The sequence below is a fragment of the Abrus precatorius genome, unplaced genomic scaffold, assembly GCF_003935025.1.
Source record: "Abrus precatorius isolate BTA unplaced genomic scaffold, Abrus_2018 Scaffold4, whole genome shotgun sequence".
Classification (NCBI taxonomy): Eukaryota; Viridiplantae; Streptophyta; class Magnoliopsida; order Fabales; family Fabaceae; genus Abrus; species Abrus precatorius.
The window spans coordinates 12,726,524-12,785,731 of record NW_020874384.1 but is presented as its reverse complement, the minus strand read 5'-3'; the positions used below and the strand labels follow the sequence as shown (position 1 = coordinate 12,785,731).

Here is a 59,208-nt window from a genome sequence, read left to right as displayed (position 1 = left end):
TTATTTTTCATAAAAATATTTTATAAAATGTTTTTAAAATTTAATTTTTAAAAATTAAAAATCAAAACTAAATCAAACTTGTCCTACATCTTTTCAATTTATATTTTCTATTTTAAACTAATTATTAACGTAACGTATGGAACTACCGTTTGTTGACTTAACACTAGTCGTTGATTAGATATTTCGTTTAACACTTGTCAACGATATTTGATTTGGTTAGCAGCAATGCAAGTGTTTATGTTGATGTAACTTTTTTAATTAAAAAATGATGGTTCAAGGAAATCTCTTCTACTTTCATCGATCTTTCTTTAGCCTTTCATCACATGTTGATTAAATTTTTAACATTATATTTTAAACCTTTCATTTTTTTTTTATAGTAAGGTCTTACTACTTTGATAATTTCTATTGAGTCTAAATTGACAACTAGACCATACAAAGTACAGAAACAAATTCTAGTGATTTCTTTTAAAATCTAAAATCTTTTTTTGTATTGACAACTTTTATTGTTACTAAAACTAATTTTCATCCAACAATAATCTTAATCCATATATCAAATCAAATGTTCTGTTATTGTGCAATGACTGGTAACATATATAACACACATTTTCATGCTGAAGCTCTAAATGCACAGTGATGTAGTGATTAATTAACCTCTTCCATATAGAGCAGGGAATGCATGCCAAACAAAGTACCTTTGACTAATATTGTAATGATCTCCTCTTGCAAGAATGCATGCACAGGGATTCCGACTCTTATATACATCTTCTCATCAATGGATGGCAATAAATAAGAAAACATGACTTTATCAGTGCAAATGAGCATGAGCTTCTCATTGCATTCCAAACAATAATGAAGAACATTTATGTAACACCACAATGCACCAAGCAAAGCTGTGAAGATTATTATAGCTATCAAATTCTTGATGGCTTTATGTGATAAAAAAAAACACAAATGTTATTGATTTCTTTAAGGATAAGCTGATCTGAAAATACAACTGCATGCCTTAAGGATGTCAAATTATCTATAACATGATAGTGCACATATTCAGACACCCTCCAACTATTTTCAAATATGTACAGCTCTCAACTATAAATTGTGGGTATATAAGATCCAATGAAAAAGGCTATATAAGAAATATGAGAAAGGGAAACATTATTACAACGTACCAAAAAGTGATGGTTCAAGCAAGTAGGCTCACTAGGCCATAGTGGGACTATGGGTGCAGCAGCTTGTAATCCCTCCACTGTTAGGAGCCAGAGGTGATCGCTGCTCTGTGAAGCCAGCCTCACGCTGTACCCTCTCTAGTCTAAGACTCGTGAAACCTATGCCTTCGCTTAGGCTACATGAGCCAACTCTCAACTTAGAGCGGGCAAGCCAGCATGTTGCAGCCCCAGCCCAACCCAGCAAAGCCTTCGAGCTGTTCCACCACTTTCATGCCCTCACTTGAGTCACAAGCTGGCGCAACCCAACTCGGCATACTGGCAACCTTGTCAGACCAATTTTAAAGACATTGTGGTTTTCTGTTCTGGCCAATGTGGTACTTCACAATGTGAAAAAGAGATTGCTGTTTTGCACGAATGAAGTCGGAGGGCTCATGCCCTTGTGGAAGAAAAGAAAGGATAATGCAATTAATCCGGGAAACACAGATTGTAATTTGTACTTTTGGTTTACATAGAAAGTGATTAGATGTTTGTGTCAGTGACTTGGAATGTAAAACCACACACATTGAAATGGTGCCTCTATATTCAACAGTAACGTTAAATAAATTTGGCAAACTGAGTAGTCTTAACATGCTAATGAATAGAGGTTGATAATATATTGTTGTCCTCATCAGGGACAAAGCCAAGTTATATCATAACAAGTTTATTAAATGATATGAACAATTTGAATAAAAAAAAGCAAAAAAGGTGATGGTCCTGCACAGTCTGGACAGTGGTGCGAGCAAAGCCTGTTACTTTAACTAGTACCCTTCCACTAGTGTGAAGAGGGCATACATACGACATCCAGAATAAAGCACCCGCTGCTCTGATAAGCCAGCGTGTAAAGACGAGAGGATACATAGAGCTTTACAATGTGCCTCTGGGCTTTTTTTTGTGTTTCTACAGAGGCAAACGACAGAGCCGTGGCCTAACTACAGTAGACAAGCTCACCTCAGTGCACCACAGTCCAATAACCGATAGCTCCTCGGCTGCATTTCCATCACCTTAATGCCCCCTCTCGGGTCACAAGCTAGCGCTACCTAACTCAGCAAATTGTCCATTTTTTTTGTCATGTGTATATATAGACTTTTTCTTATATGCACTGTCTGATGTGGGGCAATGTGTCAGTTATTTCGCCTAAGAAGCCGTGGATAGCTCCATTAATGTGGGGAAGATAAAGTTTGTGAAAAGATAACAGGTGCTTGAAGAATATGATTGCAATTCATATCTTGATATCCTTAACTTTTATGATGTGCTTTGGTGGTGAAATTCTCACGTCCAGGAGTCTTGTTATAATGGTTCTTCCAATCATTGGCTAAAATGTTCAGAAGATTCACATATGGCATGGTTTTTGCTTCGTTTCTCTGTCACTTGTCCCTCGTTTTTATGTGGTTTTAAAATGGATTTTCTTCGTTTTCGGATTCTACTTTTAATTTAATGGCTTTTATCATTAAAGTTTGAGATTACATCAAAATAAGTGCTCAAATAGGTTTAAGTAAATGTGCTTGCACTACACAAATCAATCATCGTTGTTATATGTTGCTTGCGGAGTGCAGATTCTTGCGTACACTGCTTGCTCTTTTGATGTAATTTAACATTCTAAAACTAAACATCATTTTACTAAAGATTACGTAAAAAGATGTATTTAATATACAATACGTTTAGGGTATATGTATTTATTAACCCATTTGTTGAAGATAGATTCACATTTATAAGAGATAATCATGTGTGCTTTCAATAAATAGTATGTTGATTAAACTTTTAGATCAGGGGTCATTTATAGACTTATAGCAAGACATAATATGTTAAATCATACTGCATGATAAATAATTCAAATTTAAAATACAAAAAATTTTGTGTAGTTTTTTTTTTCTGTTCTGATCAAATTGCCTCCCTTTGTGTGCAGATCTATTTCCATTTTTTCTGTTTGGTAATGCATTTTTATCAATTGAAGAGATAAAACGATAACCAAAAGTGATGAAAAAGATTTAGAAAGTGAAAAAACAAATAGAGATTTTAATAAAAGAGAAGAATTCTGACCATAAAGATAGATGATTTAGAAAAAATGAAAGCAAAAAGATGATGGTGCAAGGACACTGGACCAGATAAGAATGATTCCATTACTTCCACTTGGGTCACAAGCTAGGTCACTTAGTTCGGCAAGGCTCTTGATTCGTTAGAGATATATAAACACTAATATATTAATTGAATCGTCCAACGTGAGACTTGTTTCTATGCTAATTTAAGTTATTTTAACTTTTAATATAGCAAATTTTCTTGTGTGCTATTTTTATCAGCATGCAATATTCAAGTGTGATAACAATAATTCAATATAAAGTTATCACTTAATAATAATTTAATTTAGAGATTTGAAAAAAAATTATAAAATATAGTTATAAAAAATAAAAATAAAAAGATAAGTTACCAAATTATATAAAAGTACAACATAATTACAAATTTTAAAAAAATATAAGAACTTCAATAAAAGTTTTTAAATTGCGTAATCAATTGATGTAAAATATTAGTTTCAATTGATGTAACAAGTAAATTTTGCATTAAATATTTGAATTTGAATTTTTTTTAATTTGCAAAAGCGGTGCAAATATTTGTTAGATGATATAATCACTTGTTTTGTCTCTCATCTCACAATGAAAATTGCATACACAATAAGTAGTTAATATATATAAATTTTAATGCCTAAATTCAAAGAATTTATTCTTTAAGATTCTCTCTCTTATTTTTTACAAATACCAAAAATTTATTTACAATAGTATTATTATAAGTATTGAATTTAATTTAATTTATTTTTGTTTTACGATATAATATAGTTTGTATAACTTTTATTTTTAAACATTTGTATTGGTAGTTTTAAAAGTAAATAATAGATGACTTTTTAAAAAATAAAAAGCAAAACAATGATGGTTCGAGGACATAGGATCTTGGACCTTTCTCGGCTATAATCCAATATTTCTCTCCATATTTAGTATATTAACCTTATTTTGTGCATAAGTAGATTGATTTAGATCATTTTTGCTTTTTGAGTTTTGGTTAGTCTTTAATTCAATTATTTCAGCATAACATATATTCTAACATTAATTAGTATTTGAGTTATAAATTAGGTTATAAATCTCATTTTAATGTATTTTTATTTTGCAGGAAAGTTAAGATATGTGCCTACAACTCTTATAAAATAATTAGAGGTTGAATCCTAGCAACTAGAGGTAAAATTGGGCCTAAACTAGAAGAGAAAGAAGACAAACACAAATCTTAACCAATGTGCAGTATTTGGATCACATCTTAGTCTACAAATATCCAATTGGACTCATTCTAGTCGTATTTGAAAGCTAACATTTAGGCCTTTTATTCATATTCAAATCACAAAGCCAAACAAATACAAATTTTAGATCAAAATAAATGAGCAAGTTACAAATTTGTTTTAGGAGATTAGGTGGTGACCATTTAGGATATCTCTTTCCTTAAATTATGATATCTTTAAATTTTAAACTTGGTGTAATTTTTTATAAAATTACTTATCATTAGAATTAAAATTTTTATTATCTTCTACTTTAAATTTTGAACTTATTCAAAGGAGAGGGGAAACATAAACAGACACGTTGATATATTTAAATTTTCTTCCTTTTCTTTTTTCGTCTTCTTTCCTATTATCCAAACTTTAATTTTTTGTGCTCATCCACCTATGGAAGAGTAATCTTCGTAATATAATTTAAGGATTAAGAAAGCATAAGACTTTTGAGAATTAGTTTGTAATATTTGTTCTCAATTTAGAGTTTTCTCCTCTAATCTATATAATTTTATGAACCAAAGGTATTCGTTCTAATTCCAATAGAAAAATAATTGATTCATTGTTATTTATTTTAGAATTAATTAAGTGGTGCAAAAAATTAATACATTTGGATTAAATTCTAGAGGTTTCTGAATTTAGTTGATTTTGTATTAATCAAATGCATGAATGTTTCCATGTAATCACTTAGTTTAGATTGATGTTTCATTCAAGTTTTAACCCCTTGAATTAGAATATTATCAATTATTTATTCAAAGATTGAGTGTTGTTACTTTCTTTTTTATTCTTGAATTAGGTATTTATTTTATTAAATTCTTTCATTCTAAATTCTAATTTGATAAATTACTTTGATAATGATTCTTGAAAAACAACTTTGATAGCTTGCCTTGTGCTATAATATTTAGGTATTTATTATTTTGAACTCAGTACGCCTGTGAATAAAATTAGCACCATTGTTAAGATCATTAAATTAGGATAAAATTAATAGATTAGTTCAAATTTAAATTTAAATTTTTAAAATTAAATTATAATTAAGATTTGATTTGATTAGATTGTATTAGGTATATTAGTTTAAATTAGGTTAATAAAAAATATCTTCAAATTTAAAATTTAAATTTCAAAAATTTTTAAAAAATAAAATTAAAATAATAATAATAAATTCAATTTTTTTTATTGTATTCTGTATTATATTTTTCTTTACATATTTTTATTATTTGATTTATATAAAATTTGTTTGTTTCCTCAGGTACTATTTAATCATGTATAAAATGGAAGAATCTAGAGACTTTCATTATTCCTTTCATATTAGTCCACAAAGTACTCTTATATTGAATGCTAAGCATTGTCATGCTTTAATAACAACATGATCCTACTAATTGCTAAGTATAACTTTTTTTTGTTGCTCTGCTTTTTATCAAATCTTTTTTATTACGATCAAAATATTTCTATAATTTATAGTAATGAATTTATGTTAAATTATAACAATTAATAAAAAAATCAATATAAAATTCTTATTAAGTAACGATTAAATATGTGAAAATAAGGTATAAAAGCGCACGAAATTATAAAGTCATTAGTTTTCATGAATAACTGCCACTACGTGGTTGGAATGCAATTTGACGTTGAAAGCTTGGAGCTCTGCCCGACAATTGTTGACTAGGAAATAATTATAAGAATTAATTATTACTTTGACAGTGACAAATGTGTAAATAGTAAACTCTGTTACTGCTTTCTCTATATATTGCTTTCATAACTTGTGTGGGACACATGATATAGCAGTTGATAAATTGGAGAGCATGTGAGAGCTTAACGTCTAATACCACATACGTTGTTCACCCTTTGGCCTGAAAAAAAAAATCATAAAAATGTGATGGTTCAAGCAAGTAGGCTCACCAGGCCATAGTGGACTATGGGTGCAGCAGCTTGTAATCCCTCCACTGTTGGGAGCCAGAGGTGGTCGCTGCTCTGTGAAACCAGCCTCACGCTGTGCCCTCCAGTCCAAGACTCATGAAACCTTTGCCTTCGCTTAAGCTGCATGAGTCAACTCTCAACTTGGAGCGGGCAACCCAGCAAAGCCTTTGAGCTGTTCCATCACTTTTAGGCCCTCACTCGAGTCACAAGCTGGCGTAACACAACTCGGCATGCTAGTAACCTTGTCAGAGGTTTTATAAAGACTCTGTGGTTTTCTGTTCTGACTAATGTGGGACTTCCAAATAAGAAAGTTTGCAGCGCTGCCTGACAATATCAGAGGGCTTATGCCTTCTTTTTTTCTGGAAGGACGTAACCCATATTACATAATTGAACAATTAAAGTTTTAATTGAGAATAGTATCAATGAAATTTTCTTTTTTACATTAAAAATATATAATGAGCTTGATTGAATTGGGCTTCTGAAGCCCCCAACAATTAGTGAAAGACTCATATAAGTCATTTTCTAGGCAATTGTTTCTTGCACCACTCTATTATATCATTTCTGGAATTTTCATTCTAGAGTATATTTAATACTTTTCCAGAATTAAATTTTTGGAAATCATGTAAAAAGGGCAGTGTGATTAGCATAATAAGGTATTACGAAAAGCAATTTCTCTTCATAAAAAAATTTGAAATTTCTCATGTTATAATGTACAGACGGTTAGATGCCATGGAACTAACATACTTCACCTTAAATTTCTATTGCTGTTTGCTAAAAAGGTTTATACTAAATTGGATTCAAGTTTTACAAGTTTTTTAATTATTTAGTTCTTGCTCATCATCTTTTTGTGTGTATTGTTGTATAGACATTTGAATACTGTGAAATATGGAGAGAGCATAAACCTGAAGTAGCGTCTATATATATATATATATATAAACATATTTGAATCCTTATTGCTCACTAAAGCAACTTTTATGTAATTATTTATAAATTTAAATGAAAAAGAAAGGACGAGTTTCTGTATTTTTCACCGCTGTAATAACGGAAATGGATAACCGAAGAAAGGAGTTGTTAAGGTTATAGTGGTGAAAAGGATATTTTTTGTCAAACTAGCATCGTATTCGTATTAGCCTAATATACAAATTTAGTATACACCAAATATATCCAAAGTTTGTCATTATCCAAAAGACTTTATCATACGATTCTCCCAGATACCCTGTAAACTACCTTTTAATTACTGTTAATTGCACTTTACTTTTGCTTTAATGAAATATAATACAGGAGGAGTGAGCACAAAGGAATTTCCCTCCTTTAAACATTAAAACCTTGTACTTCACTAGAATAGTTCCTATCTAAATAGAAACACGGCCTAAAAATTGACAGCATAACTAATTGAATTTGACCATTGAAATTGATAAACGGATACTGTCATTCCACTAACATAATCCACAAATGGAATTTCCTATTACACAACCTTCAAGTTTCAAAAATAATGGTGGAATTAAGACATGGTGCAAACTCAGTAAATTGGCCAGTGTTTCCTTTGTTTCAAGCAAACACTTCTTACATTATACTTCAAAGCCAGAAGTGAACTCCAAGACTATCATTACTTGCATTTCTTGCAACCCTAAGACACATATTAGCACAAATCCAATAAGATTAGCAACTTAATTGTGTGTTCTTATTTGTATATATAAATTGAAGAGGATAATTTATTCTTTCAGCCTAATAAGGTGCAAGAAATAGTAACCAAGTGGAGAGATTCAAGATGAAATCCTTTGCTAACCTTTTCTTAATGTTATTTGTGGCCTTGACTACCAAAATCCGAGTTTGCATGGCAGACTGTGATAATCTTCAGGATACTTGTCCAGCAGTTCCACCCAATAAGCAGACCATATTCATCAATGGTCTACAATGCAAAAACCCAGCTAATGTAACAGCTCAAGATTTCAGGAGCACAGAACTAAGCAAAGCTGGCTCTAGAGACATTTTTGGTGCATCCATAAAAATTGTCACTGCTGCTGATTTTAGTGGCCTGAATACTCTAGGCCTTTCAATTGGAAGAACTGACATTGAAGAGAATGGCTTGGTAAACTTCCACTATCATCCTAGAGCTACTGAGATGATCTTTGTTACCAAAGGTGTATTATTAGTTGGATTTGTTGATACCAAAAATGAGTTTTTCCAAAGGTATCTCAAAGTTGGTGATGTTTTTGTTTTCCCCAAGGCTTTGTTCCACTTCTGTCTTAATTTTGGTTTTGAAGAAGCCACTATCTTCTCAGTGTTCAACAGCCAAAATCCTGGGTTTGTATCCCTTAGTCCTACAACTTTTGACACAACATTGGAATCATTAGACAAGTTAAAGAGTAGACTCATCTCACGTTCTGCTTCTGAAGCTCAAGATGTTACCAGTTTCATCTCTCCAGAATTGGAAAGCATTTTCAGTTAGTCATTTCAAACTATTATCTATTTATTGACTTCTAAATATTTTTAGTTCAATACATGTAACCGCGTGCATTGAATAAATGAAAATAGTTTTAAATTTTGTTTTATATTGAGCTTTACTTCAAGTTACATTATGTATGGTATATTACTAACTTACCAAAAAGATTATGAATGGCTAAAAATATCTTTAGGAATAATTTTCTTTTACTTTATACAGAAGTTCTACTTGATTTTATTAATGAACAAACAAGAGGAAATTTCATAGATCCAAAAACAACTAAAAATCTTGAGTCCGAATGATCTAAGGAAGTAGAATGGAAGAACAAAACAGATGAAACATTTTGAGTGTTCTCTTTTGTTTCAAATGTACCATGAGGTTTAGCCTCTTTATACCCATTGACCCCTTTTTGTTATCAACTAAGCATGACTGAAGTTTTTACAACAGTTGCTAGAACATTTTAACACCTTGCTACATAATACTGGTAAATACAAACACTTTGTCAAATTGGATTAGATTGTCACTATAGAGCATGGGACATCAATAAATTCCCATTAAACAACTAATTCCCTTCTCACATTTCAGCTTCTCGGAGGTACACTAATTGAGATGGTAATGGTATTTAAAAGCACAAAAAACGGGGCAATATTTGAACTTGCTTGCAGCATGCTATCTGATGGTCTGTTACTGCTTGGAAACTCAATTTAAATCACATATGCCACCATTACTAGGTTCCTTCGGATCTCTTCCGACTAATGCCTTTGGTTTTAAACAAATTGTTCAGATCCTATAAGTACTTCTTCCACTAATATATCCAAGGCTGTAAAACCAGGCTGGTTTTAAGCATTAAAAGAGGTTCCTTATATTAATGCAATCAAGGAAAATTCTCTCGCATAATGATAAGTAACGTACACAATGATATAAAATGTTTAAGAGGATTTTCATTAGTTTTCTTCAACATCACAACACAGATGGATTATATAATGCCAATTATAGTCTCGAGTTGACTCCCCCAACAGGAGCAAGGAGGAATACAATGGGAATTCAGGATGAGGTAGGGATCAATAATTAGGGGGTTAAATAGTGTAAGAAGACAACATATAGTATCCATTCAACTATTAAGTATTAATGCAAATAACTAGAATTCATTATTTCTACTCCACATTCATGTTAGTCACTTAAAAGGCACAGACTGAACCCAGAACGGTCAAAGCTATGTGCATTGCAATCAATCTCAAAACAGAGGACAACTGAAAACATGATCAACAAGAAGATAGATACGAATAGATCAATCCTGTTGCAATTTGAACTTCTAAGACAAGTCAAGCAAAAACTGTTTTCTGCACCACTCCTTTTCAAAAGTTGCACCACCCTTAAATTTTTTTGTATGTTTTATTCTAAAAATGACTTTATGCATAACAAAACGTTTAAACTCTAAAATGTAATTTCAATATCTTCAGAAATTTCATTTCTAGAACACATTCAAAACGCTCTTAACATTTCATAGCAAGAATTCAATGGAGATGTTAATAAAGCAGTCAAATTGTTTCCTTTTTTCAAGTACAGCAAGGTATTCCTGGATCATATTGGTTTCCGCTGTTACTGTGAAGATCGCCGATGCAAAACAAATGAATTGAGCTCAAAACTCTCACTAATTGAAGTATATATCTTCCAACTTATTTCAAGTAATATGTCAATAATTAGTATATGTACATAAAAGTAAATCAAGGAACAAGAATAATCAGCCAAAATTGAAAGATAAGAACATTCCATGAATGATATATCCCCTGCAGTGAACTAAAAGGACTTCAAATTTTGAAGATGGAGATGGTACAATGTAAGAAAAATTAAATAAATAATAAATACTTATGCTAGAATATGACTATGACAATAAAGGGAAAATGATGAAAATTGAAACGTTAGAGAATGGCTCCCAATGTTCAAGCAAAATTGAACATTACACCATTTCAGGTGATGGCCTAAAAGTACGGCCAGGTTTAAAAGCTGAACAAAACATATGCACCAGAATTGCTTGTTTCCTCCATTTTGTCTCCAACTACCAACCATGCTCATATAATAACAGCAATAACTGTTCTGTGATCAGATAGCATGTGTGCTGACCATTGGTTGATGCTGCAACTTCAAAGATATGAAGCAAAAGAATTATAAAGCCAGAAATTCTGAAGTTAGAGAATTTTTTAAATGAAATGGAGTTGCATTGATCAGAGTATCCCAGATGAAACTTCATAACTACAATCCAAATTGGTCATCTTAACCGTGACAATCTTTTCCTTTTCCGATTCTTCTTATGCACTGCAACACTTTTTGTGTTACTGTTACCATGAGGAAGAGCCAAAGTTGACGATGGTTTGCCAATGTAGGTTCTGCCTTTCTTAGAGACCCATTTCAGAGGCATATTGTTAACTACAGTCCCAATATCAGCAGAATTATTCAGTTCAACTAGCTTTTGGATTTGATCTAGCATCTGATGGGTCCAAGCCAAAGATAGATCCAACGCAAATGAATCATCCATTGGCTTTCTCCATAGGTCCATCAAAACCTCTTCAAATGACCGAAAAGACATGGATGGTTGATAACCCTGAAGCTTTTCACAAACCATGTTTACTTTGATGACATGCTTGCAAATGTTACCTTGCATTGACCAAGAACAATCACAGAAAGCAAATTCAGATCCTGGATTCCACACTAGATGAGTTAAGCTACTATCTTTCTGGCTCACAACTTTGGCAAAGAGGTGGTCTTTCTCATCCAAGGTAACAGCCGAGTTGGGAATTTGAAGTGCTCGATGCCATGATGTAGAAGCAATATATTTCTCCTTCACATTCTGGAAAGAATCACTTTCATCAGCATAGCGGTCAAGCCAGTAGCTTGAATGCAACTCAGTTGTTAACTTGTGGACTAACCAATCTACTCTTTGCAGCGCTCCAAGATGTGAATCATCAAAAAGTTTGGCTTTCAGCTTAACATGATACGCTTCTAATGCTCCAGAAGCTTCCTGACTTGCTAGTGGAAAATTTCTCATTGTTGAAAGCCACATTTCTGCGGAACAGAGAAAAAGGAAGGGAAAGAAGAGAGTAAGTTATGTATCAATGATTGAGCAACTAAGCCCATAATTCTGAAACAAAATGTTAAAAAAGATTCATGCAATGCATGTCAATGCACCTTCAGTCAAACTGGTTATTTTAAGTTCATGCAAGAGAGTAAAGGAGAAAGATCTAACCAAGCTTGGGCACCCAGGAGACTTTGAAATATTCCATGAAAGCGGATTGGTCAACAAAATCCAGCATGAATTGTTCCAAGGCAACTGATGTATTAAGACCTCCCCAAATGCTGTACACTATAGTCCCAAGACGCTTAAAAATCTCTCGCTGAACCTCAATATTACTGCATTTCTTAACAACATTCCTAAGCCATGATCTACGAACACGCCACAGTGAAAATAGGACAGGACAGCAAAATATATCTCTGTAAAAACAATAGAAGAAAATCAAACACCACTATAGATTTTTAAATCCAACTCATTTCTACAGCAATAAATCTTGCCTCAAAATATCAATTTCAGCTGCAGCATCATCAATTAAAAATCCACTGACTTTCCATCCAGGTTCAACACTACGAGCTCGATCAATTAAAGCTTTCAGCCACTTAGACACATCGAGCTTTGCAAAGCTACGTGTAATGACCCATGCAACAGGAAGTGCATGTTGTCTTGAATCAAAAACAAGTATTGTGAACAAGGGATACTGCCAATATGAAAAGATAACTAAGTTAGGTTGATCGAAAATATATTGCAATGTGAAGAGGATAACTGTATTTCTTTTAGCTCTAACATAAAAAAGTGATGATTGGAAAACAATTACTTTAAGTCTCTTCACGCCAAACGTTGAGTCTGCCGCAACAACACTTCGATGACCAAAACGAACCATTTGCTGCAGCTGCCATTCTGTTTGGATCCCCAAGATGAAAGGGTCTGACTCAGAGGTATCCTGATGAAAAAAGACAGACTTTCTATTGCGTTCAACCCACATGCGGATGCTAGCTTGATCATCTAGATCCAGTTCATGGGTAGACCTTTTGATAATCATACCTAGCTTGTGAACATACTGAGAAGCAAGGCTATTGACTTTTGCATCTGAGCCACAATATCTCTGAATTCCTTCAATGTGTTTCTCCAAGATATTCTCTTCCGGAATGCCCAGATAAATCATGGACATTGTTTGCTGCTGAATTTCATTGCATATATAGGGAATTTTTTTGGCACCTGGGCCAATGGCATCTCTATCAAGTGGTCCATGGCAGACAAAACCAGACTTGTTAATATGACGCCTCTCATTGTATATAATAAGCGCAAGTGATGGACGGGCATAAAGACGTTTAACAACAAAATGACAAGTACAACCCCGCATCGATTGAGGTCTAGCAGCCCGATTTCGAGTATTAAGTCGATACCTGCGACTAGGTAATATACCTCCGCCTTCCCCATAATTTTCAGGGCCAAATGAGCACCAGTACCTTCTCAAATAAAAAAATCAACTTGACAACATAAGTATTGGAATCCTAATTGTCCAGATCAATACTTAAGTTTGAAATTAATCATTTGCTAGTCTTCTGTTGATTCCAAACTCCAGACAGCAACAGGAAAATGGTTTGAACTTATGATCACCTTTAACATTTGGAAACTTCACAACAATCGATTTTATACAAGGGAAGCATGATTTCACACTTCCAAATTCCAATGGTCACCAGATAAAATTAAAAGAAAAAAAGAGATACAACAAAATTAGAGAAAAACCAAGCAAATGTTACAGAAAACTCTGACAATCATCTAATCACAATAACCACAAGAGGAAAAAAAAATGTAAAACAAAGCATGCTTGATCATAAATTAATAATCATTTTAACAGAAGGCTCTGTTAATTTCAAAGTTACAAAACTAATTTTTGCACTTTTTAATTAAAAACAACACACCTCATCATACATATGTTGCACGGGTACAGGTACGAGTAATGAATACAATACAATATGAAAATACGAAAAAATTATAAAATATTAGGATATGGGTACGGCAATACATTAAAACTAAAATATACTTGTATTTATGTATGCAGACTGAATATTGTGTGAGAAATTTGATCAAATCACAGTCAAATAGAAATTTTATGAAAAAAAAAATCCCTAAAAGTTAAGGAAATATTCCAATAAATTATACAAAATATAAAAAACTATCACTAATAATTAAAAATAGTAGCGGATACCCCTAGGATACGAATGCAAGCATATTGTAAGTCGTGCATCAGAATGGTTCAAAATCAATTCTACGTAACCTTAAATGAAACAAGAAAGAAGGTTGACAGGCATGGATGAAACTTACAGCCTGTACTCCAGATACTCATCATCCTTGTACTCCTTCAAGCTACCAATAGTTCTTTTCCTTCCCCTCTCAATATGAAACCGAGTTGGGCACTCCACATTAGAGCATTCACCAATTATAAAAGCATCAACTCTGTCATAGGGAATAAGGGCAACTTCATCATGGTGCTCATCATTGCCAAACTTGGTCCAAGTCAAGTCAGCAGCACAAAACTCCTCTCCAGGTGGATCTTGCAAAGGAATCTTCCCCACTGATTCAACAATATCCATCTCCACAACAAACAAAGCCAAACTTCCCTTGCTATATACACCAGAATATACAAGTCCCCCCACCACCCCCAGAAACAATCACAAGTTCATAAAACACAAAATTGCTCAAGCACACAATAGAACACCCTGAAACAACATCCACAAAAGACCCTTTTGAGATAAATAGTTAAAGACTTTATTTTGATGAGTTTTATGTGTTGTGTAACAACAGCTAAGCAATTCAATCAAAAGAAAGAACAGAGAAAAAACATAAACAGCTGAAGGCAAGTTCAGTAGTGAGAATCGAAGGACATACCCCTCTCGGTTGAATATTCAGAAGAAGATGAATTCGTGTGTTGAAGTGAAAGAGAATAGTGGCGCAACGTGAAGAGGATTTTGGAGAAGCGAGGGGTGGTTTGGGATGAAATGGGTCGGCTGAGAAACTGAGCAATTACAACGAGAGGATATAGCAAAAACGACATCGTATCACTATTTTAATTTGCAATAATATTTTTATGCTTGATATTTTTATGTTTAAATTTATTTAATCTTTTTTGTTATCTTTCCGCTTTTTTGTTACACATTTTATCATATATTTTATTTTATTTTTTCACTTTATTCTTCATTTTATTTATTTCTTTATTTCTTTTCACTCCACATTTGGACACCTAAAACACATTAATGGAATTATTTAAAAATGAAATGACATACTAAGTTTGTGAATACTCAAAACTTCTTGATGCACTACAAGTGCATGCTATACAAGTGTTGGCACAACTTTGCTTATAAGGAAAAAACTAATCCCAAGAGATTTTGAGTTTTGTTCAGTATTGACTTACTAAATCTTTACTTTGAGTAAAGCTTGTGAGTTCGTTTTTGAGTTGAAATATAGGAAACTCATTTTTCTCTTGAATTCGATTATTGAGATATTGTCGAATTTTGTAAGTTAAAGTTGAGTACATAATGCTAGCAATAATCCCTAAGTATTCTGGAATAATAAATAAGTTATTAGTTTTTCATATAACTATAGTAATAAAGTTAAATTTTAGAGTTTTTATCCTTCAACTTTAAGGTAAACATTAATTTCATATTCTAATTTTGTTTTTATTTGTCTTAAAAAAAATTAACCTTTTGCTACTATATATAAAATTTATTTTATTCTATAGATTTTTTATTTCATTTTTCTTCTACACGTTTTCTTTTTTCTTTTCATCATCAATTTTTTATTCCTTTCCTTCCTTCTTTCTTTCTTTTTTTCAGAAAAACGATAAATTTTAACGAAATTTTTTTCTAGGATAGTTCTTTTTAAAAATATTTTCATATAATTTATGTAGTTAATTGAAGAAAAAAATTATTTTTATTTTATTTGCTAACTCTCTTTATAGTTTTTTTTATAACATGTTTTTATAAAATCTCTTCTACTTTTTATTTTAAATAATTTTTATTAAAAATTATATCATATTTATTTAAATAATTATATAATATGATCTCTTATTATAAAACTTAAAATGTGCATATGCATACTGCTTGACAGGAATAATATTTGGCCCAATTTGAATATGGAGTTATAATCATTATAAAATTGCAAATAGGATAAAAATATTTTTGGTTGTTTCCATATTTTTACGATTTATGACATTTATATGATATTTATTTATTTTTTATTAAAATTATAAGTATAAAAAATATTTCAATAAAACCATGAACTGTATTAATATTTAAGAAAAAATATGTACTTAACTTCCTATTTAATATTTCCTATACAACTTACTTTTATTTTATAAAAAACATAATTTTTAAAAGTGCAACATGACTAATAAAACAACTTCGTCAGCATATCATATTACATTTAACGGATCATGTTGTAATTTTTGTGAGTTAATTAATAAATTTTAGATAAGGGATTAGAATGACAAAATAAACTACACATTCATAGACTAATATTTTTTTTTTTTCAAGCACTAAATTGAAGGATTTATAATATTTCAAGAACGAACAAAAAAATAAATAATAGACCACACATGCAAAGACTTGGTCTAACGATTTAATCAACACACTATTTATTGAAAGCACACGAGTATCTCATATAAATGTCAATCTATCTTCAACAAATGAATTGATAAGATTAGTATCAATGTATTATATATTAAACACATCTTTTTTACGTAATCTTTAATAAAATGATGATTGATTTGGGTAGTGCAAGCATTTACTCAAACCCATTTGAGTACTCGTTTTGATGTAATCTCAAACTTAAATAAGAAAAGCCATTAAATTAAAAGTCGAATCCGAAAACGAAGAAAATCCATTTTAAAGCCCCATAAAAAAGAGAGACAAGTGACAGAGAAACGAAGCAAAAACCACGTCATATGTATATGTTCTGAACATTCAGCCAATGATTGGAAGAACCATTATTACAAGACTCTTGGACGTGAGAATTTCACCACCAAAGCACATCATAAAAGTTAAAGACATCAAGATATGAATTGCAATCATATTCTTCAAGCACCTGTTATCTCTTCACAAACTTTATCTTCCCCCCATTAATGGAGCTATCCATGGCTTCTAAGGCGAAATAACTGACACATTGCCCCACATCAGGCAGTTCAGAAAAGAAAAAGTCTATATATACCCATGACAAAGTAGACGGCCGGCCGAGTTAGGTAGCGCTAGCTTGTGACCCAAGAGGGGGCATTAAGGTGATGGAACTGCAGCCGAGGAACTATCGGTCATTGGACTGTGGTGCAGTGTGGTAGAGCTTGTCTACTGGAGTTAGGCCACGGCTATGTCGTTTGCCTTTGTAAAATATTAAAAAAAAAGCCCAGAAGCACATTGTAAAGCTGTATCCTCTAGTCTTTACAGGGTAGGGTTTCCGCTCACGCTGGCTTATCAGAGCAGCGGTGCTTGATTCTGGATGTTGTAAGCCTCTCACACTTGTGGGAGGACGTAAGGTAAGGTATAGTAACAGCAGACTTTGCTGGCACCACTTCACCTAATGCAAGGACCATCACCTTTTGCATTTTTGGACAGCAATATATTAATCATTAGCATGTTAAGACTACCCAGCTAAGTCACTGAGACAAACATCTAATCACTTTCTATCTAAACCAAAAGTACAAATTACAATCCTTTGTCCTTCCCAAATTGATTGCATTGTCCTTTCTTTTTTTCCACAAGGCATGAGCCCTCCGACTTCATTCGTGCAAACAGCAATCTCTTTTTCACATTGTAAAGTCCCACATTGGCCGCAACAGAAAATCTCCATGTCTTTAAAGTCCCTCTGACAAGGTTGCCAGCATACCGAGTTGGGTTACGCCAGCTTGTGACTCAAGTGAGGGCTTCAAAGTTATGGGACAGCTCAAAGGCTTTGCTGGGTTGGATTTATGGCTGCAACATGCTGGCTTGCCCGCTCCAAGTTGAGAGTTAGCTCGTGGAACTTAGGCGAAGGCATAGGTTTCCTGAGTCTTAGACTAGAGGGTACAGCGTGAGGCTGGTTTCACAGAGCAGCGACCACCTCCGGCTCCCAACAGTGGAGGGATTACAAGCTGCTGCACCAACAATCCACCATGGCGTCCTTTCGTTACTTGAAGTACAGCATTGATCATGGATTGCACTTCACTAAATACTCTACTCAATCCGTTACTGCATTTTGTGATGCTAACTGGGTAGGTGACAGAGGTAACTTCAAAGCGACAAGAGCCTACATAATATATCTTGGGCCAAAATCCACAATCTTTTATCAATTATCAAAAATTCAATTAGACCTTCAATCTTTTAAGGATCTACTTTTGCTCTAACAATCTATCCCTTTTTAACGATGATAAACTTTGTCTACTTCGATGAATGCGTAAAAGACAGAAATTTATTCAATAATCAAATTATTTGACTTACAACACTTATCAAGTAATTATACCTTAGTAAGGTATCAAAGAAAAGTAAAAAATTTTATAATATGAACATCAAAGATACATTTATCGTATTTCTCCATATTTAATGATCAAAAGTAGAAAATACCCACCCCTTCAACACATGTCAAAGTAAAAAAGAAATGTCATCATTATTTATGACAACTATAAAGTGATTTTAACAAGTTATCATATTTTGAAATGATGAACTACTTGTTTAAAATTTTTTTATTATTTTATATGTTTAATTTTGAATAGACTTTACAGACCTAATTCTAGATCGTAACAATAAAAGCATTTGTGCAACATAAATCTATATTAATTATAAAATATTTTTAAAAAATCACAAAAAATATTCAAATAAAAAATATGATTAGAATATATTTTAACACTAATGCAACGTAGATCTATATTAATATTATAAAATATTAAATAAACTAAAAAAAAAAAAAACTAAAAAGCTAAAAGTTCAGAACAAAAGTACACAACCTAATATATATTATAATATCAGAGGAGTGAGGAGTGCAGCAGAAGAAAATCTCACTCCAAATCCGTCAAAAGAGTGAGCAATGTTGGCAAGAATCTGCACTCACGTATAGGCATTTAGCAACGATGAACGACTTGTGTAGTGCAAGAAGAGACACATATCAGAAGAGCAAGAATCTGCATTTTGCAAACAACATATCAGAAGAGAAACAGAGTTTGATCCGCAAGTAGAACACAGAATGATAAACGAAATATATACTGCCATCGAAAAATAAACGAAAACAAATGGAAAGGCAAAAATCAAAGAAAAAAATAGAAAGTTGGAAAGGTTTATTGTCTATATACATTCTTAGTTCCTTTTCTTTTTTCAAAAGACGCCATTGTTTAGCAGCAAGATTCTGAAAATTTGAATCACAATCGTTCTAGTCTTTTTCAGTGTGGATCCAAATCCTCTGATGTTACCGTGAAAATTGAACCGTTCATTTCAAATTCACTTATGTTTGTTTAAGCGAATTTGAAACTGGACATTAATAATTCGCTAATGAATCTTGCTTTATATGAAATTTACCCTTTTGTTCACACTGCAAAGCCTTCTTCCATGGACGATTGGATTATTTTTAAGAATAAAAAATCTAGAGAGCATTTGCATGGGTGACAAGAGCATTTACTCAAACCCATTTGAGAACTTATTTTGATCTAATCTCAAATTTAAATAATAAAAGCCATTAAATTAAAAGTCGACTCCGAAAACAAAGAAAAGTTAATTGTTATGGTACCTATATAAATTTTGAAAGAATATTCTATAGCTTTTAGATTAATTATTGTGATTTCTTTAATATTAGAAGATATTAGCATATTTTTTTTTATCTAAACTATTAATTCCATTATATGTTAATATAAAGTTAACTATCAATATTATTTCAAAAGATATATTAAATCCTTTCAATTACAAAATACTGTAAATTTTATAATTTTACAAGTATTAGTCATATAAAAATTACCTACACTCCTTCTTTCTTGCAATTTTTACAAAATTTCATGCAAGACTTTGAGATTTTTTATGTGATTAAATTCATTTAAGAAAATTTATTAAATTACCCTTGAATTTAGCATTCAGTTTCAATTTTCTTAGTTTTAGCATATTATCTCATGCTTTTCTCTTATAAAATAAAGTCCACGGGTCGGTGATGATTAGTATCAATACATAATCTTTAATAAAATGATGGTTACTTTTAGAATATTGAATTACATTTTTAAAAAAATTATATTACTCTAGAATTATCACAAAAGAGAGATATATTATGGTCATATTTTATCCATAGTAATTGAGAACAGCATTTTGCAATAGATATGTATATTTCACTAAAAATATCATTATAAACACTTTTAATCATATATTAAATATATTATAAATTTTGATAAAATCCTAAAATCAAAATTTATCATATTTATTATCAATTTCATTTAAAATATTTAATATTTCTAATAAAATCACAGAACCATACTTTTATCTTAACTATTAAATTCAAATGTGTCACTTTTTTTATATTTTATTTCCATTGTATATAATAATTTTTCAAATACATTTTCATATGAAAATTAATTTCTGAAAAATTAAATTTACCCTTGCTGCCAGCTTATAATGTAACACAAGAAAATTTATTATATTAAAAGTTCAAACAATATAGCCTCACGTATACACAAGTTTTACATTAGACAATTCAATCAATATGTTAGAGTTTATATAATAGCTCACACACCCAAGTTTTATGTAACGTAACACAATGCCACAATGTCTCGCATAGTGTCTCGCAAGCTGTCATGTCAGAGCAGTGTGTGCATACTTTCAAGAGTATTGAATTTATAGCCATTGATTAGCAAATCTGTGACGACTCGTTCTCCTCTTTCCTAATTTTAGTTTTTATACTTTTTCAGTATAAACTTATGTTAAATACCTTATAATTCAAACAATATATAAAAACTTATATACAATAAAAATGTTTAAAATAAATATACAAACCATATTATATCGTAAAATAAACAAAATTCATTGCTTATAATAATATTATTATAAATAAATGTTAGTATTTGTAAAAAATAAGAGTGAATATTAAAGAATAGTTATAACACCTTAAATTTAATTTTTAATAAATAAATTTTGAAAGAAAAATAAAAATAATAATTTTTTTTATTAAAGTGGTTCTTAGTGTATATGTTCAAATAAATATTTTAAAATAAGAATGATTTATAAGTTTGTATCAATAATTGTTATAGGACTTAACTAATACATCAAATTTTTAAAATAAATTTCTAAGTCTTATAATAGTTTCATCCATCTTTCACTGAGTCTAGTGCTGATGATCATTTTGTTCACCTGAAAAATAAAATTAAGGGTGAATACTCTACACTATCCAACATACACATAACATAGAGACTCACCTTACACATCCTCATGTATTTTAACATATTCTACTCAAGTATAGACAATCATAGGCAACACTTTCAAGCATTCCATTTCAATTCATAATCGATGCATTCACAACACCAAAACATTTTCATATATGTGCACTCACTATGGCACTATGATCACAGTTTCACACTATGGATGGTCGCCAGTTACCCTCGTATCACGGATACCACATGTGCAGTTATGAGTCGCTCGACAAAGGTATTGGTCAGAGGTCTAGTCAGAAGGAGAATGTGTGGCCTGTGGTGCACCCACGCTCACTGTTGGTGTCATCATTACTCTCTCTTCCCCAAGGTATTTCTACCGTCTCCATCTTCCACACCTCTAGTGTATCGCTGAACCATTCATAGCATATTCACAATTGCATTTTACATGCCTCATTCACACACATTTCAATTACACATAATATTCATATTCGTACATGGCATACAGACCTACATTCATTCAAATATTTCAGATAAGTGATTTTCATTAAAAATTAATTTTATCTTTTCCTATCACATGTTAATATCGTGTATTATTCATTGTCTTCTTCCCCATATTTTCATATATTGTTCATCATCTTTTTTTTTTAAGTTTCAACTTTCTCCCACATTTCATTTTCTTCTTCCTTATCTTTTCTCTTTTTTTTCATACATATACCTAATATGTCTCGTCTTTAACATCTTAATTTATATTCAAACTTTCTACAAGTCAATATGAATGGAGAACTCACAATTGAGTTTTCCTTACCTTTTAGCCCCTTTAATAAGCACAGAATAAGTATAATCAAAATTCATTGTCAATCAATTTGGTATAAACTTGTTCAATTGATTGTGTTTACAGAGACAAAAAAACAAAACAAAAATTAAATAGCAAGTGTATATTAAGTTTTACCAAAAAAAAAAGGGAGAAAAGAAAAAAAAAAGAAAAAAGTAGAGGAAAAAGTTAAAATTTAGAGGTAGAAAAAAATAAATAATGTATAAAGACTTGTATAATGTGTGATAGAAAAAGATGATGTAATATTTTGAAGAGAAATAATTTATTTAAAACATTGTTAAAAGTTAAAAGCTTAAAATAAATCAAAATAAAATTTAAAAATAAAATAAAATAAAATTTGATCTTTAAATTAAAAGGTAAAAATATTAATTTTGACTAAATTTATATTTTATTTATTTATTTATTTTTATCATATTATATAAATATACAATGTAGTATTTACTTTCTCTATCCTTTTAATTCTATAAAATTTCTTATGTACTTATATGTTATATTGTAAGCTAACAAAACTTTTTTTTTTTTAAAAAATATGTTTAATTAACAAATTTTTTAAAAAATTAAAAATATATAAATCTCATTACTCAAATTTGAAAATTTTAAATAAAAATAAAAAATTATAAAATTTAAATTTTATTATTTAAAGTATATATATATGGGACAAGATTATGTAAGTCTAAAATTTTTTATACTCAATCTAAGCATTTTATTTAACTTAAATCTAACGAGTTATAATTTATTAGTTTAATGGTCTTTAGATTTAAGTTAAATAAAATACTTAAATTAAGTGTAAGAGTTTTTACTTATACTAGTATAAAAAGATTCTTTTCTTATATATATATATATTGTTGCAAATGTCACAACATTAATTTGTGAAGCTTATATCAAAAATTATAAAATTCAAGTTTTGTTATTTAGAGCATGTATATTTTATTTTAAAGTAATTTTCTGTTTTTTAAATATGATTTAATATAAATTTATATTATATTTTATTAAAAGAAAAATAAATATTCACAAAATACTTTATTTTTAATATAAAAAACTATTTTTAGAAAAGAAATAAACATATCCTCGTTAGAGTTGCAAAACACTTTTTATTTATTTATTGTTTTTACAAATGTCTCAACATTAACTTGTGTTTTAAAAAGCTTGAGTCATAGAATTGCAAAAATTTTTTTTGAAAAAATTTCATGTTCTGTTGAACTTTTTTTAATGAATTTGATTTGTTTATGTATTTTAGGTTTGACCGAATAAGTATTTAAATTCTATTTTGAATGTTACATATATTTATTTTACGTTAACCGAGGAAGACAAGATAAGTATTAAATGTAAGTACTACGAAACTTGAATTTTGTAATTTTTTATTTAAATTAATTTAAATAATGAGACTTGTATTTTTAATTATTATTATTATTATTTTATTATATACATGTAACTTTTTTATAAAAAAAAAGGAGAGAAACTTAATAAATGACTGTCAGCAACACATTTTATTTAATGTATTTTTAATTATTTACTAAAATTATAAAAATATTAAAAAATATTTTAATTTTTATAATTTTTAATTAATAAAAAATTGTACTAGCATTACTCTTAATAATTAATAATTAAGAACGTTAAAAATTAAAAAATTGTGCTAACTTGTGCATAGCATCGTTCATTTCTTTAAGCACAAAAATTGAGCAATTGACATTTGGTCAGCTTTTCACTCTCTTCTCCCACATCTCCTTGTTCTCTCTCACGAACGCACTTTGGATTTTCTACAAACAAAAAAGTTGTACTCCCCAACACTCTGTTGAAAGCTTTTGCAAAGCTTGTTCTGATTTTGACTCCAAAACTCGCACTTTCAGATCGATGTCCTCCGACCCACAAAGGTTTTTTTATGCAATTTTATTCCTTACAACACACTCTTTCTTGTATATGATGTTTTCCCTTTCAAATTCTGAATTTTGATCAATGCATGTTAGAAACAAATACTGAGTCTGTGGTGGGTTTGATCTCACCTCCTGTTTTCGTTTTGGAGATACTTTTAGAATTTTTCATTTTGTGTTTCAATAGTGACACTGAATTGTTTGCATGCAAATGGGTGTTCTCTCTGGTTATTTATTGAAAAAATTGGTCTTGAATTCTGGTGTTTCGATAATGGGGTTTTGGGTTTTAACGGAAATTTAATTTCCGTAACCGTGCTTTTGAGCTTGCATGCAAGGGATCAAAGTTCTAATAACCCTTTTATCTGGAAAGAAATGAAAAAAATAATGTTCTTTTTGTTTTGTTTATTTTTTTTCTCTAAGAAAGGTACCTGTAAGGTTTCTATTTTCATTTGCATAAAAATTAAAGATTTATCAGTGAGTTGTTAGTCTGACATTTTAACTAGGTTTTATTTGCATGCCCTCCTAGAATCTGTTCTGTGTTTCAATTTCGAAGTTGATTTTATTTTTTCTCTTGGTCTTCATTTTTTTCTTTCAATTTATTTTGTGTGTTGGGTAAAACATACCAAAAATTAAACTGTCACTGTTTTCTTATTTTCAAGGTTTCATTTTCTAAAGGAAATGAAATGTCTCCTGCTGCTAAATTACAAGATCTCTCGTTTTTCTGATTGGACTGGTTTGAAATTTTCATTATATACTTCAAATTATTTTCCTCATAGGAAATTGCAACTTTGCTCACTACATGTGTACATGATATTGAGTTTGACAAAAATGTTTGAAATTCTCTCCCTCTCTTCAATTGACTGTTTCCTTTTGTGTGTTGGAATGTGAACTAGGCTTGTTGATTAGTGTAGATCCTGGAAGCTTTTGGGCTATCTCAACAAAAATGGCAATTATGAATTCTCTATTTGTCTGCTTCTGATTTTTCAGGAAAGGATTGAAGATTTGGATAAGTTGCTTTTGTACTCTAAAAGGGTTGAGTATAAGATGTGAAGTGAATTGTTAACAGTGATACTTGGTAAATGGGGATCCAGACTATGGGATCTCAGGGTGGTGGAGATAGTAATGGAAAACTGTCACAATTTCAGCCTCTGGTGCGGCAAAACTCAATGTACAGTCTCACACTCGATGAGGTTCAGAATCAGTTAGGTGATTTAGGGAAGCCACTTAGTAGCATGAACCTTGATGAGCTTCTAAAAAATGTATGGACCGTTGAGGCTAGCCAGTCCATTGATGTGGACAATGACGGCACAGCACACACTAGTCAAGCTGCACTGCAGCGTCAGGCTAGTCTGTCATTAACTGGTGCACTAAGCAAGAAGACTGTAGATGAGGTTTGGAGAGATATCCAACAAAACAAAACCAATGAGGAGAAGAAGTTCCGAGACAGACAACCTACTTTGGGAGAAATGACATTGGAGGACTTTTTGGTGAAAGCAGGTGTTATTTCAGAAGCATCATCTAATAGAAAGAATATTGGTACTATAGCTGGGGTCAATTCGAACATCGCAGCACCACAGTTTCCTGCGCAAGGTCAGTGGATACAGTATCCACAAGCACAATATCAGCATCCACAACAGAGTTTAATGGGGATATACATGCCTAGCCAGGGTTTGGCACAGCCATTACACATGGGTGCTGGTGCTTCGTTGGATGTTTCATTTGCTGATAGTCAAGTGGCATTGCCTTCACCTCTGATGGGAGCGGTGTCAGATGCACAGACACCTGGAAGAAAAAGAAGCACTCCGGAGGACATGATGGAGAAGACTGTTGAGAGGAGGCAGAAAAGGATGATCAAGAATCGGGAATCTGCTGCTCGTTCAAGGGCAAGGAAACAGGTGATCTTTCTCTTTCTTTATTTTGAGTGATGAGGTATCTAAGTCGTCAATTTTTAGTTAGGTTTTTCCTTAGTGAAAACACTCTGAATGATAAATATTATAAGCAGGCTTACACAAATGAACTGGAGAATAAAGTTTCGCGTCTAGAAGAGGAAAATGAAAGGCTGAGGAAACGAAAGGTTAAATTGTTCTGGTTTAATTGCTTTTAAGTGTTTTTAGCTGTTAATTTAAATTCCTGAATATACCTTCTTTCTTCAGATTAAGTTGTTTCCCCTTTTGCAGGGTATATTTTTAAAATAAGATAGGTTCTTTTATTATATTAATTTTTTGCTTGCAACGGAGACAAGAATTTTTGCATATTATGGTTTTTTTAGTCAAGACCAGAATTAACAAGTAGTAAGAAACTTTTTCTGATCATGGTTCCCCAAATTTGTGGTGCATACTTGTGCTCACAATTCAAAGTCCTGTGCAGTAGATAGATTTGTTTCTTATGTGGCCCGAGAATTAAATCTGATGCTTGAAAGCTATTAACCGCTCTTTAACTACTGCTTTTGTAATATGTATTTAGTGTATGATATGATAACAGACAACTGATGATTTTCTCTTCCGAAACCTCATTAAACAGTAAGGTATGTTAATAGAAAAAGAAATTCAATACACACAAAAAGATTGCTTATGCTTCATTTTTGCTAGGGGGGAATATGAGTTTACAAAAATGCTAACCAACGGGAACTGAGGACTCTAGGTTTCTTCTTTGTTTTAATACTAGTACGTGATCCAGCATTTCCATTCTGATTTTTAAACATGTAGATTCCACTCAGTTCATTTTAACCTTGTTTTTTGTTGACTCCTTCCAAAGCATTAGACAAATCAAACCAGTTTTGGTTGAATCTGGATGTGATCCACATGCTGAAAATGTTTAACATTAATATTTTAACTGGCAGGATGATGCAAAATCTGATTATTATTAGGTTTTTTCCATTCACCATTTTCATTCATGACAAATCTTGCTTCTTTCCTTCCCAGCTTTGCATTATCCTTCTGTTTTAGGATTTTTGTGGAAACAACTTATACCTGTGCACTGTGATGCCTGTCATTTATCTATACATTCTGGTTTGACTCTCTGCTAGCTAACATTATGATGATCTGATTATGATATTTCTTGATAAAAGTACTCAGATACTTAATTTTAATTGGGTTTCTCAATTTTAATATATAATTGATAAGTCAAGCAATCGGATGATTTTCTCTACTTATGTCATCCAAGTCTTTTTTTGTGTGGTATGAGCATACTTGAGTTAGCAAACATGCTTATCTTTGCGAACTAAACTATTTTGTCATGTATAGTGGCTTTGGTTTATCAACTATCACTTGAATTATGGAAGTTGGGAGTTCATTTGGTCTCTCATAATCCATTTCTGTGGATTGGAATGAAATAGGTGTGGGACGAGCTGCATGAGATTCATGATGTATACTTTTAGTTGATAGTGTTTGAAATCTTTCATTTTAGAGTTATATCGTTTTTCACTTCTCTTTTCAATTTTATGGATGATACCTTAGCTGTGTAAGGGGTATTTGTCTGGATGATGATTGTTACTTCTCTTGAACCAATGCATTGGATTTTCACTGCTTCGTGTAGTATGGTTGGTTGGGTCTTGAGTTATCTGGACTTTGATTTACTGGTTTAACATTTCTTGCTCCATCTAGTGCAATTGGAGTTAATTGTTACAAAGATCTTGGATTATAAATACTTCATACAACCATACTATATAAAAATATCATCGCTTCTATTCAGGTTGTAACTATGGTGATTTTTACATGACAAAATCATGGGAGCAAACATATCTTCACTGCTCTTTCATTATACATGCATACTTTTATTTCTTATGTATTATATTTGTTACACTAGTTTATTGATTTTTCTCCTCAACTTGCAGGAGCTGGAGAAGATGTTGCCATGTGCACCACCTCCTGAACCAAAATATCAACTTCGCCGAAATGCGTCAGCTCCATTCTGAGATCTGTACCTAGATGTAGAGGTTTGTAGATATGAGTATGAGGGAATGCTCCTTGTGGCTTACTGTAGGTTGAATGTGGTATCTCAGCAATTGCTATGTGATGCATTTGCATCCAATGGCTTGCTTTTAATTGTCATTAGGTTCTTCATAATACAACTTTGAGGTTCTTTTTTTAAAAATATTTATGGCAAATGTTGTAGTTTTACCATTCAAAATAGTCTTTTTAAGCGCCTTAGGGATCACATAATTGAGGGTCTTGCCATTTTTCAAGTTATGGGAAAATAGAGCCACTGTTAATGTGCACTGCGGAGATGAGCATCATATATTACCAAACTATTGGATAATCTGGCTTCAGTTTTGTTGAAACTTTTTCTCAACTCCTTTTGTATTTTTTTAAACAAAAATTTTGGCCGGGTAGTTTTTTATTTTTTTTCTTTCACTCATCCTTCTAAAATTAAATTTCTGAAAGTGACTGGGAATTTTGTTTTCACACGCAAAAAAATAAAGGATGGCATGATTAGAAAAGAGTGTAAAAGAAAATTTTTAGTTAACAATTACTTTTGTCATTGAGAAAGAAAATCAGTGCATTGTTGCTATTAAAATAATGTATTTTGTAATTGTGAAGGAATTATTTAGGGCAATTTGGTTTAAACTTTAGTAAAATTAATTCTGTTAATGTTATTTTAATAAAATTAATTTTAAAATATTAAACAATTAAAATGTATATTTAAATCAATCTTGACCATAAAGTTTACATTGTGTCAAGGTAAGAGGAATAGTTTTTATGACTAATCTAAACAGACAGTTCGGTCATTTACTCAAAAGAATTTGAATGTACAAACTAAAGAGAGAAAAAAAGATATAGCATTAAAGGCGGTTTTGATTTTACAAAGGGTATTGTACTAACATTCTCTTTCACAGCAATGGTGGCTTTGATTTTAGAAAGGGTATTGTATGTGCATTCTTTTTCACGGCAAAGATGGCTTTGATTTTACGAAGGGTATTGTACCAACGGCCCTTTTCACTGTAAAGGTGGCTTTGATTTAACAAACATGAAGAGGGTAATATGATGCATTTGTTTTCAGTTGAATCCCAATGACATGCTCTTCCTCTTCTCTTATGCTAGTCATATGGTTGTTATATAAATAAGATATATTTTTTATTACATGAGGACCTTTAATGATTAATTGTAAGACTCATTAACTATATTTGATAAAAATTCTTTCTCGGTCCAGCATAATCAGATTCAACAAAAAAGATTCAAAATTTTATAGTTAGTTATATTGCTGTCATAATTTCTTTTAAATTGTTAATTATGTGTAAATAAATTATTATTTAAATAGATTTGACAGTTAATTAATTAAAATAATACTAGATGATTAACTATATATGATTAAAAAAAGCATTTGGGATAGCTTCTATTTAGTTTATTTAGAATTGAAAGAGATAACAACACAAAAAAGGAAAGGTTAAATGTGTATTTATGAAAGATGACAAATAGAAACTTCTTTTATATGTATAAAAGCAAGTTGGAGCTAAAACATAAGGTAAGAGGATAAACACAACAAATATACACCTTTTCACTCTCGAAACACCAATTGTTATGTCTAGTTCTTGACATATATATAAGGATTTTTCACTGTATCACATTAGTTACAACATCAACTGATCTACCCCAATTATTATCTCACACAAACAGCCTCTTTATATATATATATATATATATATATATATATAAAGAGAGCAAGAATAGTAACAAAATGACTTTAAAACACAATATAGAAAACAAGATTGAAGAGTGTTTCGTTAATCTATCTTGGAGACTGTATATTTATATCAAGTTTGGTATCTGTCTATATAGAATTCTTAGAAGAAGCTGTTAATGACATGCAAGGTTTGGTTCTTGATTGCATTAAAAATAGAGTTTACCTTCTGTCAAGCGTCTGCCATGAAGATCTTCTTTCCAGGCTTATTGTGAGAGCTTTTCTGACAGTCTCTAATATGTAAATTTTTTAATATGATGTGCTAAACTATCTCGTCCTAATGCTTCTGTTCAAAGGAGGGTGTTATTAATAGATTATATGTTCTTTAGATAGTCTTTAGACAATTGTTCAAACGATTTTTCAAAGGGGTATTGTACTTGCATTCTTTGTTTTTGCACAGGAATTAAGTTTGTATTTAAATGCTTGCGTAGTCATAAAAATTGTGAGATTCAGATAAAATTGATACTAACAAGAGTTTATTTGGCAGTTGAGTTTTGGAGGAAAGAGGAAAGAGAAAAGAGAAAAGAATTTAAATTTTAATAAATATTTTCTAATTTGATAAATTATTTAAAATAAACGAAATAAAATGATAGATTAGCATCAACTTGTAAACTTAATGTTTTAATTTTTTTATTTTATAAGCATTAAATAACTTTCTTAATGTAAATATAAAAAATTTGTCTTCCTTCCCTTTTTCTCTAAAAAACCTCACTTCCAAATACATCCTTAAGCTTTATAAAAGCAGCTTATGATGTTTTTATAAACTATTTTTAAGTTATTTTTCATAAATTTCACAATCAAGCTTACAACTCTTGAAAAAAAGCTTTCATTTATTAAGCATTTAACAACATTCATGCTTTGGTATACCTCAGGTCAAGGATAAGTTTAGTTTCCCAAGTGAAGAGGTGTATATAGTAAAAAAGTGAAAATAAATTCTAGTTGATTCAGACAAGTATTTTTATAACAATAACTAACTTTAATTAACAGAAGATAGATGTTCACTTTCTCACTTTAGAAGAGCTAAAATTTGTGTAAGATTACATAGTCAAAATACTTCTTATAAGAGCTAAACAATCATCCTTAACTTTGAGAGTAAGTTAGGTTCAATTTTTTAATATGATATCAAAATCTATCAACTCTCAATGTTGGATCACCCACAAACTTTTAATCCTACAAACTTCATGTACATCATATCATGTACATGAATGTCTTGTCTTAAATGTGTGAGCAGTGTGTTAAAATATTTAACATTGGTTAGTAATATAATCAAGATATTCCGTGTAAGATTTGGACTCTTATAATTTTACACACCAGTCCAAAGGTAGTGTGTAAAAGTGTTCTACTATGATTAAGAATAAAGTCAAAATTTTCTTTTATAAAACTTGAATAACTTTTCTTTCTTGAATTAACATTTGAGAGTTAAGATGAATTTTCAAGTACTTAACCAAACATTGGAGATCATGATCGAATTAATATGGGCAATCTGATCAAGGAGAGAAGCATTCTGATATTTGAATGTAGAAAAGTGGATTGGTGTCATATCCTTCAGAAAGCAACGTCTATTACTAGGATGGATATTGCTACCCAATAAGTGACAGGGTAAAGGCAAATGTAGATGCCCTTTTAGTGAAGGATATAGCTGTAAATCCCAAAACACTTTTTTTGTGTGTTTTTTTATGAACCATACTCTGAAGGAAGAGCCCAAAGAGCAGAGGCCCAATACAATTGGATCCACAATATGCATAAGCTTTGGGCTTGAGAATGAGATGGACTTTGAATAAGGTAAAATATACTCTAAATAGATGAGTTGAATATTTATCTAAAAAAATTATAATAAATGGATTGAGTAGACTTTTACTGATAAGTTATGAATGAATTACATATTTCAAGCCCTGATTTTTAATAAATTGTAAATAATTTATTAATTTAGTTTTTATTCATCTATTACATCACATTAATTCTTGCAACTTTTCATTTGTTAGGGGAACACCTAATTGAGTACTTCATTGTTTAGCTTTGTTATTTTCTATTGGAAACGAGCAGTTATTAAGTATATATATTAATTATGGTAACATTTGATAAGAAAATATTTTATTTTAAAAAATTAATTAAAATATATAAATTTGATCATATAATATATGATGATTGGGTGGGAGCATGAACATGTAGTAGTATTGTAACACCTAATAATTTCTCTGAAGTGAGCAGTATTGATTTGTCATCAAACAGGCTTCTACTGGACTACCTCTGTGATGCTTAGTTCTTTCTTTCCACAATAATGATAGTAATAATAATAATAATAAATATTTATTATTTGAACATACATAATATTAAAATGAAAAAATTAATATAAATTTAGTATGATTTAATTTAGTTTAATTTTGAATATAAAAAATAAAAATTAGAGTAAAAAATGTGATTAATAACATAAATTTATTATATCAAAATAATTTAAATTGATTTTTTAATATTACTAACTTAATAATTTGAAAGTTGTAAAAAAAATAATATTTTTTTAGACGCTCAATTTTTTTATTTTTAAAAATGTTATTTATAACATACAAAATAAAAGATTAAAAAAATAAATTTTTACCATTCTTAAAAATAAAAGACTAAACATACAAGAATATATAAACATTCATATGACAGAAATAAATCTTAAATATTACATCATATATAAATAATTATTTATAAGTTTAACATAATATATATTTATTAATCAAAGTAAATCACAAAAATTATTATTTTTTAATAGAAAAATGTGTTTGGTATTTTTTATATCATTAAAGTAGGGTTAATAATTATACTAAAATTAATTTTAAATTATAATTAGTCTAAATTATAAATCAAAATAAATTTAATTTAACATATATAGATATATTTTACAATAGTATTTAATATTTATATAATAAAATAAAAAATAATATAAAATTAATATGTTTGCAGTACTTTTAATCTAGTTTACTTTCAATTATAAGAATTGAAAATTGAAGTAAACTACCTAAAAAATGTTATTAATAACCTTGAGATAGGATATAAAAAAATGAATTGATTATTTAATAGTATTAATTATATAACTTCGAATTTATAGACAAACATATCATATGTATTTATAAATATTTATTTTATTTTTATGTTGACTAATGTTATTATATTTTTAATTTGTAATTATTTATTTTCAAAAATTTATTTTATAAAAAATAAAAGATTGAAAATTTTAATATAAATATTTACATTACTTAAATAAAAAGATGCATATAAAAATATAAAAATATCACAAAAAATAGAATTTACTTCACATATAAATATTTATTTTGAAAAGTTAGTGTAAAAATATATTTATAGATGAAGTAACCATTAAAATTGTTAATTTTAATATATTTTATATTGTTAAATTAAGGTAATATAATTTAATTATTGCTGAGTTGATATGAGAAAGAATTTTTTAAATGTATTAAAAGTATATTTATATATAATAAATATAAAAAAATTATACAAATATTTATATATAAAATTATATTAATATCTAAAATATAAATTAAATTTATTTTTTATTATTTATTAATTATATCTATATTTTATTTTGATTTATTTATAATATTAACTCATAAGATGCATGGATAAAAATTGTACTTCATTGAAAAAATTATTGTTATATAACATAAAGTGAATATTAAATAATAAATATATATATATATATATCTGATAAATTATATTATATAAATATATATTATGTAAAAATAGTTTTAAATTTTTATTATTACATCATATATCAAAAATTTTTATTGATAATATTAAAAAATTATTGGTCATTAAAAAAATAATTATTATATTTACATTATTATAAGACAATATGAGAAAATATTAATGTTTGCATTAACAATAATAAAAATTAATGTATCAAATAATTGCTAATTTTTTTAAAAAATTTGTTATTAAATAATTTTTATAGTTATGTCTACTATTATAGAATAAATGTAACAAATAATTATTATAAAAATTTATTATTACAAAAATTTATTATCTAAATTGATTCAATGAAATATTGTATTTAATGTTTAATGTTAATTAAATGTTAAAATTTTCTTAATTATAATCATATTAAATCAAAATTTTAAAATTTAATATGCTCAAAGTTAGTGTACGGGCCAAAACACTAATAAGTGTGTGTTTAATACTAAGTATCATGATAATGATTACGTTAAAAGAAATGTTGAGATAAAATCAAGTGAGTTATTTAGAGTATGTTTGTTTTTAAAAACAGAAAAGGAAAAAACATATCCTTAGTTTTTTGATTTGTTTTGCACTTTAGCCTGACACAGTTTTAATCACAATTTGGCAAAATGGTGAACAGGAAAACTTAGAATACAGTGGTAGCAGTTGACTCTCTCTTTGTCCCTTCTAAAACACCTCTTACCAGCCATTTTGTTTATTCTATTGTACCCATCCAACTTTGTTTCATATTTTATGTCATCAACTCTCACAGCATAGCATGATGTCAATCTCAACCATTTCAACACGCGTTTTAGAGACACCTTATCATTGAATCCACATTCCACACACCAACTCTCTTCCTACTTCCTTGTCCCTGCACATTTTCTGAGTCCTCCGCAGTTTCCATGGGACAAGAAACCAGAAACCTCTCAGATGAGTACGAGGTTTCAGAAGTCCTAGGTAGAGGTGGATTTTCTGTTGTCAGAAGAGGCACAAAAAGATCAAGCAGTGAGAATAAAACCCATGTAGCTATCAAAACACTGAGAAGATTAGGTAACCCTTCTTCTTCTTCTTCCTCGGCTGGGTTACACCGACCAAAAGGTGGAGAGAAGAGCACAGCAGCTATGATGGGGTTCCCCACATGGAGACAAGTGTCAGTCTCAGATGCCTTGCTCACGAATGAGATTCTTGTGATGAGGAGGATAGTGGAGAGTGTTTCACCACACCCCAATGTGATTGACCTCTATGATGTGTATGAGGACTCAAATGGGGTCCATCTTGTGTTGGAGCTATGTTCTGGTGGGGAATTGTTTGATAGGATTGTGGCACAAGATAGGTACTCAGAGACTGAAGCTGCAGGTGTGGTTCGCCAGATAGCATCAGGATTAGAGGCTATTCATAGAGCTAACATTGTCCATAGGGACTTGAAACCTGAGAATTGCTTGTTCTTAGATGTGACCAAGGACTCTCCTCTTAAGATCATGGACTTCGGGTTGAGTTCTGTTCAGGAGTTTACTGACCCAGTTGTTGGTTTGTTTGGATCCATTGACTATGTTTCACCAGAGGCTCTATCTCAAAGAAACATTACTACCAAGAGCGACATGTGGTCTCTGGGAGTAATTCTATATATCTTACTCTCTGGGTACGCTGTATTCTTTTTTCCCTCACACCTTCTCATTGGGTAAAATAAACCATGCTATCACCATGAAAATTTATCAAAAGAAGATTTTTCTTACATATCACTCAATTTAGCACATTATGTTTATCTATTGTCCTTTGCTCATACATCTTTCTTTCCTTCTAGGGGCGAGCTGTTTACAGAAATTTATCATTCAATTTTGCACATTATGTTTATCAATTGTCCATTCTAGGCACATACAATAGATGAAAGCCTCATTATATTTCTCTTAAATAATGAAAGAACTCAATAGTACCCTCCTATTATATTTTTTTGCAGGTATCCACCTTTCATTGCTCAGTCTAATCGTCAAAAGCAACAAATGATAATGAATGTAAGTAACATGTCTCGCATAGATTTAATGAGATTCCTCAAAGAGGAATAGTAATTTAGGCAGAGTAAAAATAGCAATGCACCAAGAGGTGATTTTTACTTAAATACATTATCCATTTTCACTATACTGCATGTGTTTTCTCATGGTACCTTTGCATTATGCCAGATCCAATGACCAGTGCAAAGGTATAGGGTCTTGAGTTGCATTGTCACGTGCAAGACTATCATTACTTTTTGACTCTTAAAAGAGACATCTTTTAACTTGTATATGACATGTCATGCTTCTAGTTCATTCTGTTTTGCTTTTACTTACCAAATTAAATGCTATGGAACAGGGGAGTTTCAGTTTCTATGAGAAGACTTGGAAGGGCATTTCCCATTCAGCAAAGCAACTAATTTCAGATCTTCTGACTGTTGATCCTACTAGGAGACCTAGTGCTCAAGATGTATTGTCCACTCTTACCAACATCACTACTCTTAATGAAGCACATTTTGTTCCTTTTTGGTACATAGAATTAAGCATATATACGATTAAAGAAGTCCTGTTTTGTTAAAAATGAATTACCACTAAATTCCATTGTTTACCAACTATGTACGTAGATTATTGATCAAATATGTTTTGAGTTTCTATAAATTTAGTTTTAATCTTATATTTTTTTCATTTGGTTTTGGTTTTTTTTTTTAAATTTAAAATGTTTTTTATTACAGCTTAGTAGTGACACATCATATGTCTAGATATACTATTACATTGGTAATTATTTTGAGGTAGCATTTAACGTGACATATTTGTGTATGTGACCTATAAAAAAAAAATTATGACCAAAATCAACTATATTTATAAAGATCCAAAAGCATATTATCCTGACTTATTCTAATTTGTATTTAAACAACTTACAATTATTCTTTAAGGAACTTTTGAGGAGGAAAAAATAATATGCTCTAGTATTTTTCTGACATAATGCATAAATAATAATCAATTTGTAATTCTCAAAATGGCAATGCTTCCATGCTTGGTATCCCAGATTCATTGTTAATGTTTCTTCAACACTTTGCATCATATATTTGGTTAACATAGCTCAAGAGAATAATAACCCCCAACACCCATTCTGTTCTGTTTTGGAACAGCTTCTGTGTCATCCATGGGTCTTAGGGGACAAAGCCAAAGATGTTGCAATGGACCCTGAGATAGTCTCAAGGTTGCAGAGCTTCAATGCAAGACGCAAACTGCGTGCAGCTGCAATTGCTAGTGTATGGAGCACCACAATATTCTTGAGAACCAAAAAGCTGAAATCCTTGGTAGGAACACACGATCTCACTGAAGAGGAAATAGAAAATCTCAGGATAAATTTTAAAAAGATGTAAGTACTGGTGACGAATAGTACATCAAATACAAATTAGTGAATGAAATAATGAACATGATCAATTTTCTTTTTAAAATTATAAGAATATAATTTTAGTATTGAAAAGTTGAGTGTTGGGTGTAAACAGATGTGTAAGTGGAGACAATGCGACTCTGTCAGAGTTTGAGGAGGTGCTGAGAGCAATGAAAATGGCATCATTGATCCCTTTAGCACCACGAATATTTGACTTGTTTGACAACAACCGTGATGGAACAGTTGACATGCGTGAGATACTGTGTGGCTTTTCCAGCTTCAAAAACTCCAAAGGAGATGATGCTCTCCGTTTGTGCTTCCAGGTTTGCCTTATTTCTACAAGTTAAATGTCTATTTAATAAGAATTGAAAAACTTGATCATAAAATGCATCCAAATACCCAGAAAGAAGAACGATTATATGTAAAATTGTATTTATATTATTTGGTTTTCTTGCCCAATAGATGTATGACACGGATCGATCTGGGTGCATCACTAAAGAAGAAGTAGCATCCATGCTCAGAGTAATGCCCCTTCTCTTCTGCTATTTAGGGTTTCTTTGATTTACATTAATAGTATTTAGTTGAGGTGTAACTTTTTATATTTAGTTAATATTTCATTAAACTTTAACTTTCCTTCAAAAGTGAAGGATTTAGAATGAACATTTTCTTTAAATAAATTATAACAAATTCTCTTTAACCAATCTGCATATTTTACTGTCTTAAATATATAATAATAAATTCACTAATTTATCTTCTTATGAATTAAACAAAGTATCTCTGTCTTTTGTTAAAAACAAATCCTTTCCTTCCTTTCATTTGCATCAAACAGTGTTTTGTTTAGATTTTACTAATTTTTTTAAGTAATAATTAATAAATAATAAATTTTATTAGAAATCACATTAAAATATGTTAAAACTACAAAAGTGAATATCTTTATATTTTTAATAAAAAATTATTTTAACTTTTTTAGTTTACTCTAAACACACTTAAACTTTATTTGAGAGTTGATTTTTTAGAATAAATAAATAAATTTATGTGATGATTATCTTTATTTAAAAATTTGTAGATAAAATAAAAGTTTATAAACAATTCAAAATTCTGTAAAGTTATTCCAAGTTAAAGAATTTTGTATTAACTTTTTTTTTAATTCTCATCTCTTCTCTTATTTTTAATTTTTTTTTTATCATCTCTTTTCAAACTCTCAAACAAAGTTAACATTTTTCAGAGTTAAGTTAAATTATCTTTAAAAAATTACATATGATTGAATTGTATACTTGAAAAGCCTTGTTATATTTTCTTAAATATTTTTTAATTATTTATAAAGTAACTATTAAATAAAAAATGTATGTATTACTTCCTTTAAAAATATAAAAATATTTAATAACTTCTTTATTTACTGATTAAGATATTTTGTAAAATAAAATACAAAAAGATTTAACATTATTCATACTTAAATTAATCTAAATCAAAAATTCATTTTTACTAAAAAAATTGAGAATTAAATTTGTAATTTTAAAATAATTAAGCCATAGCCTTGTGTTTAGGAGAAATTATTATATGATTTGAGACCATTTAAATTTAGTCATGTATGAAAAATACATGTATCTTGTTTATTGGTTAGGATGTTAGTGATCCTAGAGCAGTGTGTGTTTAGATATAATGAACAAGTTGAGTGAAAACAGGCTTTGCCAGAAGAGTGTCTTCCAGCTGATATAACGGAACCTGGGAAATTGGATGAAATATTTGACAGAATGGATGCCAACAGTGATGGAAAAGTTACCTTTGACGAATTCAAAGCTGCCATGCAGAGAGATAGCTCTCTCCAAGACGTGCTTCTCTCTTCTCTTCGCCCCCACTAGTTCCACAAATTTCCATTAATTCACTGTTATCATCTTTTATTAGGAGTACCTTTTTTTTTCCTTTTCTTCTTTTTTGGTGCCATTCTTTTTTTCACTGAGGTATACAACTACAGGAAAAAAGAGTAATGGGGTATTAAACAGATGATATTGTACCATCTAATTTTTGCTATGACAATTAATTAGGAACTTCTGCATTCTCTTCTCATTCTGCAGCTACCTACATGATGAGTCTTGAAACTACACTTGAATACCACAAAGCTTATATGTTCATTATTATAAATAGTGTAAGTGTAAAGTAGACCTTCATGATTGTTCCCCACTAACATGTGAAATGACATCTGGTCTAAGCTTATATGAATACCATGTAGGACACAATTTAAAAAATTATGGGACATAATATAACTATAATACAATATATAAAATCAGTCTAAAATTAATCTGAAATAAGATTTTCAAATCTCAAGAGAATTTAAGTTTTAAAAATGAGCATGAATAACTATACTTATAATAAAATGTTGAATTTTATCCATTCATTATATAGTATTTAAATTGGTATTGATGTAAATAATTTTTAAAATTTAAAAAATATATTTTTTAAACAATTTTAAAAAACTATTTAATTTACAAAATAATTTTAAAGATAAAAAACAAACAAGCTATAAATTTTTTCGAGAATAACGTTGAGAAGAATTAGTCTACTTAATAATTCTTTAAGAGCAACAATTAAAAATCGAGGTTTTGTCACTGTTAGTAACAAATTAAAATGGATTGATAAAATAAAAATAAAAATCTAATCATTAATCCATTTAGAGATTGAATTAGCAATCAATTTCTTAAAACAACCAAATCCTTCTTTAACAGCAACAAATTTGAAGAAAAGATTTATAAAATTATTTTGTAAAATTTTTAGGACAAATTTAGAGAAAATTTTTTTTTTTTTAAATTTTCTCTCAAAATCAATCTTTATAAATTTTCTTCCAAAATACATCTTTAAATATATAAATTATTTATGATCCTTACTAGTTTAGAGATGAAAATTAAAATTATTATCATATAGGTATGTATAGAAATGAGAATTAAAATTGTTATCATACAGATATGCATATAAAAATGAGAATTGACTAACTTTTTAAAATATAAATATGGGGATATTTAGACCTTGCTCATTATTACCATACTATTAATATTTTCTTATTGAGTTAGTTAATCAGGTTTAGTCTCTTTTTTTTTAGCTAATAATCAGATTTAGTCTCTTGTAGTGCACTTTTATTTTTTATTTTATCTTTTTATCTCCTTTTTCCTTGAAAGCCTGGTTATGTGTACAAATGCTAACTAAAATTTGAATTTAGTTTTTATCATTTATACATGTTAAGATCATATTTAATATCATATTATCTATTTATTTAGATATTGTATCTAATCATCTACAACTCATCCTATATATGTAGCCAGATTCTTTGTAGTCCACGCGAGAATCGTAGAACTGTGTCCAAAACATCTCATTTGTTGAATTATTTCAACGGCTCAAATTATATCACGTAACTCACTATAAATAGAGGAACATTCGAAAGCCATTTTCGTTTAAACAAAACTAAGCTCCCATAAGTGAATCTGTCCCATGACTTCCGAAGCAAGCAAGGTTGTCGGCGAAGTTGTCCATGGTGCAGTCACGAAGGCAATAGAGGTAGATGGTGCTGATGTGGTGGAGGAGGTGGAAGTTGTGAAAGGTGAAGTCATAGTTGCGACAAAAAGTGGCAAAACATACGGTGCAGTAGGTGAAGTTAGAGGAGCAGTGGGACTTAATGGAGAGGCTTCCGATGAAGAGGAGGTCAAAGGAAAGACGACCGAAGCTAGTGCTACAAATGCTTTTGCTATTCATTGAGGTTGAATTCACAATCTCTGAGCTCAAAGTCACGCCCACTCAGTGTCGAAAGAAAAGGGTCACAACAATTACGAAGAAGAAGAAGAAGAATTGTACAACACAGTAGAGAGAGCAGTGGGCCAGATTAGCTTAAGGGAGCTTGGTTTCGCTTAAGCTCAAATGGCTTTCAAAGTTCAAACGTTCCTCTACTCGTAGTGAGTTATGTGACATCATATGAGGAGTTGAAATAATCTAACGGATAAGATGCTTTGCGCAAAACCCTGCAATTCCTATGCAGACTGTAGCGGATTCAAGTCTGAGATTAATAACAGTTAGGAGGGTTGATTCCATTTGAATATTACTTGTTTAATCTAATTTTAAATATATTTATAAGTGACGTATACAAAATTATTTTTATGTATATGCTTTTTTTTCACATGACATAGTATTGGTTAAAAATTTAAAAGTAAATTTTAATGTTAAACTTAACTTATGAAAAAAAAATTAGAATCTAAAGATTTTTCAGAGATAAAGTATATGTATTGTAAGTTTATTAAAAAAATTAAAATAAATTATTATGTATCAAAAGTAATATTACATCACAAGTTTTCAAGTACTTTAGAATCAATTCTAGGAAGTGATGAAAAAATTAATCAAGATATTATGGAATACATGGTGGGCAGTTAAGGTGAAAAAAAGCATAAAAAATTGTTTGTAACTAAAGTACTTATCAAGTTGAAAAAAGAGAAGTTTTATCATATTGCAACATAACTAAATATTTTATATAGTAGTGAATATTGGATCTTAAAGAAATAATATGAGATAAAATTAGAAGAGACAAAAATTAGAATGTTAAAATGGATGAATAGTCACTAAAAAATAATAAGATAAAAAATAATAATATACTTAAAAATATTAAAAATAATACCTATAATAAAAAAATGACTGAAAATCTTTGATCACATGGAGAGAAAATATCTAGAGACAATAATAAAAAAAAAGGTGAATGTCATGAATTTTAGTTCAATTAAAAAAGATAGAAGAAAAAAAAACTTTAGAAAAAGTATTAATTTTTTTTTAATTAATAATATTTTAAAATTTTGATTTTTGATTTATTATTGTGTGATCTATATAGTTTGTCTCATTTAATAGAATAAGATTTGGTTGTTTTATTCTATTATTTAAATGAATGTATTTAGGTTGAAAAGAATTGATCCATTCATTGTCACTACCATGTACTCTAATTTTTGGAGATACTTATAACATGTGAAAGTAATCACTTATATAATTTTTAATAAATTAAATTAAAATCTTAAAATTTTGAAATTAATTTTTAGATTATATAAATATATTATTATGTAAAAATAATAGTCTAATCAAAATTTAAACATTTACTTTAATCATTAAATTTTAGGTATAATTTAATTAAATTATAAACTATAATAGTAACTTATTTTGAGTCTAAACCAAATAAATTGTGTTATTTTTTGGTATTTTTTTCATCTAAATATATAAAATAGTATACTATTTATTTTCTATCTATTTTTGTGTCGTTTGATTAGTATTCACAATTAAATTTTACTTATTTTTATCTCAGTATATTTTTTCTTATTGATTAAGCATTAATTATTCTTGATTTTCTGCTGAAAATATTTTTTATTATAGAATTATAATATTAATAAAACATGACTGATTGAATGTTTGACTTTAATGACTTTAATTAATTGTTTCATATTAAATAATTGTTTCACTCATGTCTTTTAATTGTTACAAAATATTAAACTTAAAAAATAAGTTTTATTTTTATCAAATATAACAAAGAGTAATATTTTTCAGCACAATTAATTGAAACATCAAAATTAATATTTTAAAGATTGAATTTTACCTTACGATAATGTTTGCGAAAGATGGAAATAGAAGAAACTGTGGCTAATAAATGATAATTATTTAATGTTTCGTTATAATGGTTAATCACAGTTTACTTTAATGTATAAGAGATATATACGGATAAATTTGATTAAAATCAAATTCTTTCAATTATAGAATTTATTTGGCCTTAAAGAATAATTTTATTTGAAAGTATTTATGTGTAATTTTATATTATTATTTAATTATAAATTATTATATTATTAAGAATCATTAAGAAAAACTTATTTATCATATATTTTATTTAATTGATAAAATAAAAATCTTTACGCATACTCATAAAAAGATCATTTCTTGTTGTAATAAGAATTAGACGTTTAGTTTTATTTTTATTTAAACAAATTTTACATATTTTTTACGAAAAGGATTGGATGAAAAAAAAGAAAGAATTAAAGATGAAAAGAACTGGTAGAGATTGAGTGAGAGAGAGCCGAAAAAGTTAGTTATAGAAAAAAAAAGAAAAAAATTAGATATGGATGGAAGAAAAAAGAGTTAAAGGAGAAAAGAGAATAAAAAATTGCATAATTTGTTTTTTTTTCTTTTAATTTAAATAAAAATAAAATTAAATGTTTAGTTAATTTTTATTATGTGAATTATAATTTTTTACTATAATAAATTCTTACTTGTCATTACTTAACATAATTTTCATATCATTAATATTTTTTATATTTATCAAGAAAAATATCTATTATATGTATTAATTTATATCTATGACATTACCCATTAATTTTATTATTTTTATTTTTCCTTTTCTATCGTTTTCCTCTTTCTTTCTATATATATATATATATATATATATATATATATATATATATATAAATATATTCAAAAAATAATTAAAATTATTTTAATTAAATATATTTTTCTAATGATTTTCATAAAAATATATTTTAAAAAATTAGTAAATCAAAAAATTATATACATTTATGAACAATTTTAAAATTATAATAAGTTTTTAGTCTTTGATATAGTTTTTTTGTTACAGTACAATATTTTTTCAGTTTTATCAAACTCTATTATTCTTATAAATGCTAAAATATTTAATCGAGTTTAAAATATAAATAAACTACACATTTATAACTTTTAGGAAAGATCATAACATAACTCACTTGGAAGTTGAATCCCAGAATTACAGCACTGTCAATTATTATCTATAACAAATGTTTAAGAATTATTATCTATAACAAATTATTCAAAAGAATAAATAAGTAAAATATAAAACTCACATATACTAGTTAAACTGAAAGTTGTGTCTAAATATTAAATTATACAACTTAATCAAATAAATATTTTTAAAATAAAACCGGTTATTAAGTAAAAAGAAAAGTACTTTTTTTTATAGACAAAATAAATATTATTAGAGAGAATTCAAGGAAAACTCAAAATCCATATACACAAAAAAAAAAATTACTTACTCAAAGAAATAGAAAGCAAAAATATACTTATACAAAGTTAAGACGGATGCAATTTCGTGAATGCAAATACCAATCAGCTAACAAAATAGCTTCTCCCTTACTAATAAGTAATAGTCATTTCCAGGACCTCAGAATAATAGAATTTAGGACTTCCCTCTCATCCAAAATACCATTAGAAAATACAATTCTATTTTTATGTAACCATAAAGACCACACTGTACTTACCCAAACAATTAATAAGCATATCCCTTCTCTTTTACTACAGTCAACACCAACCTAAGAAAGCAAGTGAGTCGATAAATCTGAAGGCAAAACCAGTGAGAATCCAAGCTAACGTGCAGTCAAGTACTAGATTTGAGATGAAACTGAGCACGTTAAAAATAAATGAGTTAGAAGTTTCTCAAAACCAAGACAGAAGCAGCAAGTTATATCATCAATTTGAACACCACGATCAATCAGTAGACCTTTACAAGGAAGTGCATTCAACAACAATTGCCAAGAAAATACCAGACACTTAAGAGGAACATTTCTTCTCTATAGCCTTTGCAAGACATCTGCTGTATACTGATCTATACTATTAGGACCACCAAAAAGTTCAAATAGCCATGCATACGCATATTGCACTGAATAACAACTTGAAGAATCTGTCATTCATACTCATTTATCTTTTTGTAGTAACTTAATAAAAACTTCATCCACAAACTTCAACTGTTTCACAGTTTAGTAATTCGAGCTTAAATCGTGCCCAAAGTGGTGTATATATATATGTGTGTTGTGTATGTTATTTTTTCCCCATAAAACTGTTATTTTAATTTTATTAAGTAAATAAAATTCATTTCTTTAAATTTAAAAATGAAAGTAATAAATTACTAAGAATTATAAAAGGAAATTTAGCACTTATTATGATATTATGCGTATGCTGTCATAATCTATGCTTAATTAATATTTTTCAACAAACACAAGAGTGATATGCTAATTATGCAAAAAAGAAATTATCCAAGTAATCTGCCACAGGAATTCTTCTTTTTTTATTTTTTATTTGCAAGGTATATTTTGACTTCGCCTGTAAATAATAGCAAAAAAAACTTTAAATTACATTATTAATGTTTCTTAGATTTCAATGTATTATTTATCATATTTACTATTTCTTAATACTTTTTAAACTTTATCTTTTTTAATTTATTTCTATCACGTTACCTATTAAAGATATTATTTATTGTTTTTCTTGTCCCTATCTTTTTCTTCTCTCTAAAAAATTAATACACCAAAAAAATATTTAAAAAATATTTTTCTAAATTTTTTTAAGAATTACATTTTATTTAAAATGTTCATGATTTTATTATAAATTTATGTTTGTAATAATTATAATGATTAAATAAATTTAAAATCAATTTAAAAATTTAATAATAAATTTATCATAAATTGAAATAAATATTGGTCCGAATAAAGTATTAATATTTGTTTATTATTCATACTAAAATATAAATTAAATGTGCTAGTTTTCTCTAATCTTTTATGTCAAAATTTTCGACAAGATTATTGAATAAAATAATAAGAATTATATGTATCTGTGAAAAATATTAAAAAAAATATCTTAAAATCTTTTGGTAATTGATATAATTTTTTTTTTATCATAACTTCTATTCTCTGGCTTTCAAAACTGATCTCAGAGTGAGACTTAAGCAAACTCACTTGGGCGTATGAAAGAAAAGGCCAATGAATAATATGAGGAAAAGAAAGTATAAAAAATCTAATCTCAAGAATGCAAAAATTACCATCTATTATTTTAAATTAATTCTTTTAGAGTTAAATTAGATTAATTATTTTTAATTTTAATTGAATAAAAAATTCAAACAAAATTGAGTGTTTACCAACATTAAGCATGCACTCGTTGATGCAATAAATGTAAAATATAAATGACCAATAGCTGGACTTCAAAATATATAACAATCAATACAAATATATACAATGCAGACTCATAATTTTATAAAATAGATTGGAGGCTCATTCAATTCAAATAAACTATTTGCATTCATGTGGATAAGAAACTTACAATTCAAGGTTTAATTAGATCAAACAAGAGAGACAAAGTTGTGATACTCATTTATTTCCAAAAAAGGCTAAGAAAAATATATAAAAAAGAAAATAATTAAGAGAAGACAAGCATTATGAGTGTTATTGATTCATTGTTCCATGAGTCCTCATCCTTGTCCTCCTTTTAGGCCTTCTATTTTGGTGACCTTGGACCATCCTTACAAGCCATTGAGGCTTCCCTGTTAACAGTACACAACATCCCAAGCCCACTCCAAACACCATGCCACATCCATATCCTATAGCCACTGGTTTCCAGCCAAATTCAATTTTTTGTTCATGTTGAGTGTGTTGTGCAGGACCCTTACTACATTTCATTGACAATGGAAATCCACATAACCCCAAGTTTCCCACATAGGAATCATTTAAAAATGTGTTGAATTGCTTCCCTTGAGGTATTTCTCCCACAAGATGGTTATGGGAAAGATTCAAAACTGCAAGATAGTTTAGATTGATTAGTTCTGTAGGAATGCCACCAATAAGCATATTTGAGGATAGATCCAATGATTCCAAGTTAACCAAATTTCCCATTGAGTGAGGAATAGAACCAATCAGTCTATTATGGGAAAGGTTGAGCCCTATGAGTGCATGAAGCTCTCCAACATAATTTGGAATCTCTCCTTCAAATTTGTTGCTTGATAAATCAATATATACAAAGACTGTTGGAATTTTTGTGAGCATGACAGTGATCCCTTTTGTTGTTATATTCACAGAATCATAGAACAGGTTAATTTTTGTTTGACTTGCATCAACACCTAATCCTGCCCACATGTATTGCAAATTGCTGTGCCCTTCAACTTGAAGCACATTCTTCATGGCTTTGAAATTTTTTATGTAGCCTTTTGGTATTGGGCCACTGAGGTTATTGCATGATACATCAAAAATGATTAAACTAGGAAACATATCCTTGATCTCTAAACTAGCAATAGAACCATGCAATTTATTGGCTCGCAAAATCAACACTTTCAAATGTGGTAAAGTTTGAAGCCAATGCGGAAATTCACCCTTTATTTGGTTGTTGCCAAGATTTAGAAGCTCCAATTGTGTGCAGTTGGACAAAGATTTAGGCAAAAGACCTTCTAATTTGTTCCCATTGAGATTCAAAGTACTGAGCTGGTTGTTCTTCGAACAGGTTCTTGGCAAAGGGCCAAAAAGTTTGTTCATTTGTAGATCTAGAACTCGAAGGGATGATAAGTTTACAAGGCATTGAGGAATAATGCTAGCCAACTTGTTGTGTGACAAATTGAGAATCACAAGTGAAGTTGCATTGCAAATTAGTGAAGAGATGTCACCAGCCAATAAGTTGAAACTAAGATCAAGGTAACTGAACCCATAATTCCTTGGCAGTTGGTCCATTGATGTCAACAAGTTGTTAGAGAGGTTCAAAAAACTTAATGAATCCATTTCATGTAGTAACCAATTGGGTGACCTTCCATCAAGTTTATTGTAGGACAAATCAATATAACTCAAACTTGGAAATTTTTCAAATGATATGGGAAATTCAGTCAAATTGATAGAAGATAATTCCAGAGCTTTTAAATGAGAGAAACTGTAAGTGACATTGGATTCAAAGTTTAGTGATAATTGACTATTCTGTGAAAGGGAAAGAACTTCCAGATTTTGAAACTTGGAGAAGAGTTGGAAATTGATAGTACCACTCCAATTGTTTGAAAATAGACACAAGTATTTAAGGTTTACAAGGTTGAAAATTGATTCTGGAATATTACCTTGTAACTTGTTACTACACAAATATAGATTCTCCAAGGAATGTGATGACATTGCACTTACATGCCCTTCAAATTGATTATATGATAGATACAAATTTACCAAAGATGGTAAAGATAAACACCATGAAGGAATTGTCCCATTTAGCAAGTTGTTATTTAAGCGCAAGTCGGTTAGGTTTGGAAACCTTGTAATTTTATTAGGCAAAGGACCCTCTAATCTGTTATTAGAACAATCCAAGTAAGAAAGTTGAGTCAAGTCAAACCATGAAGATGGAATTTGTCCTCCTAAATTGTTGAAACTAAGATCAAGAGATTTCAATTTGTTTAGTCCACCAAACACATTTGGGATTTGACCACTAAATGTGTTATGTGAAAGATCCAAGTAAATGAGTTGTTGAAGATGTGAAAGTGATGATGGGATCAAACCACTGAAACGGTTCAATGAAAGGTTCAAGAAAGTAAGAAGATTTGAAAGTGATGATGGAATTAAACCATTAAGTTGATTTCCTGAAACATCCAAACGAATGAGATGTTGAAGGTTCAAAAGTGATGATGGCAACTCACCTTCTATATTGTTTTCACTCAAATCTAATTCTTGAAATTTGTTTGACTGATGAAAGACATTTGGGAGATGGCCATTGAGATTACTATGTTTTAGATACAAGAAGGATAAACTTGGAAGGGTTAAAAGTGAGGGTGGAATTGAACAATTGAGGATGTTACTTGAGAGACTCAGGTAAGTAAGATGTGAGAGGTTAGAGAAAAACACAGGAAACGGTCCTTGGAATTTACATCCTGAAAGATCCATGATATTGAGAGCATTGCTGCAACTCAACATAGGAAGATGGCCTCCAAGGTTGAAATTATTTGTTAGATATAGTTGTCGAAGATTTGGTAAACAAATAATCTCATTTGTCAAGCTTCCACTTAACCCAACTGATCTTAGATTAAGAGTAACCAAAGAGGAAGATAAATTTAGTAGCAGAGGCATTGAGCTTGGCCTTATTGAAGACATATTTGTATTATCCAAAAGAAGTTCCCTTAAATTTGTTGCATTTTGTAGAAGACTCTTCAAAGTGGTTTCTTTCCATTTTAATTCAAAATTCCAAGTGAGATTAAGTGAGACTAACTTGGAAAGCTGTGAAATTTCAGAAGGAATTTCACCTCTGATGTAAGAATAAGACAAGTCAAGATGTTTGAGACTCATAAACATCCCACCAAACTGAGACGGAAATTGGAACTGGGAAAGAACATTAAAAGAAAGATTAAGTGTTTGGAGATGAGAAAGATGGAAAAGGGTACTATTAGAATGGATTATACCTTGGAGTCCTTCACAACTGAGGTTTAGGCCAATAACATGACCAGAGAGAGTGTTGCATGTGACTCCAAGCCATGAGCAACAATCAGTTCCGTTTTTCCATGTTGCAATCTTCAGAGATTCATCACAAGCATAAATAGTATTAGTAACTAAAGAGTTTTTAAATTGAAGTAATGCAGAGCTTTGGTCAGGATGACATATGAATTGGGAAGAAGAAAAAGCTGGAAAATCAAAGAGCAAATATTGTAAGCATAAAATAATTTGAAATAGCAACGACAACCACCCCATGGATGATTTTGTCACGCAATTCAAATTTCGTAGAAAGTGTTTACCATTTACTAGAAAGGAATAAAAAAGAATAGAAAGTGTGCATGAAATAATATGGAACATAACTTGTATTTATAGACAAATTGAGAACACAAGAGTTTTAATTTTTGTGTATTAATATTTTTGGCAAAACAAAGCTTTGATGGTCTTCGGTGACCCACATGTTGAGGGAAAGAAGACTTATTTGAAGACTTCTTCAACAAAATTAATTGTACCAAATTTTCCAAGACTTCTTCAATAATTCACTCCACATGGGTATAAAATATTGTTGAGTTCACCAGTGATAGTGCCTTCATTTTCATTTGAATTAACTTAGTCCATCTCTATAGGAATAAAAATATCAATCCAAATGGAAAGGTTCAAATTAATTTGTACCACCAAACTTTATTAACATTGAATGTAAAAATAATTGACTTAGTCTTTAACTTTAAAATATAAACCACTGTATAAATAATGTTATAGATAAAATAAAACTTTTATTTAATACACGCATAAACTTAAAAGAATATATTATACTCTTTTTAAATTAATAATTGTGATTTTTTAATATTTTAAAAAGTAACTAATTTTTTTTTAATAAATAACTAGTTCTACTATGTATTATATATATTTAATATAAAATTAAAATTTATTAAAAACATATAATATCCTTTTAATTTAAAAATCACAGTAAAACTTACTTGTCATCCTTATATTTTGTTGACCATGTCTTGACAAATTTGTATCTAATAAATTTTTCACATTGGATACGTCAGAGAGACAGTGACCAAAAATTTAATTTCTAACCGCTCCACACCTAATCAGAAGTTGTTGCTGCTTTCTGTCACTACAATCCTTTCACTTATAAATGCATGCACGATTTGGGTTCTTCATTTCATTTGAATTTTCATCTCCAAATTTCTTTCTTACTATATGGAGTATCACATACAGTTGTTTAAAATTTAGGCAAACATAAAAGTATAAATTTTAAAAAAATATTTGAAAAATATTCAAAATGATAAGTGATATACGAATAATAGTTATAAATAAAGTTTTGAAAATAAATATAAAAGGGGATACAATGAAATTACGATAATCACATTTATGCAGAGTTATTTTAGAATAATTTAAATTTAAACAGAGAAAATTTAAGGTATTGTTTTTGTGTAAGAACAAAATAATATGATATTCGAAATTCTTTACGATGTCCTCTTTTCCTTGATTCTACTTTTTTAGTGTATGTGTTATTCTTAACTTCATGTTCTGTTAGTTTTTCTTTTATTAAATCCGAAACCATACATGAAATAGAAATAATGTATTATGTTTTATTTTGGAAGTGTTTATCGTCATCGTACCGTCGTGTGTGTATATGTTATCAACTCTATCTATTTAAATTTTGCAAAGTTTCTTTAAGTTATTAGTTTGATTAAAAAAAATATGTATTTTACGTAAAATTTATTTAAATAGAAGTACTAATATAGATATAAGAATAATAGTAATAAACATTTTTATTATCTTATTTTGACACTTCTAATCAATGCTATCTAAGAATGAATATTTTACTCTAAGCATATAAAGAGAATTTAACCAAAAAGACTAGGTTATTTAGATGAGAAACTCTCATAAATTAAGTGTCATACTGCACATTCTTATCTTAAACTCATGACATTACTGAATTAAGTATGGTGGAAAATGAATGTTTAAGTTTACTTCATTTATTTAAATGAATTTAAGCTTGACTTGATTAAAATATTTTAAACTTCCACTTTATTTATTAGCTTGTTTATAATTTATTTATTCATTTTTTACTAATTTTTTAAACAAATTCTTTCATTAATTTATATTCAATGAATGTTTTTATGCTAAAGAGTAAAATAAAGTAATAATAAAATATAATTTTATATATGTGAATATGATTAGCTTAATTATGTTTTTGGTCCCTATAAATATAGGCATTTTTTTTATTAGTCGCTATAAATATTTTTGTTAGGAAGTGGTCCTTCTAAAATAGGTAAATTAGGAATTGGTCCCTGCCGATAACCCTCCTTCTGTTAAGTGATGAGCTGGCTGAAAGAGTCCTAGTCAGTTGCCTACATGGTTTCATACTTGCTTAAGTGGTTTGCTGAGGTGGGTCACTTTCAGAAATGAAAAACCCCAAATAAAATAAGGGCAGAAACGTTAAGAAGGTAACTTTCACTTGTGGGATTTAATTCAACGAAAGTCATTTGTTGTGCTAGTTGGCATTTGCGTCTCAATCTGAAGGTTGTATAGGAGCTGCGAAGCTTGTGCCTAAAAGGGAGAGTATGTGGAACGTGGGTTAAGGCTAGATTTAATAGAAAGGGACACTACGTGTGAAGAAAGTAACTTTCACGCGTGGGGTCTGATTCAACGAGAAGCATTGGTTGTGCTAGCTGGCATTTGCATCTCAATCTGAAGGTCATGCAGAAGCTGTGAAGGTTATGCTAAAAAGGGAGAGTGTGTGGAACATGGAGTAAGGTAACGTGTCAGTGAAACCCTATTTTATTATTTTCGTCTTAAACGTGTTGGTGGTGGGGTAGTTATGTAACGAGGTTTCCTTTAATTTATCTCTGTTAAATGTAATTTGTTAAATTTCTTAATGTAACACTTTAAATTTAATTTCAAAATAATAAATTTCACAAAGTGGGAATAATAAAATTTTTATTTTAAATACTTTCCCAACGCAAAGTTTCCCAAAGTTTTTCAAAATAATAAGGGTTTACAAATTTTGATCAAGTAACTAATATAGGACTAATCTAAATACATCATATGTTCAAAATAAAATCTAAGCCCTATAGCAGTATCATCCATTCCTTCACTGAACCCGGTGCTGATCGTCTTAGTCACCTAAAAAACAAATATAAGGATGTGTACTCTACACTATCTAACACACGCAAACATAGAGACTCACCTCACACACTCCACATAAATTCTAACATATTTTACACAAGTATAATCAATCACAAAAACACTTTCTATGCATTCCATTTCAGCTCACAACTGGTGCACACATTACACCAACAACATTTTACACATACGTGCGCTCACTACACCTAGTCACGCTCACTGTGGCACTGTGATCATAATTTCACACTATAGATGGTCGTCGGTTACCCCCGCCTCATGGATACAACGTGTGCGGTCACGAGTCGCTCGGCAAAGGTGTTGGTCAAAGGTATAGTCAGGAGGAGAATATGCGGCCTGTGGTGTACCTACGCTCGCTGTCGGTGTCACCACTACCCTCTCTTCTCCCAATCTTCCACACCTCCAATGTATCGCTGAACCATTCATAGCATATTCATAACCGCAGCCACATACAGTATTAATATTCGCACACGGCACACAGGCTCACATTATTTCACAGCACACCTTCATTGTAACACCTTAAATTTAACTTCAATTAAATAATAATTTCGCAAATCGGATAACCAAATTTTCATAAAAGATTTTGAAATAAGTGAAGGGTTACAAGTTAATATCAAATAACTGCTACAAGACTAGTTTAATTACAACGTTTTCAAAATAAATTCTAAGTCCTATAGCAGTCCATCCATCCCTTCACTGAGCTTGATGCTGATCGTCTTGGTTACCTAAAAAATGAATGTAAGGGTGAGTACTCTACACTACCCAAAAACACACAATAGACGTAAAGTCTTACCTCCAGAACATTCCAATACATTACACAAACACAATCACCAGCAGCATTTCACATCCACAAGTATAATTCATAATATATGCACGTCAATCACATTCACTGCAACACTGTGATCACAGATTTACACCATGAATGGTCACCGGTTACCCCCGCCTCATGAATACCACGTGAGCAGTCACGGGTCGCTCAACAAAGGTAATGGTCAGAGGTCTAGTCAGGAAGAGAGTGTGTGGTCCGTGGTGCACCCGTTTCACAGTCAGTATCACCACCACTTCCTCTTCCCTAAGGTATTTTTACCGTCCTCATCTCCCACCCCAGTGTATCACTGAACCATTCACAGCACATTACAACGGCGCTAACACGCCCATTCACACATATTCCATGCACGCATGCAATAATCATGTTTACACACGGCACACAGTCCACATTGCATTCAAATACACGACACTAGACCCACATTCATTTCACATTACACGGCACATAGCCAATATTCATCTATATTACACCACATTTACATACAATCTACATCCATCAAGTTTGGGTCAACACACATAATGTTCACACATCACGGCACATAACCCACATTACATTTCTCAGCAATTTTCTACCCACTAACTCAGTTACAACACAATATTAAGCAAAATATTAACAATTCATGCACAAAAGAGTAGGATAGAGTTTCCCCTTACCTCAGATTGACGTCTCACACGTTAAATCCACCAAGAAGCGCTTCTCCTCACGGATTTCGTCCTAAACACATGGAGAAACTCCATGAGAACTCATGGAACCCACGAAAACAGAGAAAGGGGATGAAAAATCGAAACCCTAACCATTAAAACTCACCTCCAAGCGTTTTTCACACGGATTTAACCTTCAATCAAGCTCCCGAACGACTTTGGAGGCAATTAATCGGTGAAATAAGGCTTTGGGGAATAAGAGGATCGAAGGGAGAGGGAGAAATAACTATCCCCGAATCCTAACCCCCTTTAAATCCTTTTCTGGTTGTGACACTCTCGCTACAGTGAGCTCGCTACAGTGACACACCCTTTCGCTACAGCAAAAAAACCAGAGAAAATTGCACTCTAGTTTCTGCAGAATCTCGCTACAGCGAGGCCCTCTCGCTATAGCGAGACTGCACGCAGAAATGCACCCAAACTGTTGCTCTGTTGCTATAGCGAGACGTCTCTCGCTACAGCGAAAAGGCGACAGTTCTAGTCTTTCCTCCTAGGGCCCTCTTGGTACATCGAGAATCCTCTCGCTGCAGCGAGAACAGCCTAGTATCTCGCCCTGTACTTAGGCACTTTGCCCATTTCAGCCCAACAACTCACACACACACACACACACACACACACACATATATATATATATATATATATATATATATACACATACATATTCACAACATATATCTAAAAAAATACACACATAAATATACATTTACATTTATATACTTATCAATAATTAATATTACAAAATTTGGGGCATTACATTCATTCACAGCACACAGCACATATGCCCATATTCCATCACACAAGGTTTAATCATACAATTTTTATCATAATATCTCACAACCATTCATTTCATCATATCCAATATTTCTCAATATCGATAGTATTAAGTTTCACACGATCTTTCCACCACAATTGCACTACAATCAATCAATTCTACCAAACACACACATTCCAAACCATCCACATGACAATGCATAGCAAATTACATGGCATTCAACACAATGAGATAGGGTAGAGTCCTCCCTTTACCTCAGATTGAAGACTCACACACGAAATCAACCAAGGAAATGCTCCCTACACGAATTTCGCCCTAAATACATGGAAGAATCCCATGAGAACCAAGGGAAACTAAGAAAACAAAGAATGAGGATGAGAAACTGAAACCTAACCATTAAAACTTACCTCCAAGCGTTTCCAACACAATTTTAACTTTCGATCTTGCTCCCAAATGGCTTTAGAGGCAATTTAATAAGTGAAATAAGGTTTTGGATTGAAAAATTGAAGATATTTTGAAGAGAGGAATGTGAAATGAATTTGCTGAACCCTAACCCGTTCAGATATGTGGTCGTGACACTCTCGCTGCAGCGAGAGTCTTGTTGTAGCGATGTCTCTTGTCGCTACAGCAAAAATCTCAGAGGAAATTGCATCCTGATTTCTGCAGAACCTCGCTATAGTGAGACCCTCTCGCTATAGCGAGATTGCATCCAGAAATATACCCCTCACTGCCGCTCTCTCGCTGCAGCGAGGGACCTTTCACTATAGTGAAAATGCGACAGTTTCACGCATTCCTCTCAAAGCCCTCGTGCTACAGCAAGAACACCCTGCACCATATACTTAGCCTATTTCAAACAGTCTAGAAAAATCAATCTCAATGCACAATCAGCATCCACATCACATTTTATAAACGTACACATATTTACACGTATATTCTCGTCACCATTCAATATTTATCATTAGCATATCAAACTCATTACGCACTTAAGTGTACGTTCCAATATCCATTCGCACACACACACACACACATATATAATAATCAATATTACAAAAGTTCGGGGTGTTACACTTAACTTGTATTGCAATTATAGGGATGGCTTTTAACTTGGTAAAATACCATAGGGATAAATTTTTTTTATGAACTAGGGGTGAGATATGTAGGGGAGAAGTTGATGTTGTGTGTAACATTGACATTGATAAATGGTCGTATTTTGACATGTTGTCCATTGTGAGAGACTTTGGCTATATAGGTGACTTTTTGATGTGGTGAAAGATGCTTGGTTCAACATTTGATGATGGTTTAAAAGGAATTACATGGGATGATCAGGCTTTAGAAATGACTAATTATGCTTTGAAGGAGAAATGTGAAATATACCTATATGTAGAGCACATAGTTAGAAAACCTGAAGTGATCTTTGAATTGACTAATAGAGAGGATGAACCTGCTATAATGGGTGATGTACGGGGTGAAGCTGAAGGAATGGGTGATGGAGAAGGTGAACCTGCTACAATGAGTGATGTACAAGGTGGAGCTCAAGTAATGGATGATGTAGGAACAACTAAAAGAATGAGTAAAGCAAAAAAGGTCTGATGCAGAGAATGCTGATGTAGAGGAGTCTGATACAGAGAATGCTGATATAGAGGGTTCTGATGAAGATAATGAAGTTGAAGGGATGACTGATGTGGAGGGGAGATGTGGACAAGAAGCTAATGTTGAGGCAGATTTTTAGCCTCCTGAGAGTAACATAGATGAAGATTACTTAAGTGAAGAGTTGCAATATGAGGTTAATTTAAACAGTGACAGCCCTCACTATGAAGCTTTTCAATAGAAAAACATGCAAAAAGATTTTCAGTTCTAGCTGAGAATGGACTTCACTTCAAAAAAGCAATTTAAGGATGCAATTATAGAACACTCTGTTTTGAATGGTTAACAAATCAAATTTATGAAGAATGATGACATTAGACGCAGAGTTAGGTGCCATCGTTCAAGCTGTGACTTATTGGCATTTGTTAGTAAAGTAGAGACCACAAGTTCTTATATGTTAAAAACCTATGTTCCAAAACATACTTGTGCAAGGGTGTTTGACAATAAGAATGTCAATGCAAGATGGGTGACAAAGGTTATTGTGGACAAACTCAAAATAAATAACAAAATGACACTGCAAGACATCATAAGTGAGATAAGGAATACCTATGCAGTGGGCATTTTAAAATGGACAACTTTTAATACAAAAAAAATGGCTTTGGATGCAATAGACGGGGAAGCAACAGAGCAGTATGCACTATTGTGGAGGTATTGTGCAAAACTGAAGAGAGTTAACCAGGAGAATTGTTATAAAATAGAATTGGTTAGACCAGAACCCACCATATGACCAAACTTTGGAAGCTTTTACATGTGTTTGGATGCGTGTAAAAGAGGTTCTATCTCTGGTTGTAGACCATTCATTGGTGTGGATCACTGTCATTTGAAGACCAAGTATGGTGACCAACTTCTAGTTGTAGTTGCAAGAGATGCAAATGATCAATATTTTTCACTTACAATAGCTGTGGTAGAATCAGAAACAAAAGAGTCTTGGAGATGGTTTTTGACTTTATTGTTAGAGGATATTAGGGACCAATCCACTAACAGTTATGCCTTCATTTGTGAACAACAAAAGATAAGTGTAATGATTTCCTAATATCAATTTTATGTACAATCTTCTGTAGGGACTAAATCCTAAAATATTTATTTATTGAAGGACTAAATACTAACATTGTTTTTTTTTATTTATTATTTTTAGGGTCTGGTCCAAGTTTTTTATGAGCTATTAATATGAGTAAAGCATACGTATTGTGTTAGGCACTTATACAGTAACTTGAAAAAAAAGTTTGGAGGGAGTGCATTGTTAAAAGAGTTAATGATGGGGGCATCTAAAGCAACCTACTTAGAAGTTTAGGAGGAGAAAATGAGTCAAATAAAAGAACTGGATTTAAGAGCTTATGAGTGGTTGTTTGTCATTCCTAAGGAAAGTTGGTGTAAACATTGTTTTAGTCCATACCCTAGGTGTGATGTTAATATGAACAACTTATGTGAGACTTTCAACAACACTATTTTTCCTGCTAGAGATAAATCTATTATAAGTATGTTAAAGCGGATTAAGTTATATTTAATGGGAAAATTCTATACTCTACAAGAGAAAGGCAATAAATTGCAAGAGGATGTCATGCCTAAACCTAAGAGAAGGCTTGAAAGGGAAATAGAACATAGTGTAAATTTTCCTACATAGGCTGGGGAGTTAAAAATTGAGGTCACACGAATTTTTTTTACAGAAAACTTTGTTGTTGACCTTACCTCAAATTACTGTTCATGTAACTTTTGGAGTTTGGTTAGCATTCCATGTAGACATGCTTGTGTTGCAATTTCCTATAAGGGAGAAAATTCAATCCATTATGTTCGCCAATATTATAGTAAAGAAGCATATTTTATGACCATTATATTAGTCCAATTAATGGTAAAAAAAGATGGTCACAAATAGAAGAGGATGTCATTTTGCCACCTTCTTACAAAAGGGGACTAGGCAGGCCAAAAAAGCTAAGGAGAAGGGATTTTGTTGAAGAACCAAATCCAACAAGGCTAAGGAGGACATGTTCCCAAAACAAATGAAGCAATTGTCAAGTGTTTGGATATAACAGAACTACTTGTCCAAGCACCTCAGTTCAGCAAGTAGGTAAACAATTTAATAGTAATAACATTCTGATTTTATATTTTGTTTTCATATTATTAATAATTTGTCTTTTTTCTATAGGAACTATCAAACCAAGTGCCTAGAGCAGGAATAAGAAGAGGGAGAGTGATAAATCCATATTTTACCATGTTTTTAGCATAGTTTTTGGTTAATAATTAGGAAAATAGTTCTAAAATAAACTTGAAAAGATCACAAAAATAAAATAATTAGTATAAATTGTTGTTTTGTTGAAATATTAAAAATTGTTTAGAATTTTGTAGGAGTTCATGCAAAAAGTTGGAAAGTTGTTGAAAGTGTTTAAAGGAAGGATTAAAAGCTGAAAATTGAAGAAGAATAGTCAAAGAATCAAGCTTGAAGAAATCTTAAGAGCTGGGCGTTACAAGTCCAAGTGATTTGCGTTTGAACGTGGAAAGAACAAAATACAGGACTAGGTCTGCGTGGCTACTCTGAGTGATGCGCGTTAACACTCCAGTAACTGATCCTAGATAACTGCCATTGCGTTGAAATGCACATCACCTGGCGCTTTGGCACGCAACAAAGCGTGGAAACGCATAGCAGATGGCATAGCAACGCAGAGCTAAGCGCATAGAAGAAGCATTCATTGAAGTGTTGTGCGTTGAAACGCACATCACTTGAAGCCTTGGCGCACAAGAGCACATTGCAACTCATAGTGCATGGCGTGGCAACGCGAAACTAATAATCCAAGTAAAGCCTAGACTGGAACTTTGCGCATGGCAACGCACATCAGTTGAAGCCTTGGCACTGAGAGCGTGGAAACGTAGATCACATGCAGCCAAAGCGCGCATCCGTGCACCTTTACTCCAGCCACTGTGTGTTTTGGCGCAGAATTCTGCAACTTTATAACTTCTTCTTCTTGCAAATTCTAGACATTTAGAGCTTCTGTATCACTTTTAGAAGATTCTAGAACATCTGGAGATAACTAACTTTGAGAATTTCAAGGGTTAAGTCAAAGAATTAGAGGAACTCTATAAATAGAAATTAGAAACTTAGAAAAGGAGTCTTTTGTCATTGTTTTTAGTTTTTGTATT

General features: G+C 30.5%; 5 protein-coding genes across 9 annotated transcripts; 3 read left to right on the top strand and 2 right to left on the bottom strand.

Annotated features, from left to right (window-relative positions):
* The first annotated feature begins 8,152 nt into the window (after positions 1-8,152).
* Positions 8,153-8,915, top strand: LOC113865766 (germin-like protein subfamily 3 member 4). The gene has a single exon (XM_027500507.1). The coding sequence runs from the start codon at positions 8,180-8,182 to the stop codon at positions 8,858-8,860; it is 681 nt and encodes a 226-aa protein (XP_027356308.1). The 5' UTR covers positions 8,153-8,179; the 3' UTR covers positions 8,861-8,915.
* A 1,566-nt stretch (positions 8,916-10,481) lies between these two features.
* LOC113864501 lies at positions 10,482-14,962 on the bottom strand. Of its 5 annotated transcripts, none has more exons than XM_027498282.1 (7): positions 14,811-14,946; positions 14,247-14,641; positions 12,736-13,387; positions 12,419-12,618; positions 12,096-12,340; positions 11,113-11,914; positions 10,482-10,993 (listed from the first exon to the last, which is right to left on the bottom strand). In XM_027498282.1, exons 2-6 carry the CDS (start codon positions 14,513-14,515, stop codon positions 11,121-11,123), a joined length of 2,160 nt encoding a protein of 719 aa, XP_027354083.1. In that variant the 5' UTR covers positions 14,516-14,641; positions 14,811-14,946; the 3' UTR covers positions 10,482-10,993; positions 11,113-11,120. The 5 variants fall into 5 exon arrangements, with proteins under 5 accessions (XP_027354083.1, XP_027354084.1, XP_027354087.1 ...); XM_027498283.1 differs by having other exon boundaries at positions 10,482-10,987; XM_027498286.1 differs by having other exon boundaries at positions 10,482-11,699; positions 11,779-11,914.
* An 8,813-nt stretch (positions 14,963-23,775) lies between these two features.
* LOC113865078 (ABSCISIC ACID-INSENSITIVE 5-like protein 2) lies at positions 23,776-28,132 on the top strand. The gene is made up of 4 exons (XM_027499441.1): positions 23,776-23,982; positions 24,967-25,874; positions 25,982-26,053; positions 27,812-28,132. Exons 2-4 carry the CDS (start codon positions 25,059-25,061, stop codon positions 27,890-27,892), a joined length of 969 nt encoding a protein of 322 aa, XP_027355242.1. The 5' UTR covers positions 23,776-23,982; positions 24,967-25,058; the 3' UTR covers positions 27,893-28,132.
* A 6,142-nt stretch (positions 28,133-34,274) lies between these two features.
* On the top strand, positions 34,275-38,612 carry LOC113866137 (calcium and calcium/calmodulin-dependent serine/threonine-protein kinase). The gene is made up of 7 exons (XM_027501026.1): positions 34,275-35,011; positions 35,327-35,381; positions 35,716-35,826; positions 36,506-36,738; positions 36,869-37,076; positions 37,216-37,275; positions 38,436-38,612. Exons 1-7 carry the CDS (start codon positions 34,275-34,277, stop codon positions 38,610-38,612), a joined length of 1,581 nt encoding a protein of 526 aa, XP_027356827.1.
* A 7,224-nt stretch (positions 38,613-45,836) lies between these two features.
* LOC113865761 (receptor-like protein 53) lies at positions 45,837-49,317 on the bottom strand. Its single transcript, XM_027500499.1, has one exon. It carries the CDS (start codon positions 49,236-49,238, stop codon positions 45,990-45,992), a length of 3,249 nt encoding a protein of 1,082 aa, XP_027356300.1. The 5' UTR covers positions 49,239-49,317; the 3' UTR covers positions 45,837-45,989.
* Positions 49,318-59,208: the final 9,891 nt, after the last annotated feature.

What these genes read in the sequence shown, in the direction of transcription:
- LOC113865766 (XM_027500507.1), top strand. Translation starts at nt 8,180, where the DNA reads ATGAAATCCTTTGCTAACCTTTTCTTAATGTTATTTGTGGCCTTGACT.
- LOC113864501 (XM_027498281.1), bottom strand. Translation starts at nt 14,515, where the DNA reads ATGGATATTGTTGAATCAGTGGGGAAGATTCCTTTGCAAGATCCACCT. An exon ending in GAGTATCTGGAGTACAGGCT is followed by an intron (nt 13,388 to 14,246) that starts GTAAGTTTCATC and finishes TTATTTGAGAAG; the next exon opens with GTACTGGTGCTCATTTGGCC. An exon ending in GCTGAAATTGATATTTTGAG is followed by an intron (nt 12,341 to 12,418) that starts GCAAGATTTATT and finishes TTGTTTTTACAG; the next exon opens with AGATATATTTTGCTGTCCTG.
- LOC113865078 (XM_027499441.1), top strand. Translation starts at nt 25,059, where the DNA reads ATGGGGATCCAGACTATGGGATCTCAGGGTGGTGGAGATAGTAATGGA. An exon ending in GTTCAAGGGCAAGGAAACAG is followed by an intron (nt 25,875 to 25,981) that starts GTGATCTTTCTC and finishes TATTATAAGCAG; the next exon opens with GCTTACACAAATGAACTGGA. An exon ending in AAAGGCTGAGGAAACGAAAG is followed by an intron (nt 26,054 to 27,811) that starts GTTAAATTGTTC and finishes CTCAACTTGCAG; the next exon opens with GAGCTGGAGAAGATGTTGCC.
- LOC113866137 (XM_027501026.1), top strand. Translation starts at nt 34,275, where the DNA reads ATGGGACAAGAAACCAGAAACCTCTCAGATGAGTACGAGGTTTCAGAA. An exon ending in CTCTCCGTTTGTGCTTCCAG is followed by an intron (nt 37,077 to 37,215) that starts GTTTGCCTTATT and finishes CTTGCCCAATAG; the next exon opens with ATGTATGACACGGATCGATC. An exon ending in AAGTAGCATCCATGCTCAGA is followed by an intron (nt 37,276 to 38,435) that starts GTAATGCCCCTT and finishes GAGTGAAAACAG; the next exon opens with GCTTTGCCAGAAGAGTGTCT.
- LOC113865761 (XM_027500499.1), bottom strand. Translation starts at nt 49,238, where the DNA reads ATGGGGTGGTTGTCGTTGCTATTTCAAATTATTTTATGCTTACAATAT.